The sequence below is a fragment of the Salvelinus alpinus genome, chromosome 22 (assembly GCF_045679555.1).
Source record: "Salvelinus alpinus chromosome 22, SLU_Salpinus.1, whole genome shotgun sequence".
Classification (NCBI taxonomy): domain Eukaryota; kingdom Metazoa; phylum Chordata; class Actinopteri; order Salmoniformes; family Salmonidae; genus Salvelinus; species Salvelinus alpinus.
This window is the reverse complement of record NC_092107.1, coordinates 29,818,040-29,890,128: the sequence shown is the minus strand read 5'-3', so window position 1 is coordinate 29,890,128 and position 72,089 is coordinate 29,818,040. Positions and strand designations below refer to the sequence as shown.

Sequence of the window (72,089 nt, the reverse complement as noted above, 5' to 3'; positions counted from 1 at the left end):
TGTTATTTCATAGTTTTGATGTCTTCACTATTATTCTACAATGTAGAAAATAGTGTAAAAATAAATAAAAACCCTTGAATGAGTAGGTGTGTCCAAACTTTTGACTGGTACTGTATATTCACTAGCAAAAAGTTGTATTCATTCACATTAAATCTCCCAGCTTGCAACACTGCCCTCTGTTGTTGCTTACATGCACACACACGCACACGCGCACACACACACAAGCACGCACACACACACACACGTACGCATGCGCGTGCACACACACACACACGACAGCTTAACAAAATATATTTCTTGTCTCATCTCTATTTCCGGCAGATCATTCAATCAGCAACTAACGTCTTTATTGTTGAGCTCACTCATTATCCTACAAGCAGCACACACACAATCCAAAATCAAATCAAGAATCGGCTTTCTATTCCGCAACAAAGCCTCCTTCACTCACGCCGCCAAACTTACCCTAGTAAAACTGACTATCCTACCGATCCTCGACTTCGGCGATGTCATCTACAAAATAGCTTCCAATACTCTACTCAGCAAACTGGATGCAGTTTATCACAGTGCCATTCGTTTTGTTACTAAAGCACCTTATACTACCCACCACTGCGACCTGTATGCCCTAGTCGGCTGGCCCTCGCTACATGTTCGTCGTCAGACCCACTGGCTCCAGGTCATCTACAAGGCTATGCCAGGTAAAGTGCCGCCTTATCTCAGTTCACTGGTCACGATGGCTACACCCACCCGCAGCACGCGCTCCAGCAGGTGTATCTCACTGATCATCCCTAAAGCCAAAACCTCATTTGGACGCCTTTCCTTCCAGTTCTCTGCTGCCTGCGACTGGAACGAATTGCAAAAATCTCTGAAGTTGGAGACTTTTATCTCCCTCAACAACTTTAAAAATCTGCTATCCGAGCAGCTAACCGATCGCTGCAGCTGTACATAGTCCATCTGTAAACTACCCACCCAATTTACCTACCTCACCCCCCATACTGCCTTTATTTATTTACTTTTCTGCTCTTTTGCACACCAGTATCTCTTCTTGCACATGATCATCTGATGATTTATCACTCCAGTGTTAATCTGCTAAATTGTAATTATTCGATTTATTGCCTACCTCATGCCTTTTGCACACATTGTATATAGATTCTCTTTTTTTTTTCTTTTCTACCATGTTATTGACTTGTTTATTGTTTACTCCATGTGTAACTCTGTGTTGTCTGTTCACACTGCTATGCTTTATCTTGGCCAGGTCGCAGTTGCAAATGAGAACTTGTTCTCAACTAGCCTACCTGGTTAAATAAAGGTGAAATAAAAAAAATAATAAAAAATAAATAAAAAAAACACCCTCTCTCTGTCTCTTTCTTTCTCCCCTCTCTCTTTCACACACACTCTCTCTCTCTTTCACCCCTCTCTCTTTCACACACCCTCTCTCTGTCTCTTTCTTTCTCCCCTCTCTCTTTCACACACCCTCTCTCTGTCTCTTTCTTTCTCCCCTCTCTCTTTCACACACACTCTCTCTGTCTCTTTCTTTCTCCCCTCTCTCTTTCACACACACTCTCTCTCTCTTTCACCCCTCTCTCTTTCACACACACCCTCTCTCTCTCTCTCTCCCCTCTCTTTCACACACACCCTCTCTCTCTCCCCCCCTCTCTTTCACACACACCCTCTCTCTCTCTCTCCCCCCTCTCTTTCACACACACTAACTCTCTCTCTCGTTCTCTCCCACATACACCCATACATACACATCACAGGTGGTCGTCCACCTGCCGTTCCCTCCTGTTTTCAGGTGTTGTTGCCATGGTTTCTCTCTCTCACACACACACATACACACACACACACACACACACACAGTAACAATTTGAGATTGTTATTTCGCTGTTGTTTTTGTTTTTTCCTTATGTGAGCAAGGTCAGATATCTTTAGGTCTCAAGCTGCAACAATAAAATATGCACCATTTTACCTCCAACCAGTCCTTTTGGAGGCTCCAGGATAGCCCAGACACAGCATGGTCTTAACCCACACCTCTGAAGCATCCACCAGTCTAGTGATAAGAAACATACAAGGATTTTACTCCATGCATTTCAATGTTATTCACTTTGATCCTGCTGGAGAGCCACATGTTTGCAGGTGTTTGTTCCAGCCCAGCTCAAATACAACAAATTAGTTGAATTCCTGATTGAATAGCTGATTCAACGGTTAGTGTTAGGCTGGAACAACTGTCTGCACAACCTGCAGCTCGGTGTGTGTGTGTGCACGTGCATAGTGTATACCCAGCATGTGTCCAGTGTGTGTGTGTTGGAGTGACCTTGGCTAGGGGTACATGCTGCCTGCTCTCTCTGTTAGGAGTAAAAACCTGCATTGATGAGCACGCTTCTCTGATATATAAGAGAGGGGGAGAGAAAGAGAGAGAGAGAGAGAGAGAGAGAGAGAGAGAAAGAGAGAGAGAGAGAGAGAGAGAGAGAGAGAGAGAGAGAGAGAGAGAGAGAGAGAGAGAGAGAGAGAGAGAGAAAGAAAGAAAGAAAGAAAGAAAGAAAGAAAGAAAGAAAGAAAGAAAGAAAGAAAGAAAGAAAGAAAGAAAGAAAGAAAGAGGGAGAGTTTTGGTGTTCAAACTTGTAAACTCCAGTATTATTTCCAACAAACTCCTGCATGAAGTTTATTCACATTCCTGGAGGAAGGTAGGCATCCTTTTTACTCCTAAATCCTTCTGAGTAATGACTGTGGTTACTGATGGTCTCCAATATACCACTGCAGAAACAAACCAACATGATGGAGCATATTAGAAACCAAACCAAACAAAACATTTTAGGCCATAAACAAACTGATCTATAGTGACATTCGCTTCCCAAACATACTTATCCCTCATACTACTAACATATTTTACATACATGGATTACCAACTGGGGTCATTTTAACCCCAAGAAGAAACTAGAAACTTCATTCTTATCAGAACATCATTAGACGTGTAAATAATGTTATCTGAAATAAATAATAACCAAAACAGACAGACTGTTATTTTAGCACAATTACTGTTATTTTGCTTATTCTGTAAAAAAAAAAAATATATTTTTTCCCTTCAATAATGTGCAGCTTCTTTCCAAAGTACAATCCACATTAGTACTAAAAAGCAAATTTACCATTATTTGATTTTAGTATAATTTCGTTTTTATACATTTGAAGTGAATATCAATTTTGACATATGTATGTGGTAAAAACGACTGCCATTAAAGGGGCGGTACACCAAAGTGTGAAATATTTGTAATTTTATTGACAAAAAGTGATTCATCCATTGATCCTAAGAGACAATGACCAAAAATAGGGCTACGTTTTCTTTATTTACCCCATAGCAAGCATTAGCATCACTAGGATGCTTCAAAAAGCATGCCCAAATCCTAAAAGTCACTTCAAACCAAATGGTAGGATATAGCAAACCAAATACCATAACATGTTGCAGATATAAAATATTGGAGGATATTATAGTAATTCTGGTATTTATATAACATTTCTGTCAAATAAATCCAACATTTGGAGAATACAGAGAATGTATATTCAGAGTGTACCTTGTTTCTGTATTACAGTTCTACCAGTATTCATACCACTGACAGACTTTTATGAGCTGTTTTTACTGCAACAAAGCATCATTTATATGTAAGTTAATATCGATTTTGTACACGGGCAAACCTAGTTATAAGCAGTTATAACCATAGGTGAGTACATAAGGTATGCCATCTCTGCAGGTGATCTGTCTATCTGGTCAAAATCATTGATAAAGGTCCCTCTTCCCCCTCTGGTGGTATGGATAACTTAATGTAATGTCTCCAGAGAAACTTAATTGATATAAAGTATATTTTTTAGATTTGCCTTAGATTTATTACCTTTTACAGAACACACACCAATTATACAGCTCTGGATGTAGATGCATAGTGTATCCGAGTTCTGTATTGCAGTTCTATAAAGTAGTTATACCATTGGCAGACTTTATACACCATTGGCAGATTTTTATATGCACAAAAATAAGGTTATTTTGGTTTTGCACACAGCCATATAATACGTGTTAGGAGAGTACATGGGGAGCCATATATCTGCAGATGAACTGTATATCTGGTCAAAATCACTGATACAGGTCCCCCTCCAGACTCTGGGGGTATGGATAAATTATTATGTCTCCAGAGAAACCGGGATTTAAATAAACGTCCTATCTATCAACTTACTATAAGCAGAATTAGGTGTTTTTGGCTGGGGTAAAAATGACCCCAAAGGACTATAAAAAAATGATAACGTCCATGTTGATACAGAAACACTAAACAATTATTTAGATTTATTAAGAACAAGTTGATTGACAAAGGCATGACAATTGGAAGAATTATATAAATCACCTTTGGACTATGATAAAACATATGCCTCTGGGGTCAAAATGATCCCAGTCGGTAGTGTGAGGGCTAAAAAGCCCAGAGCCATAAAAGTGAAGAGGTCTCGGAGAGAGAAGTCAGCAGTTATTTTTTTAAATAAGCCTCGTAAATGTAGCAGCCGCCAGTGTCATTTCTTATCTAGTCTTTCAGTGCTCTTTCTCTCTTTTTCTCGCTCTTTTTCAAATCCCTCCACTTCTGTGAAGCGCAGTGCAGAATCAGAAGAGACATTTCTGTTCTTGTCATCTTTATGGAGAGAGAAAAGCGAGTGATTACTGTGGACACTTTATCCCTCAGATGGTCATCTCTAAGCCTGAGTTGGATCAGGAGCAGACAGACATACACCTCTAAAGAGTTCCTCTGAGGCTATTGGATAGTGAATCCTACATGTAATGCAGCTATTTCTCTAGTGATTCCTGCAGCTAATGCAGCTATTTCTCTAGTGATTCCTGCAGCTAATGCAGCTATTTCTCTAGTGATTCCTACATGTAATGTAGCTAACGCAGCTATTTCTGTCCTTCACATTTTCTCTTTCTCTCTCAGGGATGGACATGTTGTCACGTTCTGACCATAGTTCTTTTGTATTTTCTTTGTTTTAGTGTGGTCAGGGCGTGAGTTGGGTGGGTTATCTATGTTTTGTGTTTCTATGTTGGGTTTGTCATTTGGCCTGATATGGTTCTCAATCAGAGGGAGGTGTTTGTCATTGTCTCTGATTGGGAACCATATTTAGGTAGCCTGTTTTGTCTTTTGGTTTGTGGGTGTTTGTCTTCCGTGTCAGTGTTTGTTCGCCACACGGTACTGTTTCGTTTGTTCACTTCGTTTATTGTTTTGCTCCAGTGTTCAGTTTTGTTTCTTAAAAAGACATGAACACTTACCACGCTGCGCTTTGGTCCGATCCTTCTATCACCACAGACGATCGTTACACATGTGCCCTCATATCTCTCTCTCTCTCTCAGGAACGGCTGGAAGCTCTCATCTCTAGGATGAGAGAGAGAGTGAATGTCAAAATGAGTTCAAATGCACTTGCTTCTCACAATCTCTTTATGTCTCTTTCAAGGATGGAGGAGTACTCATCTCTGGAAGGAAGTTCCATGATGGAGTCTAGACTTTGAAAATAACATTTCTAAGAGGCCTCCAAGACCCTATTAGAGGAGATCTTAGCAGACCTTGTTGTTACTCCCTCCCTGTTGCTACAGTATATTATGAGCAGGTACAGACTTTCATGGTTTCTTTTGTATATTTGAGATGAATAGGGATTCTATTTAAAAGCAACTGTGTCTCACAGGTGCTGTCTGAACCTTTCCAGAACATCATTTTAATTGAACATCTATACAACATCAACGGATAACAGATCATTGGTAACTCTAAAATGCAGGGAATTTATGTAATTAAGCCTTGAAATCAGTACAAGTACAAATAGCTTTTATCCATCTTCCTGGTGCTGCTGATGTGTGTAGAACAATGAGGTATTAGAAATCACTAATCGAGCAAGGTAATTCACTCACACATGCACACATATGTGTGCGGCGCGCGCACACACACACACACACACACACCGGATGGATTAGTGGACTTGAACAGGGAATTCGGCTGACAGGACTATTCAGAAAACAGCATAGTCAAGGAATAATCTATGAAGTTTAAGACACCCTCCACATTCCTTTTCCATTCCTTTCACTCTTTTTATTTTTTAATTAAAATTTTATTTTACATGTATGAGCAAACATCGTTTTCACCAGACATCTATTTGCTGCACTGTGTGTGTGTGTGTGTGTGTGTGTGTGTGTGTGTGTGTGTGTGTGTGTGTGTGTGTGTGTGTGTGTGTGTGTGTGTGTGTGTGTGTGTGTGTGTGTGTGTGTGCGTGTGTGCGTGCGTGCGTGCGTGCGTGCGTGCGTGCGTGCGTGCGTGTGTGTGTGTGTGTGTGTGTGTGTGCGCCCCAGTACCCCATCATCTTGTGATTTGAGCGCCTCCGAATGTGCGCAGCATGTCATGCGATGATGACGCTCAAAGGTGACCACGTCGACACCGCTGGCCTTCCGTCTTAACTGAACCGGGGGTCTGAGAGACCGGGTGAGGCGAGGCGAGGGAATGGGGGCAATAGCTGGTGAATGGGAGATGAGAGCAGGTTGAACATTTCCTCATACTCACCATCCTTTCCTTAATGCGATATCTCCAGTTCACAATCCTAAAGTGTCCTTGTTGGGCTCCAGTCACCTGCGATACTCCATATCTCCCCTAAGCATTGGGGTGGGGGGGTGGAAGGGTGGAAGGGTGGGGAAAGAGTGGGCGAAAGACGGCGAAATTGGACCACAAGAGAAGGTGGTGTTGTTCTTAAGGAAAGTTAAGGTGATTTTTTTCATCACTATCTGGCACTAGAGATGGTCGGTTTGCTCCTATGGTGGGACCGCTGTCAACCGCATTCAAATAATCTGAATTCTAATCGGTATTCCTGTTGCTTCACAGCCTCCTCTGAAACTGCCTCGCCTGCTGCCAGGTTTATCGCGCCACTGATGAGAAATCGTGCTGTTCAGTCCAACTTCCAACCTGAATTTCTCCCATCCGATCAAGTTGCGAGGGCATACACATGCAGATTGGATGTGACGTCCACTGAATCTGTCTAGTTATTTTGGAGGGGGGATAGAAACGAACCATAAGCATTCAACCACAAGTCTTGCCAGGCTGGTACAACGGAACATCGACTATGTGTTGCAATGCGGGTGCTGCCGCAGGAACTGTTTCTGCCCTGCAATTTCTGGTCCACTCGCGCCTCCACATGTGATGTTGATCAGAGTAGGATAGGGATGGATAGGCTTCGCGTATCATTGTCGTAAGGAGTAGTCTATACTAAGTTGATCATGCCAGCAGTCCCATTCAAAATGTCACCACAGGGTTGAATTAAAATATGAGTAAAATAGTGAATACCCCACTTCCCCTTTGCTTTCGAGTTCGTTGACAAAACAGGACCATGGGCAAGAGGTGTATTTGTCAAAGGTCCGTGGTGGGTCTGTGTAAACGATTAGATTATATTGGAGACAGCTTTATAGCAGTGAATTAATGTACTGTTATAGTATTTCTAAGTAGCAGCCATATCAGCCAGGGAAAGTAATTGTTCTCACTTTATGATAGAACATTCAGATTTGTATGCCTGTCTGTGGCGCTCTTTACTGCATTGTTAGGATTTTCTTGTAATCACAAAAAAAACGACTTATTTTGCTCAAATAGAGAGAATTAAATTGTTTTATTTTTAAAAAATGGGACTGGCTCAGAATAGAACATAACGTTTTCTGCCTGACTGTGACGCTGTTTATCGCAATTTTCTGGATTATTTTGTGACCTGAACAAAACCATTTATTTTACTCAACTAGAGATTGAAATAAATGGTGTTTCTTTAAAAAGATGGGCCTGGCTGACATGGACTGTTTTTCTGTTTGTGGTTATCCATGGTTGTTGGTTATTTACCAAGTAACAAAACTGAAGTAATAGACTCGTTATTTTACTCAACTACAGATTGAAATAAATGGTATTTCTTTGAAAATAGGAGCCTGGCTGACATAAAGTGAAAGGATCCAGAGACACAGAGGATGATTGTTTTTCTGCTGGCTGCCATGGTTAACACAAACGCAGGACATTGAATTCCACCTGAATTGACTCAGGAAAGTAACATAAGTAGTTCTAAAGTATCACAGCGAGGTTAAACAGGTGTGTGTGTGTGTTAGTCAGATTATCCAGCGTCCACAGCAACACTATTGATTATTCGCTACCCACAGTGCGTGCTCGCAACCCTCATCTTGTCTCTGTATTTCAAGTTACTAGAGTGTAATTTAGACGAAACCGTAGTTAGCCTCTGTCCAGAATGACTGGGTTTATCACCACTTTAGGGCACCACTATGGCGCCACCGTGGGTAGAGAGTGGCTTGAGAGCATTCAAAACAATGGCAAGATGTGACAGAGGTGAAATATTTGAATAATTTAGGTAGCAAATGATGACCCCCTCTGGTAAATTCTATTGCGAACTGACTGGGACTCGTTGTTGTTTACCTGTTTACTACTCTAATATATTTGACTTATTAAGTCAAATACAAAATTAATGACAATACACTGGTCTCAAATAAATCATCATAATTTGACTACACAGAACCACGGCGGACTCATTGTAAAATTAGAAGATTTCCTTTGTATTAAAACGTGTCCCAGTCCAACATGCCGAGCACTGAGCACTGGGGCATGGCTTACGGAGCGCTATTTGAAATAAGCGCTCATATCGTCATATTCCACGGGATCGAGTTATCTCACCACACTTGAAATTAAAGGACAAATGCTTTGAGAGTGAACCATATTGCGTGAATCATGTTTATTCATGCCGCGTCTATGCTGGGTTGACGGGGCTAGTCTGTTTCTCGAGCCTTGGGGAGCTGTCAGGTATTGTGCGCGCCCATGGCGTCTGACAGGTAAGCGGTAGGTTCGGTTAATCGTTCATGTTGTCAGCTTTATGTCTAAGACAGTGGCGACCCGTCATTCATTCATTTTGAGTCCCACCTGTTTTTTGCCTCACCGGTTTGTTTTTTGCCTGTTTTGCCTGTTATTTTGGCATTAATACTTGTCACATATCAGTTTGCAAACAATGTAAAAATCTATAATAATTGAGTTAATAAAGCCGCATACAAACATGGTCTCTTTTTTGCTTTCTTGAGTAAGGCAGCTTCAAAATGCAGGTATTTAAGCCTAACTTAGTGCTTTCTGTGGTGGTGGGGCAGCCAGTGGAAAATACAGAGTGTAGGGCTTGGAAATGTTCTCTAGTTGCGCCGTGATTGGCTCAGTGTTCTGTCACTCATGGGGACACTACATCACAGCAAAATCTATGGGGAGAGCTCGAAAATTCAAGCCCCTTGGGTGCTCCCATAGAGTTCAATTAGAAGTGCCCATCCAAGAAGGCTCAAGGTCATTGGCCACAGATAAAATTACGTCAAATCACGTTATATCTGCCGTAGCTTTGATTGGACTGATCATGTCAACATCATACTTATCTTAGCTAGCAAGCTAGACAAGCAGTCATCATCATGAATCTTGTCAACAAAGTCCTGATAAATCAATACTTGTCATATTATAGATTAAACATATCGGTGCTCATCAGCCATTGGACATAAACATTACACAACAAGTTGGAAATCGCAAATTCAACAATGAGTGGTTCGGAAGGAATCAGTGGCTGCAAAGCAATCACTAGCCTGCTATTCAATGGAGTCGGTGTGTGGTCCAAGTCTGGGTTTAACGGTCTCTTTTACAAGCTTAAAAGGATAAACATTCAACACCATAGGCCAGAAAAGTTTGAATACATCGGCCATGCTGTCAATCCAGCATGACTTCTGCCACGTTCAAAACAACTGGAAACTGGAAACCGGGAAATCTCAGACTTCAGTGAGTTCAAGACAATTGGGAACTCTGAAAAAAACAAGCTCCGACTGGGAAAGTAAGTTTTGAATGGTCATCCAACTCAGAATTCCAAGTCGGGAACTCGGGCCTATTTGTAGAGCTCCGACCTGAAGATCACTGACGTCATAATTGAACCTGGTTCTTTTCAGAGTTCCCAATTGTCTTGAAAGCACCATAAATCCAGAGAATGCCAGACTTTGATGACAAAATTTGCCCACAAGGACCGCCACGCCACCTTCCTGTTCAAGTGAGCACAGCACAAGGTGAGTCCAAGTATTTCGTGTATGCTGCTGCATAAATGATGGAATATGCCAGGGAGATATGTATACTGTAGCTAAGAAAGTAATACTAAGTGTACGTTGTGTAGTAAGCTGTTAGTAGCCCATGTGCCTCACCCTAATAATGTGGTCCCTTTCCCCCTCATAATTTAGCTTACTGTTCTGACTTGGTGGTGTACATGAAGCCTATAGCCTGTTTTAGAGAATTGTAATCATTAAATATTGTAAGAGCTTTCATTGTCTGCGTATATGCCCCCTTTATTTATCCTACGATTCTGACTTGGTGTACAGGGAGCGGCCCATGTTCTGAATTCTGTCGCTGTACATTTCAAAGTGCTGAACAAATAGTTATACTGACTACATCCGTCCTAGCCCGCTCATTAATGTCTTACTAAAAATTATCGATTGCCTCTTATCCGCTGGTCGTCCCCTTATGTCATAGTTTATACATCTCAATTGTCAGTAGAAACCACATTTGTTTAAGCAAGTCAGCCATATCAGCTATGTTTTTTTAAGGCAGTAAATTAGGCTGAATGAACTGTTTCGCTGCCAGACAAGGCTCCACTGATAGCCAGGTGTAGCAGTGGTAAGGATTCACTCCATTGTGTTGGTAGAGTTAGAAAGTAATAAAGGAAAATATATTTTAAAAAATAGAAATGTGTATTTATACAGTACCAGTCTAAAGTTAGGACACACCTACTCATTCAAGGGTTTGTCTTTATTTGTACTATTTTCTACATTGTAGAGTAATAGTGAAGACATCACAACTATGAAATAACACATATTGAATAATGTAGTAACCAAAAAAGTGTTAAACAAATCAAAATGTATTTTATATTTGAGATTCTTCAAAGTAGCCACCCTTTGACTTGATGACAGCTTTGTACAGTCTTGGCATTCTCTCAACCAGCTTCATGAGGTAGTCACCTGTAATGCATTTCAATTAACAGGTGTGCCTTGTTAAAAGTTCATTTGTGAAATTTCTTCCCTTCCTTCAATCAGATGTGTTGTGACAAGGTAGGGGTGGTACATAGAAGATAGCCCTATTTGGTAAAATACCAAGTCCATATTATGGCAAGAACATCGCAAATAAGAAAAGAGAAACGACATTCCATCATTACTTTAAGACATGAAGGTCAGTCAATGAGGAAAAACAATCAAGCGCTAAGATGAAACTGGCTCTCATGAGGATAGCCACAGGGATGGACGACCCAGAGGTACCTCTGCTGCAGAGGATAAGTTCATTAGAGTTACCAGCCTCAGAAATGGCAACCCAAATAGATGCTTCACGGAGTTCAAGTAACAGACATCTCATCATCAACTGTTAGAGGAGACTGTGCGAATCAGGCTTTCATGGTCAAATTGCTGCTAAGAAACCACTACTACAGGACACCAATAAGAAGAACAGACTTTCTTGGGCCAAGAAACATGAGAAATGGACATTAGACCTGTGGAAATCTGTCCTTTGGTCTGATGAGTCCAACTTTGAGATTTTTGGTTCCAACCGCTGTGTCTTTGTGAGACTCAGAGTAGGTGAGCGGATGATCTTTGCATGTGTGGTCCCACGTGAAACATGGAGGAGGAGGTGGGATGGTGTGGGGTGCTTTGCTGGTGACCCTGTCTGTGATTTATTTAGAATTCAAGGCACAGTTAACCAACATGGCTCCCACAGCATTCTGCAGCGATACACCATCTCATCTGGTTTGGGCTTATTGGGACTATCATTTGTTTTTCATCAGGACAATGACCCAGCACACCTCCAGGCTGTGTAAGGGCTATTTTACCAAGAAGGAGAGTGATGGAGTGCTGTATCAGATGATTGTGGCCTCCACAATCACCCAACCTCAACCCAACCTCAATTCAATTGAGATGGTTTGGGATGAGTTGGACTGCAGAGTGAAGGAAAAGTAGCCAACAAGTGCTCAGCACTCTAGGGGCCAGTTTAGGGGGGGGGGGGGGGGGGGGTGCGAGTTGCTCCCAACACACTCATCCAACATATTACTATTTTGCAAAAAAATGTATTACATTTTAGTCTCTAAACAAGTGGACTATCTATCTTAAGGCTTTCCTATTAGTATATTTAAAAAAAAACTTCATTTAAATATATCTTCAACTTGGGGGGGATTAAAAACCTCTCTAGGATAGGGGGCAGCATTTTCACATTTGGATATAAAGCATACCCAAATTCAACTGCCAGCTACTCATCCCCAGAAGATAAGATATGCATATTATTATCAGATTTTGATAGAAAACACTCTGAAGTTTCTAAAACTGTTTGAATCATGTCTCTGTGAGTATAACAGAACTTATTTAGCAGGCGAAACCCTGAGGGCAAACCATTCAGATTCTTTTTGTTTTTGATGGATTTTCAATGGATTTCATTGGGAATACAGATTTCTAATTGACCTTCTTGCAGTTCCTACCGCTTCCAATGGATGTCAACAGTCTTTAGAAATTGGTTGAGGGTTTTTCCTTTGTGTAATGAAGAAGTACGGCCATCTTGAACGAGGGTCACTCGAAGTGTCCTGTTTGTTAGAGGTGCATGACCAGAAAGCTAGCTACAGTTTGTTTTAATCCTGTATTGAACACAGATCATCCCGTCTTCAATTTTATCGATTATTTACGAGAAAAAAAACTAAAGTTGTATTACAAAAGTAGTTTGAAATGTTTTGGCAAAGTTTACAGGTAACTTTTGAGATATTTTGTAGTCACGTTTCACAAGTTGGAACCGGTGTTTTTCTGGATCAAATGCGCCAAATAAATTGACATTTTGGATATACAGTGGGGAGAACAAGTATTTGATACACTGACGATTTTGCAGGTTTTCCTACTTACAAAGCATGTAGAGGTCTGTAATTTTTATCATAGGTACACTTCAACTGTGAGAGAAGGAATCTAAAACAAAAATCCAGAAAATCACATTGTATGATTTTTAAGTAATTAATTTGCATTTTATTGCATGACATAAGTATTTGATACATCAGAAAAGCAGAACTTAATATTTGGTACAGAAACCTTAGTTTGCAATTACAGAGATCATACGTTTCCTGTAGTTCTTGACCAGGTTTGCACACACTGCAGCAGGGATTTTGGCCCACTCCTCCATACAGACCTTCTCCAGATCCTTCAGGTTTCGGGGCTGTCGCTGGGCAATACGGACTTTCGGCTCCCTCCAAAGATTTTCTATTGGGTTCAGGTCTGGAGACTGGCTAGGCCACTCCAGGACCTTGAGATGCTTCTTACGGAGCCACTCCTTAGTTGCCCTGGCTGTGTGTTTCGGGTCGTTGTCATGCTGGAAGACCCAGCCACGACCCATCTTCAATGCTCTTACTGAGGGAAGGAGGTTGTTGGTCAAGATCTCGCGATACATGGCCCCATCCATCCTCTCCTCAATACGGTGCAGTTGTCCTGTCCCCTTTGCAGAAAAGCATCCCCAAAGAATGATGTTTCCACCTCCATGCTTCACGGTTGGGATGGTGTTCTTGGGGTTGTACTCATCCTTCTTCTTCCTCCAAACACGGCGAGTGGAGTTTAGACCAAAAAGCTCTATTTTTGTCTCATCAGACCACATGACCTTCTCCCATTCCTCCTCTGGATCATCCAGATGGTCATTGGCAAACTTCAGACGGGCCTGGACATGCGCTGGCTTGAGCAGGGGGACCTTGCGTGCGCTGCAGGATTTTAATCCATGACGGCGTAGTGTGTTACTAATGGTTTTCTTTGAGACTGTGGTCCCAGCTCTCTTCAGGTCATTGACCAGGTCCTGCCGTGTAGTTCTGGGCTGATCCCTCACATTCCTCATGATCATTGATGCCCCACGAGGTGAGATCTTGCATGGAGCCCCAGACCGAGGGTGATTGACCGTCATCTTGAACTTCTTCCATTTTCTAATAATTGTGCCAACAGTTGTTGCCTTCTCACCAAGCTGCTTGCCTATTGTCCTGTAGCCCATCCCAGCCTTGTACAGGTCTACAATTTATCCCTGATGTCCTTACACAGCTCTCTGGTCTTGGCCATTGTGGAGAGGTTGGAGTCTGTTTGATTGAGTGTGTGGACAGGTGTCTTTTATACAGGTAACGAGTTCAAACAGGTGCAGTTAATACAGGTAATGAGTGGAGAACAGGAGGGCTTCTTAAAGAAAAACGAACAGGTCTGTGAGAGCCGGAATTCTTACTGGTTGGTAGGTGATCAAATACTTATGTCATGCAATAAAATGCAAATTAATTACTTAAAAATCATACAATGTGATTTTCTGAATTTCTGTTTTAGATTCCGTCTCTCACAGTTGAAGTGTACCTATGATAAAAATTACAGACCTCTACATGCTTTATAAGTAGGAAAACCTGCAAAATCGGCAGTGTATCAAATACTTGTTCTCCCCACTGTATATCGACGGAATTAATCGAACAAAAGGACCATTTGTGATGTTTATGGGACATATTGGAGTGCCAACAACAGAAGCTCGTCAAAGGTAAGGCATGAATTATATTTTTATTTCTGCGTTTTGTGTCGCGCCTGTAGGGTTGAAATATGCTTCTCTCTCTGTTTACTATGGTGCTAACTCAGATAATAGCATCGTTTGCTTTCGCCGAAAAGCCTATTTGAATTCTGACATGTTGGCTGGATTCACAACCAGTGTAGCTTTAATTTGGTATCTTTCATGTGTGATTTAATGAAAGTTAGATTTTTATAGTAATTTATTTGAATTTGGCGCTCTGCATCTTCTCTGGCTTTTGGCCAAGTGAGACAGTAGCGTCCCGCCTAAACTCAGATTTTGGATATAAATATGAACTTTACCGAACAAAACATACATGTATTGTGTAACATGAAGTCCTATGAGTGTCATCTGATGAAGATCATCAAAGGTTAGTGATTAATTTTATCTCTATTTCTGCTTTTTGTTACTCCTCTCTTTGGCTGGAAAAATGGCTGTGTTTTTCTGTGGCTATGTACTAACCTAACATAATCGCAAGGTGTGCTTTCGCCGTAAACCCTTTTTGAAATCAGACATATTGGCTGGATTCACAACAAGTGTAGCTTTAATTTGGTGTCTTTCATGTGTGATTTCATGAAAGTTGATTTTTATAGTAATTTATTTGAATTTGGCGCTCTGCATTTTTACTGGCTTTTGGCCAAGTGGGACGTTAGCATCCCACATATCCCAGAGAAGTTTTAACTTACAACAATATCGTTTTGTTGAAATATCTCCAAATGTTGTGATGACACAGAGGACATTTTTTGTTGAGCAAGAGGGAAAGTGTTGGGGAAATAATTAGGTGATATCTTGTGGTCTTAATGTGAATTACGGGGGGGCAGTTACCCCCTAGTGCCCTACTCATTTCAGGGAGGGAAGGAATCCTCCAGGTTTTCTCCTAATAGGAGATAGTTGATTCATGAATGAAACAAACTTTAGGCCTATTAATTATTGCCATAAATCACCTGACAGGGAATTATAATTTCACTTCCCAATTCATACAGAACCTCCTAGGCGACAATAAAGCCATGAGAAAAATTATTTGCGTATAAAACTGAGAAAATACTGAAATTAGACTCAAATGTGCTGTACCTGGTGCATTAATCTCAACATTAATTGTTCTGTGACCTTGTTTTGCCCCACTGCATTGTTAAATTACACTCTGGGGCCCTCTATATCGTTAGCCAATGCAGTGTGGAGATGGGAGCGCGTGGGGACCCCACATTCAATAATGTCATTTGAATGTCCAAACCTATTATTGCCCTCTCACACTCTCTTTCAGTTAGCGCATGGCCAAAGCCCGTATACCACCTGAGATTCATCAAACAATGGAACAAATTTGGGACTGGAGAATTTATCACATAATGGACTTGAAGTGCTCTTGGGATTTCTATTGGTTGGTTACTCTGGTATAAATATTTCCTTAGCTTAGAGTCATTAGGCTACTTGTAAAGAGCATTGGATACTCAAACGTCCACTTAAAGTCTCCCCATCCTCTCCTCTCTCTATACAGCCCTCAAACACCACTCCTTGCCCCAGCCCTGGATGAGGTGTCATGTCAAAGTCAAGTGAATGACTATGTGAGCCCCAGCATACAGAGGACCTATTCAACAATGAGAGATCAGACATTTTACGCAACTCATACCAGGTCATGTTTAATCAAATGTCAGCCAGTTTGCGCTCTTGTTTTCTATCCAGTCTCCTGTAATACTCACTCAGTCCAGCAGATGGCATTAAAATAATATTAAAACAATAATAAATATATAATCTGAGAGACTGCTCGGAAGTGGTCCCTATTTCCTCGTTACTCAGCGGGAATGGCCCTTGGCTCTCTCATGTCCCTGGAACTGTGGCACTCACAGACAAACTAATGTCTGAATGTCTAGTTTCCACAGTCCTTAATCTAACCCCAACCCTAAACCACAACAGTTATTGTATCGAGTGGTAAAGTTCATATAATATAACGTGCCAATCAAGAATTCACTCTATCTAGTGAAATCACTCAAACAAATCAAAGGGGTGTCCTGTGGCTTGATATAGCCTAGTAGTGAATGAACAACAACTTGATTGCAGTTTTCGTCAGCGACCATTAGAGGGCACAGTAGACTGCTGTAGGGGAACTCAACAGAAAGGACTGAGTGGATGAATGTAGTGTGTGTGTGCGTGTGTGTGTGTGTGTGTGTGTGCGTGCGTGCATGTGTGTGCGTGCGTGTGTGTGAACAGTGAGTGTTAGTAGCATGTGTGTTGCCGAGTTGCTAACTCCTGGTGATTTTAACAGCTGTTATCCTGCTGTTGTCGTTATAAGAGAGGGGTACAGTGTTAGTAATTAACGCAGTGGAAAACCCTCTCTGTCTTACTGTGTCTCTCTACCCTCTTCCTCTTTGGTTCTTTAACTCTCTCTCTCTTTCTCTCTGGGTTTGATGATGCAGGAGCCTTGTTTACTGGCCTCTCCCTTCGTATAACTTCTCCTCGAGAAAGTTAAACAACCCTGGGTCACACTAGGACAACAACATCTCTCTCCTCCTCCTCCTCCTGTTCTTTCCTCTAAATCTCGCTCCCCATTCTCTCTCTCTATCTGCTCCCACACTATCTCTCTGCTCCTGTAACTTTCTCCTAGCCCAGTCTGGGTGGGGCTGTGCCCCTGGGTGTGCTGTAGCTATAGGGGGTTAGTGTGGAGCTGAGCCCTGTGCTGCCTGCCCGTGGCTCAGCTCAGGCCCAGAGATTTAAGAGGCTTTTCAAAGGCCCTGTGGCCCACAAAGCCACGTAGAGAGAGAGACAGGAGATGGAGAGAGAAAAATGAGAAAGGGGGGTAAGAGAGAAGGAGTGAAAACAGGAATGTGCAATGAAAATGCACCAACACCATGGCATGCAGATGCAGACCCACATCCCTCCCTCCCCAGTCAATCAGTAGACATGCCTCTGATCCAGGCTGTGGGAACAGAGCCATAGCTCCTCATTGTTGACCTTTGACCCTAGCCTCCAGCTGTATGGCTGCTGGCCGGTCAGCCGGCTGGCTGATGGCTTTACAACATGGCCTCTCTCTCTACTCTGCTCTCTGCTCTGTTCTCTGCTCTCTGCTATGGGAAGGTCAACAAATGCTACTGGGCACGCTCACAACCAGCTGGCTCTACAGTAGGAAGTGATTTATGTCAGTACTATTTACCTTGCCCATAGGGGGAGAGGTAGATGTTCAGTCTGTGTCGTTTGGCTGAATCAGTGTGCATGTGGCAGGTTGACGTTTGTTGTTATGAGTCTTGTCCTGGAGGCAGAACTGAACAATTTCCCTTTAGATAGGCCAGCTGCAAAGTCAAAATTGGCTATATTGTATAAATTAAGGAAAACAAACATGAGCTTTTTGGTCTTAATTTAAGGTTAGGGTTAGGCAGTAGGATTTGCAGTGTGGTTAAGGTTAGGTTTAAAAACACATTTTATGACTTTGTGTCCGTGCCAGCTAGGGACCACTCTGCAGAGCTGCTTCCAGAACAAGATTCGTGACGGAAAAATGCTAACCTGTGTGCACGTGTGTGTGTGTGTTTCTTCTTCAGGGGCAGAGTGTGTGTTTATGTTCCAGTCTGTCTGTCCTTTGGCTGAGTCATTATGAGTGTGTGTGTGTGTGTGTGTCCATCAGGGGCAGAGTGCATTGAGGGTGCTGTAGAACACATGTGGTGTATGTCTATGGAACGGAGGAGAGGAAAATAAAGAGTGCCATCTGATGAAGGGTGGAGAGGGAGAGAGAGAGGGGAGTCTGTTTGTCACATTTCACCATTACTCAAATCCAGCTGGACAGAATGAGGGAGGAGGAGAAGGAAAGACAACAGACAGATCAGAGGGAGAGAAAACAGACAGAACAGAGGGAGAGAAAACAGACAGAACAGACGGAGAGAAAACAGACAGAACAGAGGGAGAGAAAACAGACAGATCAGAGGGAGAGAAAACAGACAGATCAGAGGGAGAGAAAACAGACAGAACAGAGGGGGAGAAAACAGACAGAACACTGGGGGAAAACAGACAGATCAGAGGGAGAGAAAACAGACAGATCAGAGGGAGAGAAAACAGACAGATCAGAGGGAGAGAAAACAGACAGATCAGAGGGAGAGAAAACAGACAGATCAGAGGGGGAGAAAACAGACAGAACAGAGGGAGAGAAAACAGACAGATCAGAGGGAGAGAAAACAGACAGATCAGAGGGAGAGAAAACAGACAGAACAGAGGGGGAGAAAACAGACAGAACAGAGGGGGAAAACAGACAGATCAGAGGGAGAGAAAACAGACAGATCAGAGGGAGAGAAAACAGACAGATCAGAGGGAGAGAAAACAGACAGATCAGAGGGAGAGAAAACAGACAGATCAGAGGGAGAGAAAACAGACAGATCAGAGGGAGAGAAAACAGACAGATCAGAGGGAGAGAAAACAGACAGAACAGAGGGAGAGAAAACAGACAGATCAGAGGGAGAGAAAACAGACAGAACAGAGGGGGAGAAAACAGACAGAACAGAGGGGGAAAACAGACAGATCAGAGGGGGAGAAAACAGACAGATCAGAGGGAGAGAAAACAGACAGATCAGAGGGAGAGAAAACAGACAGATCAGAGGGAGAGGAAACAGACAGATCAGAGGGAGAGAAAACAGACAGATCAGAGGGAGAGAAAACAGACAGATCAGAGGGAGAGAAAACAGACAGATCAGAGGGAGAGAAAACAGACAGATCAGAGGGAGAGAAAACAGACAGATCAGAGGGAGAGAAAACAGACAGATCAGAGGGAGAGAAAACAGACAGATCAGAGGGAGAGAAAACAGACAGATCAGAGGGAGAGAAAACAGACAGATCAGAGGGAGAGAAAACAGACAGATCAGAGGGAGAGAAAACAGACAGATCAGAGGGAGAGAAAACAGACAGATCAGAGGGAGAGAAAACAGACAGAACAGAGGGAGAGAAAACAGACAGATCAGAGGGAGAGAAAACAGACAGATCAGAGGGAGAGAAAACAGACAGATCAGAGGGAGAGAAAACAGACAGATCAGAGGGAGAGAAAACAGACAGAACAGAGGGGGAGAAAACAGACAGATCAGAGGGAGAGCAAACAGACAGAACAGAGGGAGAGAAAACAGACAGATCAGAGGGAGAGAAAACAGACAGATCAGAGGGAGAGAAAACAGACAGATCAGAGGGAGAGAAAACAGACAGATCAGAGGGAGAGAAAACAGACAGATCAGAGGGAGAGAAAACAGACAGATCAGAGGGAGAGAAAACAGACAGATCAGAGGGAGAGAAAACAGACAGATCAGAGGGAGAGAAAACAGACAGATCAGAGGGAGAGAAAACAGACAGATCAGAGGGAGAGAAAACAGACAGAACAGAGGGAGAGAAAACAGACAGATCAGAGGGAGAGAAAACAGACAGATCAGAGGGAGAGAAAACAGACAGAACAGAGGGGGAGAAAACAGACAGAACAGAGGGGGAAAACAGACAGATCAGAGGGAGAGAAAACAGACAGATCCGAGGGAGAGAAAACAGACAGATCAGAGGGAGAGAAAACAGACAGATCAGAGGGAGAGAAAACAGACAGATCAGAGGGAGAGAAAACAGACAGATCAGAGGGAGAGAAAACAGACAGATCAGAGGGAGAGAAAACAGACAGAACAGAGGGAGAGAAAACAGACAGATCAGAGGGAGAGAAAACAGACAGAACAGAGGGGGAGAAAACAGACAGAACAGAGGGGGAAAACAGACAGATCAGAGGGAGAGAAAACAGACAGATCAGAGGGAGAGAAAACAGACAGATCAGAGGGAGAGAAAACAGACAGATCAGAGGGAGAGGAAACAGACAGATCAGAGGGAGAGAAAACAGACAGATCAGAGGGAGAGAAAACAGACAGATCAGAGGGAGAGAAAACAGACAGATCAGAGGGAGAGAAAACAGACAGATCAGAGGGAGAGAAAACAGACAGATCAGAGGGAGAGAAAACAGACAGATCAGAGGGAGAGAAAACAGACAGATCAGAGGGAGAGAAAACAGACAGATCAGAGGGAGAGAAAACAGACAGATCAGAGGGAGAGAAAACAGACAGATCAGAGGGAGAGAAAACAGACAGATCAGAGGGAGAGAAAACAGACAGATCAGAGGGAGAGAAAACAGACAGATCAGAGGGAGAGAAAACAGACAGATCAGAGGGAGAGAAAACAGACAGATCAGAGGGAGAGAAAACAGACAGATCAGAGGGAGAGAAAACAGACAGAACAGAGGGAGAGAAAACAGACAGATCAGAGGGAGAGAAAACAGACAGATCAGAGGGAGAGAAAACAGACAGATCAGAGGGAGAGAAAACAGACAGATCAGAGGGAGAGAAAACAGACAGAACAGAGGGGGAGAAAACAGACAGATCAGAGGGAGAGAAAACAGACAGAACAGAGGGAGAGAAAACAGACAGATCAGAGGGAGAGAAAACAGACAGATCAGAGGGAGAGAAAACAGACAGATCAGAGGGAGAGAAAACAGACAGATCAGAGGGAGAGAAAACAGACAGATCAGAGGGAGAGAAAACAGACAGATCAGAGGGAGAGAAAACAGACAGATCAGAGGGAGAGAAAACAGACAGATCAGAGGGAGAGAAAACAGACAGAACAGAGGGGGAGAAAACAGACAGATCAGAGGGAGAGAAAACAGACAGATCAGAGGGAGAGAAAACAGACAGATCAGAGAGAGAAAACAGACAGATCAGAGGGAGAGAAAACAGACAGATCAGAGGGAGAGAAAACAGACAGATCAGAGGGAGAGAAAACAGACAGATCAGAGAGAGAAAACAGACAGATCAGAGGGAGAGAAAACAGACAGATCAGAGGGAGAGAAAACAGACAGATCAGAGGGAGAGAAAACAGACAGATCAGAGGGAGAGAAAACAGACAGATCAGAGGGAGAGAAAACAGACAGATCAGAGGGAGAGAAAACAGACAGATCAGAGGGAGAGAAAACAGACAGATCAGAGGGAGAGAAAACAGACAGATCAGAGGGAGAGAAAACAGACAGACCAGAGGGAGAGAAAACAGACAGATCAGAGGGAGAGAAAACAGACAGATCAGAGGGAGAGAAAACAGACAGATCACAGGGAGAGAAAACAGACAGATCAGAGGGAGAGAAAACAGACAGATCAGAGGGAGAGAAAACAGACAGATCAGAGGGAGAGAAAACAGACAGATCAGAGGGAGAGAAAACAGACAGAACAGAGGGAGAGAAAACAGACAGATCAGAGGGAGAGAAAACAGACAGAACAGAGGGAGAGAAAACAGACAGATCAGAGGGGGAGAAAACAGACAGAACAGAGGGAGAGAAAACAGACAGATCAGAGGGAGAGAAAACAGACAGATCAGAGGGAGAGAAAACAGACAGAACAGAGGGGGAGAAAACAGACAGAACAGAGGGGGAAAACAGACAGATCAGAGGGAGAGAAAACAGACAGATCAGAGGGAGAGAAAACAGACAGATCAGAGGGAGAGAAAACAGACAGATCAGAGGGAGAGAAAACAGACAGATCAGAGGGAGAGAAAACAGACAGATCAGAGGGAGAGAAAACAGACAGATCAGAGGGAGAGAAAACAGACAGAACAGAGGGAGAGAAAACAGACAGATCAGAGGGAGAGAAAACAGACAGAACAGAGGGGGAGAAAACAGACAGAACAGAGGGGGAAAACAGACAGATCAGAGGGGGAGAAAACAGACAGATCAGAGGGAGAGAAAACAGACAGATCAGAGGGAGAGAAAACAGACAGATCAGAGGGAGAGGAAACAGACAGATCAGAGGGAGAGAAAACAGACAGATCAGAGGGAGAGAAAACAGACAGATCAGAGGGAGAGAAAACAGACAGATCAGAGGGAGAGAAAACAGACAGATCAGAGGGAGAGAAAACAGACAGATCAGAGGGAGAGAAAACAGACAGATCAGAGGGAGAGAAAACAGACAGATCAGAGGGAGAGAAAACAGACAGATCAGAGGGAGAGAAAACAGACAGATCAGAGGGAGAGAAAACAGACAGATCAGAGGGAGAGAAAACAGACAGATCAGAGGGAGAGAAAACAGACAGATCAGAGGGAGAGAAAACAGACAGATCAGAGGGAGAGAAAACAGACAGATCAGAGGGAGAGAAAACAGACAGATCAGAGGGAGAGAAAACAGACAGATCAGAGGGAGAGAAAACAGACAGATCAGAGGGAGAGAAAACAGACAGATCAGAGGGAGAGAAAACAGACAGAACAGAGGGAGAGAAAACAGACAGATCAGAGGGAGAGAAAACAGACAGATCAGAGGGAGAGAAAACAGACAGATCAGAGGGAGAGAAAACAGACAGATCAGAGGGAGAGAAAACAGACAGAACAGAGGGGGAGAAAACAGACAGATCAGAGGGAGAGCAAACAGACAGAACAGAGGGAGAGAAAACAGACAGATCAGAGGGAGAGAAAACAGACAGATCAGAGGGAGAGAAAACAGACAGATCAGAGGGAGAGAAAACAGACAGATCAGAGGGAGAGAAAACAGACAGATCAGAGGGAGAGAAAACAGACAGATCAGAGGGAGAGAAAACAGACAGATCAGAGGGAGAGAAAACAGACAGATCAGAGGGAGAGAAAACAGACAGATCAGAGGGAGAGAAAACAGACAGATCAGAGGGAGAGAAAACAGACAGAACAGAGGGAGAGAAAACAGACAGATCAGAGGGAGAGAAAACAGACAGATCAGAGGGAGAGAAAACAGACAGAACAGAGGGGGAGAAAACAGACAGAACAGAGGGAGAGAAAACAGACAGATCAGAGGGAGAGAAAACAGACAGATCAGAGGGAGAGAAAACAGACAGATCAGAGGGAGAGAAAACAGACAGATCAGAGGGAGAGAAAACAGACAGATCAGAGGGAGAGAAAACAGACAGAACAGAGGGAGAGAAAACAGACAGATCAGAGGGAGAGAAAACAGACAGATCAGAGGGAGAAAAAACAGACAGATCAGAGGGAGAGAAAACAGACAGATCAGAGGGAGAGAAAACAGACAGAACAGAGGGGGAGAAAACAGACAGATCAGAGGGAGAGAAAACAGACAGATCAGAGGGAGAGAAAACAGACAGATCAGAGGGAGAGAAAACAGACAGATCAGAGGGAGAGAAAACAGACAGATCAGAGGGAGAGAAAACAGACAGATCAGAGGGAGAGAAAACAGACAGATCAGAGGGAGAGAAAACAGACAGATCAGAGGGAGAGAAAACAGACAGATCAGAGGGAGAGAAAACAGACAGAACAGAGGGGGAGAAAACAGACAGATCAGAGGGAGAGAAAACAGACAGATCAGAGGGAGAGAAAACAGACAGATCAGAGAGAGAAAACAGACAGATCAGAGGGAGAGAAAACAGACAGATCAGAGGGAGAGAAAACAGACAGATCAGAGGGAGAGAAAACAGACAGATCAGAGGGAGAGAAAACAGACAGATCAGAGGGAGAGAAAACAGACAGATCAGAGGGAGAGAAAACAGACAGATCAGAGGGAGAGAAAACAGACAGATCAGAGGGAGAGAAAACAGACAGATCAGAGGGAGAGAAAACAGACAGACCAGAGGGAGAGAAAACAGACAGATCAGAGGGAGAGAAAACAGACAGATCAGAGGGAGAGAAAACAGACAGATCACAGGGAGAGAAAACAGACAGATCAGAGGGAGAGAAAACAGACAGATCAGAGGGAGAGAAAACAGACAGATCAGAGGGAGAGAAAACAGACAGATCAGAGGGAGAGAAAACAGACAGAACAGAGGGAGAGAAAACAGACAGATCAGAGGGAGAGAAAACAGACAGAACAGAGGGAGAGAAAACAGACAGATCAGAGGGAGAGAAAACAGACAGAACAGAGGGAGAGAAAACAGACAGATCAGAGGGAGAGAAAACAGACAGATCAGAGGGAGAGAAAACAGACAGATCAGAGGGAGAGAAAACAGACAGATCAGAGGGAGAGAAAACAGACAGAACAGAGGGAGAGAAAACAGACAGATCAGAGGGAGAGAAAACAGACAGATCAGAGGGAGAGAAAACAGACAGATCAGAGGGAGAGAAAACAGACAGATCAGAGGGAGAGAAAACAGACAGATCAGAGGGAGAGAAAACAGACAGATCAGAGGGAGAGAAAACAGACAGATCAGAGGGAGAGAAAACAGACAGATCAGAGGGAGAGAAAACAGACAGATCAGAGGGAGAGAAGTGTTCATAAGTGTTCATACATATACTGTACGTAGAGAGAGCAAGAGAGAGCGAGAGAGAGAATGCCAAATAAAGTTAGGAGAAGAAAAGTGGAACCAGTTGAAACGGGAAATGGAAGAGTGGAGAGAAGAAATCAAAGAGAGATAGAGATTAAGATAAAGGGAGAAGAGAGAAGGAGAGTGGAAAAGGTCATGGATTTCAACTAAATTGTCAAAAGTCGATTTCTTACAAACAACTTTTATTTTTTCCTTCAAACGTTCAATAAATACAAGCAAAATTCATAAAAATAACAACACTAATACAAAGTATTATAAAATAATTATACATATTACTTAAATGAGAAACAGACAACCACATGAAGAGGTGCAATACAGGTCAATGGTACCAGACTCAGAGCTGCAAATAAATCTAAATCATGTGTTTATGTAAAGTTACTGTATATTCTAATCTCTTCAGTGAGCAATTAGAATAGATACTTGGGTGTGTTATGCTTTTCCAAGGGAAGAGTTCTAGTGGTGCTGATTGGATGGGATGACAGGACGTATGTGTGGTGCTGATTGGATGGGATGACAGGACATATGTGTGGTGCTGACTGGATGGGATGACAGGGGGTATGTGTGGTGCTGACTGGATGGGATGACAGGGGGGATGTGTGGTGCTGACTGGATGGGATGACAGGACATATGTGTGGTGCTGACTGGATGGGATGACAGGGGGTATGTGTGGTGCTGACTGGATGGGATGACAGGGGGTATGTGTGGTGCTGACTGGATGGGATGACAGGGGGTATGTGTGGTGCTGACTGGATGGGATGACAGGGGGTATGTGTGGTGCTGACTGGATGGGATGACAGGGGGTATGTGTGGTGCTGATTGGATGGGATGACAGGGGGTATGTGTGGTGCTGACTGGATTGGATGACAGGGGGTATGTGTGGTGCTGACTGGATGGGATGACAGGACGTATGTGTGGTGCTGACTGGATGGGATGACAGGACATATGTGTGGTGCTGACTGGATGGGATGACAGGGGGTATGTGTGGTGCTGACTGGATGGGATGACAGGGGGTATGTGTGGTGCTGACTGGATGGGATGACAGGGGGTATGTGTGGTGCTGACTGGATGGGATGACAGGGGGTATGTGTGGTGCTGACTGGATGGGATGACAGGCGGTATGTGTGGTGCTGATTGGATGGGATGACAGGGGGTATGTGTGGTGCTGACTGGATGGGATGACAGGGGGTATGTGTGGTGCTGACTGGATGGGATGACAGGGGGTATGTGTGGTGCTGACTGGATGGGATGACAGGGGGTATGTGTGGTGCTGACTGGATGGGATGACAGGACATATGTGTGGTGCTGACTGGATGGGATGACAGGGGGTATGTGTGGTGCTGACTGGATGGGATGACAGGACATATGTGTGGTGCTGACTGGATGGGATGACAGGACATATGTGTGGTGCTGACTGGATGGGATGACAGGACATATGTGTGGTGCTGACTGGATGGGATGACAGGGGGTATGTGTGGTGCTGACTGGATGGGATGACAGGACATATGTGTGGTGCTGACTGGATGGGATGACAGGGGGTATGTGTGGTGCTGACTGGATGGGATGACAGGGGGTATGTGTGGTGCTGACTGGATGGGATGACAGGACATATGTGTGGTGCTGACTGGATGGGATGACAGGGGGTATGTGTGGTGCTGACTGGATGGGATGACAGGACATATGTGTGGTGCTGACTGGATGGGATGACAGGACATATGTGTGGTGCTGACTGGATGGGATGACAGGACATATGTGTGGTGCTGACTGGATGGGATGACAGGACATATGTGTGGTGCTGACTGGATGGGATGACAGGGGGTATGTGTGGTGCTGACTGGATGGGATGACAGGACATATGTGTGGTGCTGACTGGATGGGATGACAGGACATATGTGTGGTGCTGACTGGATGGGATGACAGGACATATGTGTGGTGCTGACTGGATGGGATGACAGGGGGTATGTGTGGTGCTGACTGGATGGGATGACAGGACATATGTGTGGTGCTGACTGGATGGGATGACAGGACATATGTGTGGTGCTGACTGGATGGGATGACAGGACATATGTGTGGTGCTGACTGGATGGGATGACAGGGGGTATGTGTGGTGCTGACTGGATGGGATGACAGGACATATGTGTGGTGCTGACTGGATGGGATGACAGGACATATGTGTGGTGCTGACTGGATGGGATGACAGGGGGTATGTGTGGTGCTGGTTTATCAGATAGACTGAGCATCGCTGACAATGTTTTGTGTGTGTTTCCATCGAGCCACCAAGTAAGTTTACTGTCTTGTATGTTTGGCCACTGTTTAGCAAGCATTTTTACCACACACACACACGCGCACACGCACAGAAATCAATCAGTACAAACCATTTACAATTAACATCAATCTAACAATGCAAAGACCACCAACACATCCATTTTAACAACTAAGCAAAAAACCTTGTGTACCGGCATTCGAATATGAAGCGTAACTGTATGTGATTTTTGAAAGGGTGGGCAAAATTCATCACGAGGAAACAAAAGAACTAAAAACAAAACAAAAATTTCAAATTTCAAAGGAGAAACCAGTCAAAAGACACTGCTGCAGCAGCTGTGGTTGGTCCACTTCTGATCTCTTTTAGTTCCCTTCTTTCCATTCTCTTCCATGACACCTCAATACTACTCTTTCTTTTCCTCTGTCTTTCCTTCCTTCGTTACAATCCAGAGGCTGACTAAGGGGTGGGAGTGGACAGGGGGTTTGTGGGTTGGGGCTGGAGGGTTATAGGGGTCTTGATTTTAGGGGGTGTTAGCTGACCCAGTGTGCAGGTCTAGGTCTGCCCATGAGGGGGTAGGTAGAGAGAGGAGGGGAGGGGGGCGTGGTGGGGGGAAGGTAGAAGTGGGGGATGCGGGTGGAGAGGGGATTTCAGCTCAGTGGCTCCAGCTGTTCTTCTTTTCCGGAACTTTTATCAGCTCCTCCTCTTCCTCTTTGGAATCTAAACAAAAGAGACAATCCAATATGAACTAATCAATGATTACTACATGAATCATCACTGTTTGAAAACATGTCATCAGGATTGAGAGCATGTCTCACTATTTCAAGCATGTGTCCTTGGATGCTCTGGCTAGGGAGCATGAGGGAGGATGGTGTATGTTTGTGTGTGCTTGTCACCTTGGCACTCAGAACAGCACATGCCCTCCCGGCGGGTGATGTTACTACAGGTCAGGACTGGACACTGTTTCCTCTGACACTTAGTCACACCATGCTGGAGAGAGGGAGAAAGAAAGAGAGAGAAATGAGGGAGGGAGAGACCGAGGGAGGTACATTAGGAATGCTCCTCACAATGCTGTGGAACCAGAAAATGCTCCACGCTTCTCAACTCCAAATCCCAGAGTTCCCCACACTGACACTGGAATTTTCCCCCAAGGGGTAAGGACCACACAAGTCCCCCCATCCCTACAGCTATGAAGCTCAACCAAGTCTGAAACATCCCTACTCTCTGTACAAATATGTATTGAGCACAGTGGCATGGAAAAACTCCTTCAGTCAGAAGAAACGTTGAGTCTGGGTTTTTCTAAAGGTTCACTGAAACACACAGTTCTACAGTGTTTTTTTCCTTTTTGGTCCGTGGGGTTTAGGTCCAACAGTCTGAAGCTTTTTTGTCTTGAGTTTTGTTGCTTGGCAACAGGTCCAAACCCAGTCTTAAGTGTCTGTATTTTGTAAAAGACTTGTTCCTGACTGGTCCCTGACTCCCTGTAATACTCACGTCACACCAGCAGGTGATGCACTTCATCTCTCCCATCAGGGGCACACGGGGGTGCCAGTTGTCACTGTTCTGGTAGAAGTTCTTCCCAAACTTGCAGTGACGTGTCCCATCTGCCTGCATCATGTCAGCATGCTCCAAGGGGGGTTTGTCTTCCTCCGGACATTCCTTACAGCAGTCTGAGGGGCTACGGCGTGCCGGACGACTGCAGGTCAGGGCTGGACACATCACCTTCTCACAGTGCACCTCGCCTGTCGCCCCCTACAGGAGTAGAGGAGGAAGGACACAATGGGAAATTAGCGTAATTTACTTTCAATTATAGGAAGCTGCAGAAAGATTATGTTTCTAATTATGTTTTGTTAGCATCACTTATCGACTTACATCATCCTAGCTGTGAAGAAATAACCTAGAGGCCTACCTTGCAGGTGCAGAGGGCACACTTGATGTAGCCAAATGGAGGGACGAATGGATGCCATGTAGACCCAGGAGCATGCATCTTCTGGTCCCCCTCAAAGTAACAACCTGAGTGAGTGAGTGAGTGAGTGAGTGAGTGAGTGAGTGAGTGAGTGAGTGAGTGAGTGAGTGAGTGAGTGAGTGAGTGAGTGAGTACGGGGGGGGTTCAGAGGGATGAGAGAAATAGAGGACACTCTTAGCATTGGAAATGCATATCAATTTCAGAGGTAAAACATATATGTTGGCACAAAGAGACAGAGGGAACAGACAGAAGGAGAGGAGGGAGGGTGATGTAGAGAGACAGAACGAGTACCTCCTGGCAGGGAGAGACAGAGGAACAGAGAAGGAGAGGAGGGAGAGTGATGTAGAGAGACAGAACGAGTACCTCCTGGCAGGGAGAGACAGAGGAACAGACAGAAGGAGAGGAGGGAGAGTGATGTAGAGAGACAGAACGAGTACCTCCTGGCAGGGAGAGACAGAGGAACAGACAGAAGGAGAGGAGGGAGAGTGATGTAGAGAGACAGAACGAGTACCTCCTGGCAGGGAGAGATAGAGGAACAGAGAAGGAGAGGAGGGAGAGTGATGTAGAGAGACAGAACGAGTACCTCCTGGCAGGGAGAGATAGAGGAACAGAGAAGGAGAGGAGGGAGAGTGATGTAGAGAGACAGAACGAGTACCTCCTGGCAGGGAGAGATAGAGGAACAGAGAAGGAGAGGAGGGAGAGTGATGTAGAGAGACAGAATGAGTACTTCCTGGCAGGGAGAGATAGAGGAACAGAGAAGGAGAGGAGGGAGAGTGATGTAGAGAGACAGAACGAGTACCTCCTGGCAGGGAGAGACAGAGGAACAGACAGAAGGAGAGGAGGGAGAGTGATGTAGAGAAACAGAATGAGTACTTCCTGGCAGGGAGAGATAGAGGAACAGAGAAGGAGAGGAGGGAGAGTGATGTAGAGAGACAGAACGAGTACCTCCTGGCAGGGAGAGATAGAGGAACAGAGAAGGAGAGGAGGGAGAGTGATGTAGAGAGACAGAACGAGTACCTCCTGGCAGGGAGAGATAGAGGAACAGAGAAGGAGAGGAGGGAGAGTGATGTAGAGAGACAGAACGAGTACCTCCTGGCAGGGAGAGATAGAGGAACAGAGAAGGAGAGGAGGGAGAGTGATGTAGAGAGACAGAACGAGTACCTCCTGGCAGGGAGAGACAGAGGAACAGACAGAAGGAGAGGAGGGAGAGTGATGTAGAGAGACAGAACGAGTACCTCCTGGCAGGGAGAGATAGAGGAACAGAGAAGGAGAGGAGGGAGAGTGATGTAGAGAGACAGAACGAGTACCTCCTGGCAGGGAGAGATAGAGGAACAGAGAAGGAGAGGAGGGAGAGTGATGTAGAGAGACAGAACGAGTACCTCCTGGCAGGGAGAGACAGAGGAACAGACAGAAGGAGAGGAGGGAGAGTGATGTAGAGAGACAGAATGAGTACTTCCTGGCAGGGAGAGATAGAGGAACAGAGAAGGAGAGGAGGGAGAGTGATGTAGAGAGACAGAACGAGTACCTCCTGGCAGGGAGAGACAGAGGAACAGACAGAAGGAGAGGAGGGAGAGTGATGTAGAGAGACAGAACGAGTACCTCCTGGCAGGGAGAGACAGAGGAACAGACAGAAGGAGAGGAGGGAGAGTGATGTAGAGAGACAGAACGAGTACCTCCTGGCAGGGAGAGACAGAGGAACAGAGAAGGAGAGGAGGGAGAGTGATGTAGAGAGACAGAACGAGTACCTCCTGGCAGGGAGAGACAGAGGAACAGACAGAAGGAGAGGAGGGAGAGTGATGTAGAGAGACAGAACGAGTACCTCCTGGCAGGGAGAGATAGAGGAACAGAGAAGGAGAGGAGGGAGAGTGATGTAGAGAGACAGAACGAGTACCTCCTGGCAGGGAGAGACAGAGGAACAGACAGAAGGAGAGGAGGGAGAGTGATGTGGAGAGACAGAACGAGTAACTCCTGGCAGGGAGAGATAGAGGAACAGAGAAGAAGGAAAGGAGGGAGAGTGATGTGGAGAGACAGAACGAGTAACTCCTGGCAGGGAGAGACAGAGGAACAGACAGAAGGAGAGGAGGGAGAGTGATGTAGAGAGACAGAACGAGTAACTCCTGGCAGGGAGAGACAGAGGAACAGACAGATGGAGAAAGCGAGAAAGAAAGAAGAGTGACAGTCAGACAGAGAGATGGTTCAGAACCTTCTGGATGCTCGTCTAGCCTCTCTGGAGTCTTCATGTTCTTGGGCTCTTTCCTCTCTAAAGGACAGACAGGGGAAACGGACACAGGAAAGTATTATTCCACAACTTTACGTCCGTAATGTGGTGAACTGTCAATAGTAAGTCCTCTCAAGAATAAGGAAAACACACTCAAGCACACAATCCTATTCAAACATAGTAACACACGCTCGTCCACACTCATACACACACACTCACCGAGACACACGGGGCAGCACTTGTCCTCAGGCTGGATGGTGCGAGAACAGGTGAGGACTGGACAGATGACCGGGTCACAGATCACTGTGCGCTTCTACAGGGAGGACAGAGAGATGGAGAGATGAGGGAAGAGAAAATGGACAGAAGAAGAGAGAGAGTGGTTAGACACAAAGTCACTCAATATAGAAGTAGAAACTATACTTCTAGATTCTCCATGGAAAGGGCTTCTTAGTTCAGGACTAGACTTAATCAGTGTCTGGGAAACCAGCAGTTAATGTAATGCATAGCTATAGCGCCGCCCTAGTGCTTGTAGTTTGAACAGTCCTACCTGACAGCTGCAGGTGAAACAGTTGTTGTAGTTGGGGGTCCAGAATGAGCCGTGGGCGTGGTGTTGACTCTCAAAGAAACAGGTGTGGGGGTCTTTCTTTAGTTCCTCAGGATCACGCACAAACAGGTCATCAAACTCCGCCACCTCCACCTCACCCCTTGTCCCAAACTCACAGTTGTTAGGCACATGGACCTGTAGGGAGAGAAAGACAGAAGGAGGGAGGGAGAGAGAGAAGAATGGAGAGGGGGGTGACAGAGAGAGAAAGAGGGGACGAGCATGAGAAAGGGACATAGATAGAGAGGGGCAGAAAAGGGGACGAGCATGAGAAAGGGACATAGATAGAGAGGGGCAGAAAAGGGGACGAGCATGAGAAAGGGACATAGATAGAGAGGGGCAGAAAAGGGGTGAGCATGAGAATAGGAGAATAAGAGGAGGGACCAAGAGAAAGAGAACAAGGAGGAGGAAGTAGGGAGAGCGGGGGGAAGACAGAGGGTAGGATTTCAGTGATTTGTTGGACAAACCTCCCTTGTGCCTTTTTATAAAGTGTACTTGTAAATTAGTCCTAAATGGAGCCTTCAGCCTGCTTTCCGCCCATGTCTCTACGGCTCCACGGCAGATGGCTGTTTATGTGTCAGACCTGTTTGCTATTAAAACTACCGGACCTTACTGTGTGTACGTGTGTGTGTTCACACGTTTCTTTCTTCCATTCTAATCCCTGGCAGCTAAGACAAAATCATAAACCAGGCCACCTGCAGATATGTTAGCGTGTAACGATGTGTTTGTGTGTGTGTGTGTGTGTGTGTGTGTGTGTGTGTGTGTGTGTGTGTGTGTGTGTGTGTGTGTGTGTGTGTGTGTGTGCCCTCACAAACTTTTACTTTTCAACAAAATGTCTCTAAAAACACAAGACCACCTGTCAGTGAGAGTGTGTGGCCTCACACTGACTAAGTGAGCAATCACACACACACACACATAAACACTCAGCTGACTAGGGCCCTAAGGAGCCTCAGCTCCCTCCCTCCCTCCCTCCTCTCCTCCACCTGTCATCGCTCCATCTCTATAATCCTCAATATATTCCAGTAATGCATAATCAAACTGAAGAGTGTGGATTGAGATTGAGCTACGGTTGAGGTTGAGATGTGCACTGTGTTAGGATTTTAGAGTGGTTGAATAACGTTTGTTAAGTGGTTGAGTTCTGGTTGTTAAGTGGTTGAGTTATGGTTGTGGTCCTACTCACCTGTCCACGTATCTCTCCTCTGGTGTTGACCTTGGTGCTGACCTGGATGAAGGCTGTCCCTCTGTCCAGGTGACGCAACAACTCTACACTGATGTCCTTCAACACACCCTGGGCCTGAGAGAGAGAGAGAGAGAGAGAGAGAGAGAGAGAGAGAGAGAGCGAGAAAGAGAGAGAGAGAGAGAGAGAAAGAGAGAGAGAGAGAGAATGGAATAAGATTCTGCTGTATGTATACATTATCTATATCATACTGTCATGACAAAGTTGTGTGTCTGTGATTATTCATGTGTCTCCCTCTGCCTACCTGAGAACCGTAGAACCCTGTCAGCAGTCTCTTGTGATTGGTGCTGCTCTCGCCAAGCTCGCCGATTTCGGCAAATCCATGAAGGTGGGCGCTGACTGTGAGGTCATCAGCTTTGCTGAGGCCTGCCACCACGATCTCATAATGGAGGTGACAGCGCTCGTCCACAGACACCCAAGCATGGCCCCCAGCACTGGTCAGGACTGGAGGGGCCACAAACTGGCCTGCCAGAGGGACAGGGATCTCTAGGGAAGGAGAGGGTTGAGAGAGTTAAATATGAATGAAAAGCAAAAGACTAGAGTTAAAGAGAATAATCTCAAATTGGGATCAATGTTTTTCTTTCAGATACTTTATAAAGGTGCCTCTGTGGACAGTGTCTCTAGTCTAGAGGACTGGAGTTTTCTATCCCTGACCATTTACTCAACCTAAGTGTACTTGAGTTACTCTATGGTGAATCCCAAACCAGTCCATCGCCACTACCAACTCGCTCGGAGGGCCTTCCATTTTCACGTGTTACTAACAAAACTCAAAGGGTGATTTCAAGAGTGGTGAGGGGATCAATCAACTTCGGGACATACTAACACAACCCCACCACGCCGCACTGCTTCTTGACACAATGCCCACTTAACCCAGAAGCCAGCCGCACCAATGTGTTGGAGGAAACACGGTACACCTGGCGACCATGTCAACGTGCATGCGCCTGGCCCGCCAAAGGAGTCGCTAGAGCGCGATGGGACAAGGACATCTCTGCCGGCCAAACTAATCTAGACAACGCTGGGCCAATTGTCTCATGGGTCTACCGGTCGTGGCCGGCTGTGACACAGGTTCGGGATATACCCTTGACTTGAATGATGCAATTCATGTTCCACATTTAAATAATAAAATGGACATGAAATTCAAATTAGAAAAATTACCCTGTCATTTTACACGATAACAGTCACAGTTAAACATGTCATCTGGGAGGTATTTCATCTGTTACTTGTGTCAAACACAAACAAACACAGGTGGCTCATAATTTGTGCGACTCCATTCTAGTGTGAAATTGCACAAACTCAAAAATAATTCATGAATGGAGGAGCGAATGCACAAATGAAGGAGCGAGACAAAGGGGGTTGATTTAGGATTCAGCCCTAGTGCTCTGGTCTGAGGTCAGTGTCTCACCATGTCTGGGTGCCTCCAGGCCGCTGTAGAGCAGGCCTCTGATCTGTCCGCGTAGCTCCCCCTCCTGGCTGTGTGCGGTAGCCACGTTGATGAACAGTTCGTTCTGCAGCAGCATGTGGATGTGACGCGCCTCCAGACGACTCCAGCTTCCCGTCGCCCGCCCGCTGGGCCTGTCGAACTCTGGAGCTAGGTCATACAGCACGGACCGCTTACTGCGCCGCCGAGGCTTTAGCTCGATGGTCAGACCCACCACTTCACTGGATAACCCCGCTATCTGGACCTGTGTACGGAGCAGGATATGGGTTGGTTTGGTGGTTCAGTTCAGTTCAGATATGTAAATAGTGACAGTACAATTCCATTTGATTCAGTTATTTAAAGTTAAAATCAATTAAATTCAGTTCAGATCCATACCTGGTAGTCCAGGGTGCCGTTATCATGGAGATGAAAGAATGCTGATCCCACACCGCCTGTCTTCCCTGCTGTCAATGCATCACCACTGGACATGACACTCTGGATGGCTGGAGAGAGAAAGAGAGGGAGTGGAGGACAGAAAGAGAGAAAAGTGAGAGAGGAAATAGTAAATGATTTCTTCATAACAGATGAACACGCAGTGCCACATTTGGATCGTTTCATGTTTCCATAAAGCAAATTGAAGGTGGAACGAGAGAGGATGAGAGAGAGTGAGTATGAGTAGGGTCTCCCTGACTCTGATCTCAAAACATTGTCCCCTTTCCATTTCAGCCCCAGACCCAGACTACTACAGACTAATCTGTGTGTGATGAGGCAGCTCTTGCATGCGAGATGAGGCAATGCTCTCTGTCGTGTTATAATTCACCATGTTAGTTTGGAGAGCCAGACAGGGGGGAGCTGAGAGAGGGCCAGAACACATTCTCTCACGTCTCCGCTGTAGAACGATACACACACATGCACACACCCCCCATGTCATCACTCCACCAGAGGGGACAATCACAGGGAACGGAATAGAGCACAACCCGTCCACACAGAACTTTGGGGTGAGGGTAAGTGTGTGTCATCTCAAAAGAGAGAATTCTATCTTAAGTGGTGTACCCCCCAACACATGCACACCCTAACCCAAGGTTAAACCGTGGGATGAGGTAACCCTTGTTGAACACGAAGGGGCTTAGAAGACAGACAGGGAAAGACAGATAGAGAAGGAGAGGCTCTCCAAAGAAGGGAGAAAACTACTCAAAGAAAGGCCGAATGGGAGTGATAGAGGGGAAGGAGTTCAAGACAGAAAAAGAACAGAACAAGAGAGACAGGCAGAGAGAGAGAGAGATGTAAGGAGAGAGTGAAACGAGTGTGTTGGGTTGAATTCTTCACACATAACGTCAACCTGTTAATCATGGAGCTGGAACACCAGTATGGAGAGTGAGGTCCAGCAGACTGTGACCTTGGCAGCGCCCTGTGTGTGTGTGTGTGTGTGTGTGTGTGTGTGTGTGTGTGTGTGTGTGTGTGTGTGTGTGTGTGTGTGTGTGTGTGTGTGTGTGTGTGTGTGTGTGTGTGTGTGTGTGTGTGTGTGTGTGTGTGTACACACAAGTGTGTGTGTGCGTATGAAAAAGACAATGTGTGTGTGAGTGTGTGTGGGGGGTCTAAGTATATAAGTATGTTTGCATTAGAGTCACTTGAATTGAACATGTGTGCCCTGAATTGTCTCAGACTTTGTCTACGACACACACCTCCTCTCCCGGTCTTGGTGGACCACCAAGTCAAACAGCGGGGATATAAACATGGTTTTACTTCAGTGATAAGACTTGAAAGAAAGGAGTATTTATAGAAGAGAGAGAATCGCTAAAACAGCCATGGAGGAACAGAAGGGGAACAAGTGAACTGAAAGACAAAACACATTCCTCCTAGGTCTCTGACGTTGGCCTCATTTCAGGTGTGATGGGGTGACAGAAGAGGAATAAAGGTTGATTGTTTGATGTTGAGCGATTCGAGTAACTTCATCGATTCAACATGTCACTTCTCTGAGTGACTGACTGTGGGCTGATTGATTGATTGGTTGTTCTACATAAAGGGGCGTGGCACTTACTGTCACATGACTTCCTGCCGGTGATGAAGCCGGAGATGTGTCTGGGATCCGGGCCCTCAGTTTCCACGGCGATCACCAGCTGGCCCCTTGATAACCAGAAGAGCTCCCGACTGTTCAGGTCTGTCAGTACCTCAGCAAAGTCTGGGTCCTAAAGGGAGAACGTTGGGGAAATGGTGATACATCGTCAGACTTATCAGAAACAAACACACAAGGGGTTGTAATAGATAAACTCACAAAGTCATTCTACTCAAACACACATACAGACCCTGAAACACACTCATTATGTCACAACAACACACTCTCTCTGTCTCTCTCAACAACCCCCCTACCACCACACACACACACATAGGCCTTAGACACACCGGAAATATGGCTTGCTTTGGGGCTAATATCTCACACAATGCACCCACTTTCATATCCTTCCAACCGCCAGAACTTTAGATAAACAGAGATTGTAAAGTTATTTGAAAAATGTTGTATTAATGTGACAGATGTATGACTGTGGTGAACACATTACTTTTATGACCTCGGAGGCCATTTAAATAGAAATATCCATGTACAATGAATCCAGGGACAGGATTGAGCCAAGAGAGAGAGAGAGAGAGAGAGAGAGAGAGAGAGAGAGAGAGAGAGAGAGAGAGAGAGAGAGAGAGAGAGAGAGAGAGAGAGAGAGAGAGAGAGAGAGAGAGAGAGAGAGAGAGAGAGAGAGAGAGAGAGAGAGAGAGAGAGAGAGAGAGAGAGAGAGAGAGAGAGAGAGAGAGAGAGAGAGAGAGAGAGAGAGAGAGAGAGAGAGAGAGAGAGAGAGAGAGAGAGAGAGAGAGAGAGAGAGAGAGAGAGAGAGAGAGAGAGAGAGAGAGAGAGAGAGAGAGAGACATCGTTGCTGAAAGGTGTATAAAATCAAGCACACAGCCATGCAATATCCATAGACAAACATTGGCAGTAGAATGGCCTTACTGAAGAGCTCAGTAACTTTAAATGTGGTACCGTCATAGGATGCCACCTTTCCAACAGTCAGTTCATCAAATGTCTGCCCTGCTAGAGCTGCCCCGGTCAACTGTAAGTGCTGTTATTGTGAAGTGGAAACGTTGAGGAGCAACAACGGCTCAGCCGCAAAGTGGTAGGCCACACAAGCTCACAGAACGGGACCACTGAGTGCTGAAGCGCATAAAAATCCTGGAAGCAGCGTCAGCAAAATAACTGTTAGTCTGGAGCTTCATGAAATGAGTTTCCATGGCCGAGCAGCCGCACATAAGCCTAAGATCACCATGCGCAACGCCAGGCGTTGGCTGGAGTGGTGTGAAGCTAGCAGCCATTGGACTCTGGAGCAGTAGAAACACATTCTCTGTAGTGATGAATCACACTTCACCATCTGGCAGTCTGATGGACGCATCTGGGTTTGACGGAAGCCAGGAGAACGATACCTGCTCCAATGCATAGTGCCAACTGTAAAGTTTGGTGGAGGAATAATGGTCTAGGGATGTTTTTCATGGTTCGGGCTAGGCCCCTTAGTTCAAGTGAAAGGAAATCTTAACGCTACAGCGTACAATGATATTCTAGACAATTCTGTGCTTCCAACTTTGTGGCAATAGTTTGGGAAAGACCATTTCCTGTTTCAGCATGACAATGCCCCAGTGCACAAAGCGAGGTCAATACAGAAATGGTTTGTCGAGATCAGTGTGGAAGAACTTGACTGGCCTGCACAAAGCCCTGACCTCAATCCCATCGAATACCTTTAGGATAAATTGGAACGCCGACTGCGAGCCAGGCCTAATCGCCCAACATCAGTGCCCGACCTCACTAATGCTCTTGTGAATGGAAGCAAGTCCCAGCAGCGATGTTCTAACCTCTAGTGGAAAGCCTTTCCAGAAGAGTGGAGGCTGTTATAGCAGCAAAGTGGGGACCAACTCCATATTAATGCCCATGATTTTGAAATTATATGTTCGACCAGCAGGTGTCCAAATACTTTTGGTCATGTAACGTAAAGACTATTTGGTGTATGTGTGTGTGGGTGTAAAACAGAAAGAGGGGCACATCAACTCTCAGATTCACATAATTCCCACCAGATCAAAAACAGACTCCTCCTTTCATCACTCCTCCTCCCTCTATCCCTCCCCCTCTTCCTCCCTCTTTCTGGTCCCACAGACAACTAACCACTGACATGTGTGAGGAGTGTGCATGCCGTCCCACACTCTCTCCCTCACTCTCTCCTTTCTGTCTCTCATCCCTCCATCTCTTCCTCACTACATCTGTCTCTTACAACACCCATCCACTCTCTCTCTTTCTTTTTCTTTGTCCATCACATCTCTATGGAGGTTTAACAGTACTGGCAACAGCAGTAGGATGTGGGGAAGGAACCACATCCGTCTCAGCGGGAGAGTGTGTCACGATGTCATCTGTTTCCCCCTTTCCTCCCGACTCTTGGTTTGTCCCTGATGTCACGATGTCATCTGTTTCCCCCCTTTCCTCCTGCCTCTTGGTTTGTCCTGATGTGTGTTTTCCTCCTAACGGTTAAGGTTAGGATCTGGTTTAGTGAGGACAAGCAGATCCTAGATCTGTGTCCAAGAGAGAAACAGAAAAAGAGAGAGAGAGAAAGAGAAAGAGAGAGAGTGTGTGTGTAGTTTCTAAAACGTACATAGGCGGTGACGTTGGCATGGATCTCTCTCAGGACATGTTGGCTGTACTGCAGTCGTACCCGGATGGGCACCAGGGGGGAGTCTACAGGGCCGAGAGAGAGCACACAGAACAAACTTAGAACCATGTCACACTGCCTCACAGCACTCCCTAGTCCCAAAACAAATTCTAGTCTCTTGTCTTTTCCCCTAATTTACTCCCTAGTCCCTAGTCCCAAAACAACCTCTAGTCTCTTGTCTTAGCCCCTAACTTACTCCCTAGTCCCTAGTCCCCAGTCCCAAAACAACCTCTAGTCTCTTGTCTTAGCTCCTACTCTCTAGTCCCAAAACAACCTCTAGTCGCTTGTCTTATTCCTTAAGGTACTCCCTAGTCCCCCAGCCCCAAAACAACCTCTAGTCACTTGTCTTAGCCCCTACTCTCTAGTCCCAAAACAATCCCTAGTTTCTTGTCTTAGTTCCTACTCCCTACTCCCAAAACAACCTCTAGTCCCTTGTCTTATGGCTGAAGGTATCAGTCCTCCCTCCCCCATCCCTCTCTCTCTCCCCCTCCCACCTCTCTGTCTGTGTTGTATCAGTCCCTGCAGTATGAGGATGAAGTGAAGGTTGTTCTCTGTGTCACTCAGAGTCAGCATGGCAATGCCTCCCATCCCAGAATGCTCTTTTTCTGAGGTCAGAGTGGAGCTGAACGTCTCTGTGGGGTCACACAGATATTACACTCACATTATAAACACACATGCTATACACACATACCTTTTTTACTGTATTTGGTTATGGAGGCCATCCACTATGTTCTCATGCAGATACTGTTTACAATATGAGCTGTATACATTACTGAACGGTTGTTCTCATTGAAATGTACACAAATGTATTGTATCCCTCATTTACTCAAGTGGTTCCTTTATTTTGGCAGTTACCTGTACACACACAGCTACAGTTGAAGTCGGAAGTTTACATACACTTAGGTTGGAGTCATTAAAACGTGTTTTTCAACCACTCCACAAATGTCTTGTTAACAAACTATAGTTTTGGCAAGTCAGTTAGGACATCTACTTTGTGCACGACACAAGTAATTTTTCCAACAATTGTTTACAGACAGATTATTTCACTTATAATTCACTGTATCACAATTCCAGTGGGTCAGAAGTTTGCATACACTAAGTTGACTGTGCCTTTCAACAGCTTGGAAAATTCCAGAAAATGATGTCATGGCTTTAGAAGCTTCTGGTAGGCTAATTGACATCATTTGAGTCAATTGGAGGCGTACCTGTGGATGTATTTGAGGCCTACCTTCAAACTCAGTGACTCTTCGCTTGACATCATGGGGAATTCAAAAGAAATCAGCCAAGACCTCAGAAAAATAAATTGTAGACCTTCACAAGTCTGGTTCATCCTTGGGAGCAATTTCCAAACGCCTGAAGGTACCACGTTCATCTATACAAACAATAGTACGCAAGTATAAACACCATGGGACCACGCAGCTGTCAAACCGCTCAGGAAGGAGACGCATTCTGTCTCCTAGAGATGAACGTACTTTGGTGCGAAAAGTGCAAATCATCCCAGAACAACAGCAAAGGACCTTGTGAAGATGCTGGAGGAAACAGGTACAAAGTATCTATATCCACAGTAAAACAAGTCCTATATCGACATAACCTGAAAGGCCGCTCAGCATGGAAGAAGCCACTGCTCCAAAACCGCCATTAAAAAGCCAGACTACGGTTTGCAACTGCACATGGGGACAAAGATGGTACTTTTTGGAAAAATATCCTCTGGTCTGATGAAACAAAAAGAGAACTGTTTGGCCATAATGACCATCATTAAGTTTGGAGGAAAAAGGGGGGTGCTTGCAAGCCGAAGAACACCATCCCAACCGTGAAGCACAGGGGTGGCAGCGTAATGTTGTGGGGGTGCTTTGCTGCAGGAGGGGCTGGTGCACTTCACAAAATAGATGGCATCATGAGGAAGGGCATTTATGTGGATATATTGAAGCAACATCTCAAAACATCAGTCAGGAAGTTAAAGCTTGGTCGCAAATGGGTCTTCCAAATGGACAATGACCCCAAGCATACTTCCAAAGTTGGGGCAAAATGGCTTAAGGACAACAAAGTCAAGGTGTTGGAGTGGCCATCACAACGCCCTGACCTCAATCCTATAGAAAATTTGTGGGCAGAACTGAAAAAGCGTGTGCAAGCAAGGAGGCCTACAAACCTGACTCAGTTACACCAGCTCTGTCAGGAGGAATGGACCAAAATTCACCCAATTTATTGTGGGAAGCTTGTGGAAGGCTACCTGAAACGTTTGACCCAAGTTAAACAATTTAAAGGCAATGCTACCAAATACTAATTGAGTGTATGTAAACTTCTGACCCACTGGGAATGTGATGAAAGAAATAAAAGCTGAAATAAATCATTCTCTCTAATATTATTCTGACATTTCACATTCTTAAAATAAAGTGGTGATCCTAACTGACCTAAGACAGGGAATTTTTACTAGGATTAAATGTCAGGAATTGTGAAAAACGGAGTTTTAATGTACTTGGCTAAGGTGTATGTACACTTCCGACTTCAACTGTATGTACATAAATCTGAATTCATTGAAATATATTCTTCTATCCACATTTAAACAGATACACAAACACACTTTCATGCACCCACAAATACACGCATGCACGTGCACGCACACACACACACCTGCGAACAGTGCTCTGTGTTTGATGATCTTTCCTTCGATCTGCTCCCGTCTACCGGTGGCTGTTGTCATAGTAACCCGAAGTTGTTCTGCCTGTAGCTGTCGCACGTGGGATTGGGGAAGATTCTTCCACACCCCGCAGATCTGAAACACACACACAGGTGAGCCACAGTTGCAGCTGCATGTTCTTAGCCAAGGCTGGGGTTTGAGTGTGTTAGTGTGTGTGTGTGTGTGTGTGTGTGTGTGTGTGTGTGTGTGTGTGTGTGTGTGTGTGTGTGTGTGTGTGTGTGTGTGTGTGTGTGTGTGTGTGTGTGTGTGTGTGTGTGTGTGTGTGTGTGTGTGTGTGTGTGTGTGTGTGTGTGGTGTTCTTAGCCAAGGCTGGGGTTTGAGTGTGTGTGTGGTGTTCTTAGCCACAGCTGGGGTTTGAGTGTGTGTGTGTGGTGTGGTGTTTCTATAGCCAAGGCTGGGGTTTGAGTGTGTGTGTGTGTGTTGTGTTCTGCCATAGTTACAGCTTACAAACTGACTCAAAACAGTCTGCATATGCTGTTTAATTTCTCTGCAACACACACAGTTCCATCTGTGGAAAAGATCAGCCCGTCGAGACTCTGGACTCAAACATCGAAACCTCCGTAAAAAATATTTGCCTTAGAGGGGTAAGAAATGTGATGACGGACACACACCTCATAGCTCAGACTCCAGGATAATCTCCTCTTTCAATTATAATTGTGCTCCGTCTCCTTCGCACGGGTGATGTCACGCACTAAATACCACCCCCCGAGATAATCTGTGCCAACAACCCCTCCCCCTGGCCGTCCCAGGGCGGTTTCACTAAGGTCCTCTAGCACTCGACACTTGATAGGGGCATTTGTCAAACAAATTATAGGTAAAAAAAATTCTAGGCCTATATTCAGGGGTCCTGACTTAAGTTGTTACAGAATGTGATGATGTTACATGTGTAATTTGGCTTTAGACGGGAAATGGTGCACTGGTGATGTAGGCCTCTGTCACACACACCCACACACACACAGCTCCCCTCTTAAATAAACTATACCTTCCTTTCTCGTTGTCTTTCTCTGTGTTTACTCTGTGTAAAGTTAGGTGACTGTGGCAGTTCCTTGTGCCTCTCAGTCCAACAGTTGCACCATTCCATTTGACCCAATAAAATCAACTGTTTGTGAGAATGGCTCCATTCGGACAATGATAAGGCAATGCTGTGACAACGCTGTGAGTGTGTGTGTGTCTATGTGTGTCTGTATGTGCGTGTGTATGTTTGTGTATTTGTGGCAGCGTCTGTGTTTATTATTGCAGGGTGAATTATGTCGGGGCCAGTGAGAGTTTGACAGGAGAGTCACAGAGAGAGAGCGTTTATCATGGAGGTGCCTCATCTTTCTCTCCCTGTCTTCTCACATTCACACACACATAGACACACAACAAAAACATAAATAGTGGAAATGTCTACCTAGGAACAGAGAGTGTTCCAGTCTCTTACCATGTCTGAGTCTCCCTTAGGGGTCTTGTACTCAAACGCAGTGTTTCCATCTGAATCAAGGAAGACAACCCTGCTTGGTCGCCCGATCCTAGGAGAGGAGAGAAGGAGGGAGAACAGGAGAGAGGAAGAGGGAGGGAGAACAGGAGAGAGGAAGAGGGAGGGAGAACAGGAGAGAGGAAGAGAGAACAGGAGAGAGGAAGAGGGAGGGAGAACAGGAGAGAGGAAGAGGGAAAGATACAATTTCATTTTATCAAGTTAGAGACTAGTCATTACTAATGATTATCACATGATTATTGTTAGTTTTTCTGTCAGTGTGTGTGTTACCTCTGGTAGGTGATGGAGAAGGTCAGGCTGGTTCTAGTGAGAGAGAAGCGTGCCCGGGCCACACCACTGGAGCTGGGTAACCAGGAGCCTGTCACTCCCGTCAACACTGCTACAAAGTCTGGACACACACACACACACACACACACACACACACAGTAAAGATGTAAGAATGACTGAATGGAGGAATGATTTCCTTGTTACGGGGGCTGTGAGAGAATGTGTCCTTATATGAAAACTGTATATCCTTGTACTGTATATCCATGTACTGCATGTATAATATGTGTGTGTGTTTCCATGTCAGGTAGCCAAGCGGTTAAGAGCATTGGGCCAGTAATCGAAATGTCGCTGGTTCGACTCCCCGAGCCGACTAGGTGACCAAATCTGTTGATGTGCCCTTGATCAAGGCACTTAACCCTAAAAACTCCCGTTAGTGATTAAATGTTAATGACTAAATGTATATGATGTATGTCCATGCATGAGTGTACAGTATGTGTGTTTGCATGCGTGGGTTGGTGCGTCCAAGTGTGCATGCTCACCAGTGCGGCTCTCCCCAGAGGAAATGTCCTCAGAGCTGAGGTATGAGCGGTCATTGTAGGACTTGTGCAGGTCATCCTCTTTCTCCTTCTCCTGGAAGTACTCGAAGCCATCAAACACCGCCTCCGCCTGCTTCCTGTCCACCTCGCCTGGACAAGCGCAACACAACACCCAGGGGCACAGCGTGTGAGGCGGTGGGCTATTTACACAACACCTACAGGTTGGCATTACTTTAACATGAAGGCATAAAGTAAGGAGAATCACAGCAAATGTTGAATGAGTGAAACAGCTAGAAAGAATGACAGAGTGAAAGAGAGGAGAGGAATAATTCTAAAATGCCAGGAGTTCTTTCTGTCCTCCCTAATTCTCTCTGTCTCTCTCCCTCTCTTATTTCTCTCTATCCACCCTCTCTGTCTGTCTCTCCCTCCCTTTTTCTCTCTCCAGGTGTCTCTTCCAATCACTTGTTGGAGCACTCCTGGCTCGTCTGGGTGCCACGGCAACAAGGGTTGTTTCTTAGTCCGAAGAGCAGAGGGGGAGTGACACTCACGTGCCATCTCAACAATGACCTGCTGTTCTAAACCACTGTGTGTCCTGATGTCATGAGCACATTTCAGCGCCTCACACACACTGAAATACAGACACACTGAAAAGCATACTGAGAGAAAAACACACACACTACGAGACAGACAGGCTCTTACTCACACACACATCATCAAAGAGTCCAGACTTATTTCTTCAAGGTCATCCACTTTACTCCTAGACTATCTGCTTGACTTCACTGTGTCCCTCTCATATCCTCTCTCTCTGGCTCTCTCATCTCACTCGTTTATTATCCTCTCTATCTCTCTGGCTCTCTCCTCTCAATCGTATATTATCCCCTCTCTCTCTCTCTGGCTCTCTCCTCTCACTCGTTTATTATCCTCTCTCTCTCTCCTCTCACTTTTTTATTATCTTCTCTCTCTCTGGCTCTCTCCTCTCACTCGTTTATTATCCTCTCTCTCTGGCTCTCTCCTCTCACTTGTTATTTATCCTCTCTCTCTCTGGCTCTCTCCTCTTACTTGTTTATTATCCTCTCTCTCTGGCTCTCTCCTCTTACTTATTTATTATCCTCTCTCTCTGGCTCTCTCCTCTCACTTGTTATTTATCCTCTCTCTCTCTGGCTCTCTCCTCTTACTTGTTTATTATCCTCTCTCTCTCTCTCTGGCTCTCTCCTCTCACTCGTTTATTATCCTCTCTCTCTCTCTCTGGCTCTCTCCTCTCACTCGTTTATTATCCTCTCTCTCTCTCTCTCTCTCCCTGGCTCTCTTCTCTCATTCGTTTATTATCCTCTCTCTCTCTGGCTCTCTCCTCTCACTCGTTTATTATCCTCTCTCTCTCTCTCTCTCTCCCTGGCTCTCTTCTCTCACTCGTTTATTATCCTCTCTCTCTCTGGCTCTCTTCTCTCACTCGTTTATTATCCTCTCTCTCTCTGGCTCTCTCCTCTCACTCGTTTATTATCCTCTCTCTCTCTGGCTCTGTTCTCTCACTCGTTTATTATCCTCTCTCTCTCTGGCTCTGTTCTCTCACTCGTTTATTATCCTCTCTCTCTCTCTGGCTCTCTCCTCTCACTCGTTTATTATCCTCTCTCTCTCATTATCCTCCTTCCTCTCTCTTTCATGGCCTTATTCCCCCGGTCCTCTCTCTCTCCCTCCACAGGGCACGCTCTAGGGCTTCTGTGTAGTGTCAGTCTCACCTCCTTCCATTCTATACTGTATCCTCAGGTGCACCAGTGAATACACACACACACACACACACACACACACACACACACACACACACACACACACACACACACACACACACACACACACACACACACACACACACACACACACACACAAACCCCAGCCTTGGCTAAGAACACCACACACACACACTCAAACCCCAGCCTTGGCTAAGAACACCACACACACACTCAAACCCCAGCCTTGGCTAAGAACACCACACACACACACACACACACACAAACATGCACATAAACACGCAAACACACACAAGCATGCACACACCGTTTCCATCACTTAGACAAACATACTCAAAGCTTTTTAACATTTAGACAAACACACTCATACTTTTCCTAAATACACAACCACAACACACTCCCAAGCTTTTCAAAAAATCACCACCACGACACACACACTCTCAACATTTTCCCACATGAACACAAACACACTCAATGTTGTCTCAGTGCTGGGGGCCCACACCTCAGAGAAACTCAGGGCTTTACCTTAACTTTCCATTACCAAAACACACTGCTGAATAACTATGGAGAAAATAAGAGCCAACATGTGTGAGGGAACGTTTGCGCAGGTGTGTGTGTGTGGTGTGTGTGTGTGTGTGTGTGTGGGGGGGGGGGGGGGGGGGGTATGCGTGTGCATGATTGTGACCCTGAGTGAATGGGGGAGTGAGAAAGAGGGAATAAGAGAAATAAATAAAAAGAGAGCGAGAATGAGCGTATTTGACACAGTCGAGTAGGAGAGACAACCGAGCCCAGACCTGCTACTGATTACCAATCAGCCTCTCTAGAGAACAACATAATGAAACTATCTGACCTAGAGAGAGCGAAAGAGGGGTAACAGGAGACATGATGGGGCAGGATAGATCATTAGTAGGCTTGTAGGGGTTACCTTTGGGCAAGTCTATATAGTGATAGGGACAGTTAGTAGGCTAGTAGGGGTTACCTTTGGGCAAGTCTATATAGTGATAGGGACAGTTAGTAGGCTAGTAGGGGTTACCTTTGGGCAAGTCTATATAGTGATAGGGACAGTTAGTAGGCTAGTAGGGGTTACCTTTGGGCAAGTCTATATAGTGATAGGGACAGTTAGTAGGCTTGTAGGGGTTACCTTTGGGGCAGGTCTTGCAGCATTGTCCAGGTAGCAGCACTGGGTCATCACAGCTAGGCTCAGGACAGTCCTGCTTGACGTTCTTACAGCTTACCTTCCCCAACACCTTACTCTTACGACCCCTTTGCTGAAAATAATAGATAAGAAACATCAACTCCTCATCCACACTGACCTCAACACTGTATCACACAGACCTGATGATATTTGTTAAATGGGGTCATTTTGGGGGCACTAAGATCTGGAGATGATTTTGGTAATTGATTAATTCATAATTAATTTGTTTGTTATTTTAGGCCCAATTTCTGTCCACATAATGGCTCCACTATCCAAGATTGACATGTACTCTATTAGGCTTATTGTGAAGGGTGTTACTTACTGTCTCGCAGTAACATTGGACACAGTGCATGACTCCAAACGGCTCACCGAGGTCAGGGTGCCAAGTGTCCTCCAGAGAATAGAATCTTCCTCCGAATGAACATCCTGCAATCAGTCCAGAAGAACCCATTAAGACAACAATACACTAGCAGTTGGTACAGTCCACATCTAAATGTAAAACTGGTGAGTAGCCTGTAACATCCCTCTGTTTAGATTGCTTATGTTTATAAGAACTGAGGTTGAGGCGTTCGTATACTTTAGTTGAACTTCAAATCAGAAGTATGCTGGCATTACATAGTTCACATGACATATCACTCCATTACATAGTTCACATGACATATCACTCCATTACATAGTTCACATGACATATCACTCCATTACATAGTTCACATGACATATCACTCCATTACATAGTTCACATGACATATCACTCCATTACATAGTTCACATGACATATCACTCCATTACATAGTTGACATGACATATCACTCCATTACATAGTTCACATGACATATCACTCCATTACATAGTTCACATGACATATCACTCCATTACATAGTTCACATGACATATCACTCCATTACATAGTTCACGTGACATATCACTCCATTACATAGTTCACATGACATATCACTCCATTACATAGTTCACATGACAATATCACTCCATTACATAGTTCACATGACATATCACTCCATTACATAGTTCACATGACAATATCACTCCATTACATAGTTCACATGACATATCACTCCATTACATAGTTCACATGACATATCACTCCATTACATAGTTCACATGACATATCACTCCATTACATAGTTCACATGACATATCACTCCATTACATAGTTCACCTGACATATCACTCCATTACATAGTTCACCTGACATATCACTCCATTGCATAGTTCACATGACATATCACTCCATTACATAGCCTAGTCTGAGATCCACATGTTATGATGCTGGATTTTTTCTTCTTCGAATGGCTACAATTAATTCACAATTTATGCCCGAGACAATCAACCAAACATTCAGTAGAACAGAAACGATTGCATGGCATTGCCAGACACTTTAATAGGATAGCCAGGCCTATGCTCTTGCCAATGAGATATGTACTGGACAGTTCACTGCGAAGTGAAAGACTGCATATTCCCACATTGGCGTCAGACAGAACGACAAAAATAGGATTCTTCCCAGCCAGTGGATGTTTGACAGATAATCGATTCCGCGGCTGGGACATGTTGCGTGGATTGACTGGATGTCTCATGCTCCAGAGCTCACCGACGCCTCCTGTTCCATTTAAATGGTGCAGGGGACCCTCAATGAATATAAAAAAGGCCATTCACACAACAAACACCAAGCCATTTGGAAAGAGAGAAAAAAGGAATGCGCTTTTGGTAGCCTAGCAGGGGCTATGTAATGGAAACCAATTGATATATTAGGTTTTGAGTATTTCAAAATAATTGTTAAAGTAGTATTAATAAAAGTATTGCATTATAAAAAGCCTGCATAAAAATTGCCCCAGCAACAAGTGTTTGCGCCACAACCCTCCCCTGCCTAGCACCATATGGGTGTGCGCCTTGTGCATTCCTCTTCCCGTTTCAGAGTCGCTGTACACCGCAGCCTGGAGGTGAGCCTCCCCGGTGCCAAGTTCACTACTGTTGATTTGATATTGCGCGGTTGCCGTAGCTGCTAACAACCTGGTTCGCATTATTCTTTCATTAAGTGACTACACTTTAAACAGTCCAGTCGCGTTAGAGTTAGACGTAGCACCATGCTTTCCCGCACAACTCACTGCGATATAAATCACTGCTTGGCACAGCCAGAGAAGGCCACTAAAGAACTGCAGCAATGGACAGCCGATTGATTACAGTTTCCAGGATTGGAAAACGTTATTAGTGGCAGTTGTTAATACACTGCTCTAACCCCTTGACTTCTTACTCCCATGGGCTCAGTAGGCCTACCCTTTTAAATACAAGCAGTTTAAAGCCCTGCACATGAACCAGATGGCATTCTCAGTGGTTATGATTAAGATGTTTTCTGAAAGTTTGTTCATGAAGTAACCATAACAGTGGGACATTTGAGGAAGACAAATACAAAAGATTGGGTTGATAATAAGGGTGATGCTGTGCAGTGAGACACTTTGATAGACAAAATGATAGGCTACTACAGCCTATTCTTAGCCTAAGTAATCATCTACTGACGGTCTTAAAAGGCTATAGTCATATTAGGCTATACATTCAAATTTATATTTGGCAGATTAGCAAACGAGCACTAGGCTAGCCTATAGTGCTGAAATGCCCGTGCCAGGATTCAAAACGCAGCAGGGGTCATTCATTGAATTCAGATATTTAGGTTGAAAAGAAGTAGAAGAAGCATCTTGGCTCACCTGACATGCCCTTGGATGGTAAAGGTTCCCTCTCCGAATGGATGGGCAGAACGGGAGACTTCAGCCGTGAGGCCAGTCCAGAGTGCAGCCACGCGCAGCTCATCACGCACAATAAGGAACTCAGCGCGCGGCGAGTCTGCATCCCGGCGAGGGGTAGCATCCAAAACTGGCTCCGGTTTCTCTTTCCCTTTTCGTTCTTGAAAAACTTCTTCCCTTCGTTTTTAGAAGCTTTCACGTGAAGGTAAGTTGTCACTCCAGTAATAAACCTTCTCTAAATAAACAGGAATAGGTCAGCATTCAAGTCACAAGACAGCCTATTCGTTGATGGTCTTGAAGTTATTCCTATTCGGAAATAAAGACTCCCAAGTTATGCAACAGAGAGAAGCAGAGAAAGTGACCAAAGAGGTTGGAGGTTCTCCGAGGCAATGACTGTACCAGCCCAGAAGCTTCTGTCCCGTCCGTGCGGGTCCCTTCCCACTTTATACTTTCCCTGGACACTTGGAGCAGGCACGGGCAGGGAGGGGTGAGAAGGAAAGGAGTGGGTGGAGTTAGGAGGGGGGGGGTCAACGGGGGTCTTAGAGCCTATACCACTAACCTAATTCCATGTCAAATGTGAACACCTAGTGAAGGAAAGTGGAATCTTCAGGACTGCAGCCTACAGTAGGATAGGGAGGAATGTTGGTGTCTGTGTGTGCAGCCTGTTCTGTATTTATACAACTGCTTCTAGAGTTCAGACCTAAGTGACTTAACAGAAACAAATGAACATAGTTTGAATAGCTCAGGCGACGTATTTCAATCTGTGTTGATCCTCTATCACAGAATGCCCTTTTTTATTTAGCACTTGATTTATTTTGGCCATATTAACTTCAGCTTCAAATACCTACCATTCCTACCTGAACATTCATCTGTTTGTGTAGCCTATTCGTAAGCCAACGGTTTGATTGTACTCTTATGTCGTTATAAAGTTACAACTCAATATAATCCTGTTTTTGGATAGTGTAGGACTACTGTTCTAGACGTCTATGTAGGTTTTGTCTGCCCTTCATCCAGTTCTCATTGAATAAGAATGTATGAAGTCATCGACAATATCGACTCACATTCTTTATTGTTTTGTTTAGGGAAACGTTCTCTTAGATGTTATAAAAGTGAAAATTACATACAATAAACACTTGATTTAGATTTGTTTTAAGTTGAGCAATATGCTTCCCACTCCTCCATATTCCATAGGTGCGAGAAGGCGTGCAAGAGGCTTCAGGCATGGTCCCTACGGAGGCATCACGAGCGCTCGGCGGGTCAAGTTTACAGTGAAGTGTGCACGGAGATTTATTTGAATAAGTTCACAGCAAGAGTCTCGCCAATCAGTCATTCTGTGGAACAGTAATGATCCCTTAGTGAGTGCAAGTACAGGACAACCACCCCCAATTAGACATAATATGATGATAATACAGTAATGATAATATTAATCAAAATAATAATGGCATATAATAACTAATTTCAAACTTTGGACATTAATTTGCTTATTGTAGCCTAAAGGTTCACACTCTTTGTGTGCCCTTCTTTCCCAAAGTCTCAAACTACCCCAACGAATAATAAAACAACCAAAATAAAGTCGGCCTGGGTCAGGCTGTGAATCAGGCTGTTTAGAGAAGAACCATATATCTATTACTGATTGTAGCTTTGTCTGTCGCGCCCCGGAAACGGCGCGAGCCTCTCGCCTCCAAACCCTCCCCAATCCATCCACATGCTAAACATGACGATACAATATGCTCAATGGCGATAACCTAACCCATTCAATAAGAAACCAGCACGTCCCCTATTCTGCCCGAGTGACCCTGGCTCTAACCAGTGCTATAAACAACAACTATGAAATGAAAAGGACAACGATGTCTCGAAGCATAGGCCTATATCCAAATTAAAGTTTTCTAACGTCTTAGGTAGGGCTGTGACGATTATTACATTTTGGGTAACGGTTATTGTCGATTTTTTTTGTTGAGTTTGTAGGCCTAATGCATCATAATTGTGTTTGGGGCTGCAGGTAGCCTAGTGGTTAGAGTGTTAGGCCAGTAACCGAAAGGTTGCTGGATCGGAAACCCGATCCATGGTTATTGTCCATAATTGTCGGTTGCATTATTATATGATAATTGTGCCAGCATTAGTCTTAGGCTATTTGAATAAAATTGCATTCTATTTTCTGCATCCGTTTGTATTTATGGCTAGTTCCCCAGCGCCAGTGTAGGTGGAGATAGAAGTGAATGTGGGAACCCCTAAATATCTGTCAAAGTATTGGAATAAAACTGACTTATTTTGTCCCCTTGTGTTTATGCTATAGACAGACATTGTAGCCGAAATTGAAGAGCAAATAAACATTATTGAAAAAGTACAGATCTGACATGCCAGTTTGGTGGTGAAAGTACATATAAAGTACACAAATACAGTACCAGTCAAAAATATATTTTGATTTGTTTAACACTGTTTTGGTTACTACATGATTCCATGTGTTATTTCATAGTTTTGATGTCGTCACTATTATTCTACAATGTAGAAAATAGTCAAAATAAAGAAAAACCCTGGAGTAGGTGTGTCCACACATTTGACTGGTTCTGTATGTACATTATATTTTATGTTCCTGACATTGTTTGTTCTGTTATTTCTTCATTTCTTTCTTTTAATTTATTTTGGGATTTGTGTGTATTGTTTTGTATTGCTAGGTATTACTGCACTGTTGGAGCTAGCGAAGTTGTATATGTGAGGACAACGTGCAATTTTTATGCATATGTCACATTATGTGGCTGTGAGAGACTTCCATTGAGGTGAGTGAAATCACACGCGGGTTCCCCTCTCCTCCGTCCACTTCGCGCACCCGTGAAATGGAATCGATGATGGTCTATTTGCACTTCATCACGAAGTGATAACCGCCGCTTTTATTTATTGCTGCACCGACCAATTCATTAGACTGGCTAGCGAATTGTCTGTTGGAGATAACACCACACATTCATATTATGCGGGTCACACTTAGAGTAATGAGGGGAGCTTTTGTGTATTTCCCTACACACATGGATTGCTACACAGTAGGTGCACTTTTCTTAATTCCAAAAATGATGTGTGTGTGTGTGTGTGTGTGTGTGTGGACATGCCTGAGATAATACAACATTTGGTTTAAAGATTCTGGGTGTTGTAAGACATTCTTTAATGTTGCCATATTATTGGGTATATTGTACAGCCTCCTATTATTGTATATGTAAAAGTAACGGATTCAGGGTTGAAAAGTGGAGTCAGTCCACCTCGGTAGCTTGTGTAGAGTTTGTCCTTACCTGCCGATTTTTAAAAATTGAGTCTCATTCTCGCACCCACTTCAAGAATGAAAGTAGCTTAGCCAGGAGTTTACAGTCGTTCCCCTAAGCCTTGACTTGTGGGTTCATTTAAAGAAGAGAGGAGCGAGAGAGAGAGAAAATGAGAGGCAAAAGGAAAGAGAGAGCGCACGCGTCTGAAGTCATATGCCAAAAAACATTGATTGCGTTCTATTACAATCGATTAACCGTGACCAGCGTTTCATAAGAGTGAGTAAGGTTACAATTCCAATAAGACAACCTAATACACTGCTCAAAAAAATAAAGGGAACACTTAAACAACACAATGTAACTCCAAGTCAATCACACTTCTGTGAAATCAAACTGTCCACTTAGGAAGCAACACTGATTGACAATAAATTTCACATGCTGTTGTGCAAATGGAATAGACAACAGATGGAAATTATAGGCAATTAGCAAGACACCCCCAATAAAGGAGTGGTTCTGCAGGTGGTGACCACAGACCACTTCTCAGTTCCTATGCTTCCTGGCTGATGTTTTGGTCACTTTTGAATGCTGGCGGTGCTTTCACTCTAGTGGTAGCATGAGACGGAGTCTACAACCCACACACGTGGCTCAGGTAGTGCAGCTCATCCAGGATGGCACATCAATGCGAGCTGTGGCAAGAAGGTTTGCTGTGTCTGTCAGCGTAGTGTCCAGAGAATGGAGGCGCTACCAGGAGACAGGCCAGTACATCAGGAGACGTGGAGGAGGCCGTAGGAGGGCAACAACCCAGCAGCATGACCACTACCTCCGCCTTTGTGCAAGGAGGAGCACTGCCAGAGCCCTGCAAAATGACCTCCAGCAGGCCACAAATGTGCATGTGTCTGCTCAAATGGTCAGAAACAGACTCCATGAGGGTGGTATGAGGGCCCGACGTCCACAGGTGGGGGTTGTGCTTACAGCCCAACACCGTGCAGGACGTTTGGCATTTGCCAGAGAACACCAAGATTGGCAAATTCGCCACTGGCGCCCTGCGCTCTTCACAGATGAAAGCAGGTTCACACTGAGCACATGTGACAGACGTGACAGAGTCTGGAGACGCCATGGAGAATGTTCTGCTGCCTGCAACATCCTCCAGCATGACCGGTTTGGCGGTGGGTCAGTCATGGTGTGGGGTGGCATTTCTTTGGGGGGCCGCACAGCCCTACATGGGCTCGCCTGAGGTAGCCTGACTGCCATTAGGTACCAAGATGAGATCCTCAGACCCCTTGTGAGACTATATGCTGGTGCGGTTGGCCCTGGGTTCCTCCTAATGCAAGACAATGCTAGACCTCATGTGGCTGGAGTGTGTCAGCAGTTCCTGCAAGAGGATGGCATTGATGCTATGGACTGGCCCGCCCGTTCCCCAGACCTGAATCCAATTGAGCACATCTGGGACATCATGTCTCGCTCCATCCACCAACGCTACGTTGCACCACAGACTGTCCAGGAGTTGGCGGATGCTTTAGTCCAGGTCTGGGAGGAGATCCCTCAGGAGACCATCCGCCACCTCATCAGGAGCATGCCCAGGCGTTGTAGGGAGGTCATACAGGCACGTGGAGGCCACACACACTACTGAGCCTCATTTTGACTTGTTTTAAGGACATTACATCAAAGTTGGATCAGCCTGTAGTGTGGTTTTCCACTTTAATTTTGAGTATGACTCCAAATCCAGACCTCCATGGGTTGATAAATTTGATTTCCATTGATAATTTTTGTGTGATTTTGTTGTCAGCACATTCAACTATGTAAAGAAAAAAGTCTTTAATAAGAATATTTCATTCATTCAGACCTAGGATGTGTTATTTTAGTGTTCCCTTTATTTTTTTGAGCAGTGTATAAACCAGACACCATGCCTCTTTTATAGTCAAAGTGTTGTCCAATATGTTCTCCCTGAAGATAGGACACACTCGAGGCCTAAAATAGGACCAGATCAAAGAAACAGAGACGCTATATAGGCCTATGTGAGAACATATTGGTGCTTTTGATGACGCAATCATGCCTCTTCTCTGTGTATTTGCTGATGGTGTCGAATACAGACAGCCGAAAGTGCATAAACGCAACAGCGCATGTTTCATTTGTGTAGGCCTACTTCCCCAGAAACCCCCTCACTCCATCCTCTTTCCGTCTGACTGGCACATTCGGGACCGCATCCTGTTTGCTGGCTGGATTATACTGGAGGTGTGAATATACAGCGAGAAGGGGGAGCAGATAGCCTGGCAGATGTGTACCAACCGGTTACAGGGCGCCCCCAACACCACCTGCTCCCCATCACGGTTTTATGTACACTGATCAAATGGCAGAGGTCGACAACGAGGTCACTACAATTTCTGTCCTTTTACGCACGCACATTTAACCCGCTGTGGCACCTGAGAGATGGATTTGTTTGGTAATATGCGCGATGTCCTTAATTTTAATTTACATTCCAGTCTCAATCATTTCTGACTCAAGTGTAAATGTCGTGAAACAAACCAGAACAAATGCGCTGAATGGAGTATGGACATCCTGTCTCCCGCGCTCTCCTTGGACCACTGCTCGCTTTATCAAGTCCAGACATCGAGACGGAATTTTGTTTCTCAAGAACAAGTCAGAAAAAAGGAAAGTTGCTCACTGATTAGTTCACTTTTATAGAGAGTCGTCAGAAATACGATGACTCATTTTATTTTACCCTTGATAAAATCCTTAATATGACTCTTGGAGGAGGTGGATATTATTTAGCCTAATGATGGAAAAAATAATAACATGCCAGTGATTGAATAGCCATGCCAGTGTTTATAAATTAAACGTTGTATACATGATAAAATATAAATCGGTCATATTCAGCACTAATCATCTAAACTGACACATTATGAGGTCAATTGAAACCAGAGGATGTGTCTCGGGGAAGAGCCTTTTACTGCCTCCAATTTGGTTCTTAATGGCAACTGACAGAACAACAAAACGGCAAGGGATTATGTATTTATAGCTACTGTTATGCTGATAATGATGGTAATAAGGCTAACCAGGCCTACATGAGTTGGTGTTGTTAGGCTAATTATTGTGTTACTCCTAGCAATGGAAAGTAGAGAATAGCCACTCAAAATTTAAATGGCGGTCTGGTTAGAATTCATGTTTATTCATGTATGAACGCTCGGAATCAATACGCAAACACTGCCGAAACGGCTAAATGAAAGTGGACGGGGGTGCGAATTAAATTGGTGCTCCTGGTTGTCTTTTTCTCACAATCCATTTTCGAGGGTTCCCTAGATGGAGAGTGTGAGTCGAATTATTGCCCTCCATGCAATTAGCGACCAGAAGCCATCTCCAAACACAGTTGGCATGGAAACGTGGTGAGGAGGGGGACAACACCACTTGTCTTTGACACCTCGGATCCAACTGTGATATCTCTCACTTTAGGCTTGTACAATTGCGTCACTCCAAGTCGCCACTGTAGCAGCCTACTGTATGTATCTGATATTATATAGTAGTTTAGGCTTAGACTTGATTCTCTAATGTTACCAGACCGTTGGGTCCGTTATACTACTCGGCCTACACTTTGGCACCAAAAGAATAACTCACTGACACCTACAGTACTGTATGTAACGTTCAGGGTCTATGTGGGTCTGTTCTTCTCTACAGCTGTTCCCGAGTTGCTTACAGATCTGCTCCACCCTCGATAAGCAAACACCAGGCTTGAATCACCCCCGACAGACACCTCATTACTGAGCGCCTTTGAATTCTGCATTACCCCCCTTCTAATTTTGTTTATAAGAGTGAAATTACTTCCACACTTTATTTTAAGCTGCTTTGGAAAGTTGATAGTTCTCAAGAGTCGAGAACCCAGTGATAACTGGCCGCAGTACACACATTTTTACTCCTGCGGTAAATACCTCGACCATTACACATCAACACAGTCATCAAGATTAGTGTTTCGGGGGGCGACAGTGTAACAGCGCATTTGACTCACAGACCAACCGTCTCTTCCGAATTATTCCACTGATATTGACGCAGTCTTTTGTGCGTAATTATGTTCCCTAAAGATGCGTGACAAGTAGCACGTCAATGAATTAAATTATTGGCCCAGCCCAACAACTACTCGGTGGACATCTTGTTTTCTCCTCTCCACAGGTACAAACGGCTCTTCCCGTGATGCCTGTGATTGATGGTTGTTTTAATTTGGTGGATTTTTTTTAACGATGTGATTTACAGCTTCGGTGGTCTGACCAAATCCTTTCCAGAACATAAAAAAGCAGAAAAAGAGAAAACAGAGAGATCATGGAGAGGCAAGATGGGGCAGAGGGACACACACACACACACACACACACACACACACACACACACACACACACACACACACACACACACACACACACACACACACACACACACACACACCGGGATAAATGTACTTTACCACCTGTCTTTGTGACCCAGAGTCAACACTGGTAGTGTCACCGCCACTGACTCCTACACCTCACATCCTCACACACACACACACACACACACCGCCACCACCACCACCACCATCTGTATCAACCCTACTGCCCTACCATCATCCCCCACACCAGAGTGTGGGACCCCCAGTGAGAAACCCTCCTCCTCCTACAGACAGCCCTGGCCCAGCCCCAAACCTCTGGGAGTAGTGTAGCTGAGAGGAAGCCCAGCGTCCTGGGGAGAAAGTAAACTACTGGTTCACAATCACACTGATGAGAAAGTCACAGATTAGAAATTAGTCATGGAAATAGTCATCCAAAGATCAAACTCATCCCAAATGGTTTTCTCCTATCATAAAGCAGAAGAATGGCCCTTCCATCTCACAAGTTTATCCCAAATTTGTCACACAGTGTCATCACCAACCTTATAAAAACCTATTTGTAATGTGACGTGGTGGTAGTTTGCTCCTATCACCAGCAGGGTAGAGGCCTATCATTGTACAATAATCTGTCCTTCACATGTTACTCTGCCCCAGCCTCCTTCCCCTCTTGCCCAGGATGGCGAGTTGCTCCTTGGCTGAGGCTGAAGCGTAGACCTGGGCCTGCTTCGGCCAATGAGGCCAGTGTGGAGCAGGACGACCCAAAACTGGACACCAGCCCTGAGTCAGAATCTGACACCGCCAGCTCCTCAAACTTCTGGATGACCGCCCGTACAGACTGGAAGGGCACGTCTCTGCGCCAGCGACCCCCACCAGCTCCAGAAGGCCCTCTATAGGCCGGACGCTCGGCTGAGGAAGATGTGGGGTGGAGGGGGTAGGCCACAGCGGAGCCTCAGCCTGCCCTGGCCCAGCCCCAGAGCGGGACGCACCCCAGCGTTGCTGAAGCGAGTGGGCAGGGTGGCTAGGTGCTCCTGGGTCAGAGGGTTGTGGAAGCTCAGCACCCCTCCACCCATGTTGAGGAACAGCCCTAGGGTCTTGATCTGGGGTGGCACGGCATGTAAGGGCCCCCAACGGCTATCGTACACAGTGGAGAAGGACAAGCCCTGCCTTTCAAGCCACCAACCGCAAGCATCGTCCAATGAGCTCACTCCTGTATGGAAAATAGGAAAGGTGGTTGGTTTCTGTGTCAAAACAGACACCATGGGAACTTATGTCTTTAAATATTGTGCGAATAAACATTGCAATGTCATTATGAAACGGGGTGGACTTTATGCCCAACTTTTTCTGCACTCAACAAAGCTACATAGTTGTTGCCTCGTTTGGCCTGACTAAAACATGTTGATTGGAGCAGGAACAAACTGGCCCCCAGGCACCCACAGTGTTTCCCCTATATGCATTTAGTAGCAGCAGTGCGTGGCAGCCACTGTACTTAAAAACAAAAAGTTGTTATATGTATGCCCCAGGAAGACCCCATGAAGACTGTAGTTGTGACAGTTTACTTATGGTATAAATACTGTAGTAAGAAAAACAATATACTATAGTAATTACTGTAGTATTTTTGCAGACTGTAATATACTTGTGGAACCCTAATGGACAAAACATTTAAAGAACAAATTTTCAATAACCTGTAGGTAGAACTGAGGTCTGAATGGACAGTCAGCTTCTGCTCTTTTCTATGTAGGGAACACAATAATATTGGTGCCACACTTAAGAGAGAAACATTTCTCACTTATGGGTGGAACAAATTGGGATATAGGACGGGAATGGGCAGGGTATATGCAAATGAAATAATGTAGTATATACTATAGTAATTACAGTAGTGTTTTTGCGAACATTACTGTAGTATTTACTGGAGTGTTTGTGGTCTGTAGTATACTGTAGTATTTACAATAGTATTCTACACCATTCTATAGTAAGTACTGTAGCATTCTATAGTAAACCATAGTATTTTTTCATGTGGGATAGGCAGGAGTGAGCAATAATATGTAAAATATCAATGCTGTTCCCATCCCATGTTCAGTCGACAGTGCCAGTCATCCTGGTCAACAACCACTAATACGTATTTGGCCTGACTCTCTACAGTTAATGACGAAGCTGCACATTTCTGTCATATTTGATTCAAATCAACAGATTGTTTATGGCTTGTTGCTGGGCCAAATTATTAGAGTTTCTGTTGTTTACAGAGAGCAGATGTCAATATGCCTTGTAAGCCAAAATGAAATTGTTAAAGAAACAATTGAATTGTTAGTGGTTCGGCCAAGCGCTGGGAAATCCATGCTGACATCCTGTTCACCACCGGGCGGCACCATAGAGCAGAGTTAAAGGACGTGAATGAACTTTATGTAGGACAGAGCCTGTGTCATGTATGCCCTAGGGACAATATTATGTGTGTGTGGGAGTATTTGCACAAGACTGCCTCTATGTATTTGTAGGCTACAACCGCAACATGATTATGTGTAAGAAATGTAGCCCATCTGTCAGTAGAAATATATCAGCATGCCAGAGGCTAAGAGTATTATTATCAAAGCAGTGATTTGTACTTGTTCTGCCACTACCTTTAACTCATGGCCAGGTGGAGTAGAGTGCACATCCTCGCCTATCCTGTACAGAGTGCTGTTGCAGACATCCACCTCCCAGTAGAACTGACCCCTGACGATGACCCCGTCCCCACACACCTGAGGGAGGAGCTGGGGGGCAGACTCCTGGGATACTGAACCTGTGACCCTGTTGCTATGGTGACGAGAGGGTAGTGACGGAGGGCTTGGTCCGTGGAAGGTCACAGTGAGGGAGGAGGTGGAGAGATGGAGGGATAGAGCAGCAGCAGAGGGATCCAGGGTGAACGTCAGACCTGGGAAGGGAGAGATTAGGACAAAAGAGAAGGTGAAACCTGATTTACTCTAATCAGGGGCATTGTAATTAATAAGATGTGTATTTTTACTCTTCTTCTACACCAGTGAAGGCTGCGGAGGGGAGGATGGCTCATAATAATGGATAGAATGGAGTAAATGGAATGGTATCAAACACTTGGTTTTTATGTGTTTGATTTGATACCATTCCATTCTATCCATTATTATGAGCCATCCTTCCATCAGCAGCCTCCACTGTTCAACACAGTATATCAATACATCCTTGGATAAAGAGTCTTGCATTGGACTCACTGACCTGAGACAGACTGATCCATCTCTTCCTCTTGTAGGTCTATAGCACCCTCCAGTGGTGAGCCTGTATCCATGGATACACAGAGAACAGAGAGTTAAAACAGCCTACAAAACAGTTGGCACCATTTAAAGCATGTAGGGATGTAAGCATGCCAGATTATCCTTGACCCATTTATTCTCACTTTCCCATGAGGTTTACCAGTATTTAGAGGAACCAGAAACCAAACACTGAAGAAACAGAGTAACCACAACAACAATAACTATCTGGCATGCCTCCCAGTTTAAACCTGGAGCTTACAGAATGTGTCTGACCTAGACTAACTGCCAAGCACAGGGAGTTGGTGGCACTTTAATTGGGGATGATGGGCTCGTGGTAATGGCTGGAGCGGAATGGTAGCAAATACATCAAACACATGGTTTCTATGTGTTTGATGCCATTCCATTTGCTCTGTTCCACCCATTATTATTAGCCGTCCTCCCCTCAGCAGCCTCCACTGCTGCCAAGGTGCAATTTCACTCACCATATGCAGCAATGCTCTGGTCCTTGACGTCCCCTGTGTCCCTGACGAATGGATTCCCCTGCAGGTGGGATTAGTGGGGTGGGGTGGGAAAGAATGGGAAGGTGTGTCAGGGAGGGTTCAGTCACTGGGTCACTTGGAGGGTGTGACCTGTATCCATCCGAAGATTGAATAGGGCAATGGGAGAAGATTGAGCATCCATAAGACTTGTGTGCCTCTCACTTGTCTAAAACAAAGATGAAAGTCTAACGATCCTACCTGAAAAGAAAATAAGCTTTCTTACCTGAGAGAAGGCCTTCGTCCCTCCTTCCACCTGTTCCCCAGCTCTACTGACTGTCCACCCAGGGGTCAGGGTGGGGTCGGGAGGCAGGCAGCAGAAGCCCACTCCCAGCATGGCAGCTCCACAGGGTGGCAACAGCAAGGGCACAAAACGGCACACACAGGGGGACTGATAGAGCGGTGGTGGGCAGAACGGGTGCCACCTTGGGAAGCACGGCACACCCCTTCCTCACTTAGTACACATCGCCCTGCCCTGCCCCCTCCCCACCCCCTACACAGCGCCCACACAGGGTATGGGAGCATGGTAGGAGAAGGGCAACGTCAAAACTACACCTACAGGATGGGCATAGAGAGGATTTAGCCAAATCATAATGACCCTCTTCTTCTCCCTTCTCTTCCTCCTCTTGTTCCTCCTCCTCACCCTGTCGCTTGTCGTTCTTTTGTAGTGTTCCGTCAAGACAGGGTGGTGTCTTTCGCATTATTGACAGATGTTGAGTTCAATGCATTTATAGCTCAATATCATCCTATCACCCTTGTCATGCAATTCTTTTTTAGTCTTCACCAAAACAAAGGTCAGCATAGTCAACATGTACTGTTGACGATTCAAATAGTGAGGGGGCCATCCCTGAATCAAGTATTTTCTGTGGGTTGATGCAATGTAACATGTGCAGCCACAGTATCCTATTAACCATTATTCCGAGAGCCTTGGCCAACACAAAAGACACAAACGATTCTCCTTAGAAACACACAATGAGGAGAGATCCCTATTGTACAGACATCCTTTTCTAGCACATATCAAAAGAGAATTTTCCTCAACAGATCCCAAAGATATCCAACTCTGGTAAATGAAAGATCCTCTTCTTTGACAGACCAAAGATGTCCCCCACACAGATGGATGATACTGCAGGCTGCATTCACAGAGGGCTCCACTCGATGGCGGGTGAGACGTTAGACATATTCCTGTCCTTTTCTCCCACCTCGCTTTTGCTGTTCCATCTATCTCCATCTGCTGATGTTGAGCATGCTGTGCTACGTAGGTTGGCAAGGCAGACAAAGGAAGATAAAGGAAGTGAGAGAGATTGAGGAAAGCAGCCTTTTATTAGACACTGTTTGGCGTTGCCATGGTTATGGCCTTACGTAAAGACACCAGTAAGGCTGGCCCACTGAGCACACACACACTAGGGATTAATGTAATGGTCACACACAGACACTAATTTGTCATGCAAACCTTTTCCTTAATCTTCCCCTCTCTCCATGTCTCCTGCTGTACTACGTGAATTATCTGAAAGGGTTTTTGCTACATGATGTGAATATAAAGATCTGCCACAGCTCCATCACCGTGGTTACACTTTCTGTCTCCATATGGGCTGGTGGGGCCATTGTTCCCCAGGCCACTCCACAACACCAGGGCAAGGTCGGGGTCAGCTCAAAGTGGGCTTCTGGGGTGAAAGTGTGCAGGACGGAGGAGGGGTAGGAGGAGGATAGAATGGAGACAGGAGGATAAAGAGGGAGCTCAGTTGGTAGAGTATGACACTTGCAATGCCAGGATAGTGGGTTTGATACCTAGGACCACCCGTAGGTAAAAATGTATGCACCCATTTGGATAAAAGTCTCATTCCTATATATACACACACACAGTTGAAGTCAGAAGTTTACATAAAAAAGTTTTAATGACTCCAACCTAAGTGTTTCAACCAGTCCACAAATTTCTTGTTAACAAACTATAGTTTTGGCAAGTCGGTTAGGACATCTACTTTGTGCATGTGTAACAGATATAAATCGTACTCTCCTTGCGTTGTGTTTTCTCCTAATAAATCACATCAGCCAGTGGTCCCAGTTGAGCATCATTTATTTCTGCTGCTGTTGTTAAATGGGAAACAGCACGTTAGTTGTGCAGGGCTTAACGATATTGATGGCTGTCAATTGCAAAATCCCTTGCATCACATTTTCATACTGGGAAGAACTGACGTTCGCGATCTCCACCTATCTGCAAGCGGGGCCAATCACAACACACCTTATTGTCATCAGAGTTGAACCAACCAATAAGAATTCTTGAAAATTAAATACACATTTCTTTAGAGGCAAGTGGAAACATAACCAACCCTGTTACATTCTCCCCTGCTGAATTACACTTGCATACTATAAAGAAACAAAATGAGGTATGCAATACATATGTCACCAAATATTCCAGTGCAAAGACTATTCTCTAAAGAGAATTAGGGGAATTCAAAGACCCCGTAGGAAAACATGCCTGTTACATGTTCAGTACACTCAGTGACAATAAGAACCTCAGACAGAAAAACCTTGGCCTACTTGACCTCTGACCTCCATTGGGTCTATTGAAAGTAAAAAATAAAAATAAAAATGGGCTACAGACTTGAATTATAATCCTACACCCACACAGGTATTCTAATGAATTCTGTATGAAAAACCCTCTGTGTCTGCATAGTCTCTATGAGTCTCACTGGGCGTTTCCTAACACAACCAGCCCCTGACCTGACAGGCCTAACAGAGCTATCATTACGTTTAACCTGTTCACCTACAACCACCATTGGTGGGTCACTGTCCACAGTCGGTGGATAGTCAAGGTCAAGGGTTCTGTGACTGTTGCTGGAGCTTGTGCTACCAGCGGCATCTTCAGAATGCCTTTCTTCTTCAGAGGGTTCGGACATTTCTTCTCCAAAGGTTACCTCTGACATGCTTGTGCCACCAGTGGCACCCTCAGAATGTGGTGAGTTCTGAGGGTCCCTCGCCAGTGGCCCATCTTCCAGCACATCTGGGTTTTCTTTTTCAGAGTGCTCCGGCTGTGCTCCCCGAGGTCTGTTCTGATACCCACACACTAGTCCTCTCACCAATGTCCATTTCTGGTATATCGTTCAAGGATGAGTCCTCCTCACTCGGATCCTCACGGTCTCCCGTATTCGGTGTCTCCAAGGCAGTGTCAGGGAGAGGCAAGAAGTTTATAAGCATTATCAGATTACGGTGGACCGTTTTCTCCTGGCCAGTCGACATGTTCTGTATCTTGAAGATGTGGATGTCACTATTCTTCTCCGTAACAATATAGAGGTTGTTCTCCCAACGATCCGCCAGCTTCCTCTTTCCACGTTCACCCTTATTCGCCAGCAGCACCCGATCACCGACCTCCACTGGAGCTCCTCTGATCTTCCTGTTGTAGAGGCCCGCATGCCTCTTCAGCTGTTTGGTTGCCGACACCTGTACAGTCTCCATGGCCTCCCTCAGGTCTCTCGTCAGGGACTTGATGTACTCGTCATAGTCTACAACCTCTCAATCTTGCAGCACAGTACCAAACATCATGTCGACAGGCAGACGTGGGGTTCTCCCAAACATCAACTGGAAAGGGGCGTAGCCCGTGGTTTCATGGACTGTACAGTTGTAGGCAAAGGTCAACGACATCAGCTTCTGGGGCCACCTGTGCTTCGCTCTCGTAGGTAAAGCTCTGATCATGTTTCCCAGCGTTCTATTGAACCTTTCGACTCCCCCGTTCCCCATCGGATGGTAGGGAGTTGTGTGTAAATTCGGGACTCCTGCAGCACTCAACAACTCAGCAATCAATTTACTTTCAAAGTTGGCCCCTTGGTCAGAGTGGATACGATGAGGAAAACCATACACACAGAAGATGTTGTTCCACAGCTGAAGGCCACTGCTTTAGCTGATTGGTTCGGACACAAGAAGGCATGGGTCATCTTAGTAAAATGATCAGTGACGACCAGAACATCCAAGGACTTGTTGTTGGAGTCTTCAGCAGACCAGAAGTTCACACACACCAACTCGAGAGGCTCAGTCGTGATGATGTTCTCCAGTGGAGCTCTGGCCTCTGGCTCAGGGGCCTTACTGAACACACACCTCTTGCAGGTCTTGACATACTCTCTCACATCGGACTCCAGACCATGCCAGAAGAACCTCTGTCTCGTCAAGTACAACGTCCGCTGTTGCCCCTGATGACCGGCTTCATCGTGGACACCCTTCAAAATTGTCGCCCTCATTGAGGTGGGTACTACATACGGTACGTCTTCTTTGACAGCAAATTTTTGGTAACGCGATATAGTACACCTATTCTCAGAGTGAGCTTCTCCCAGGTCTTCAGAATCCACAGAGGCTCGAGTGGTTCATGGCCACGTCCCCTCCTAGAAGGTCTACGGCCCCTGTCCACGTAGAAGACAACTCTGGCGAGTGCATCATCTTGACGCTGCTTTGATATCAGGTCGTCACGGGACAGCACTCTCACATCTGACATCTCAGATGGCACCAGTGACTGAGTGAGCTGAGGCAGTAGCAGCGCACAGTTCTGTAGACCAGCCTCCCCTTGCGACCTCAGGACTGCTGACACTGCTTCCTTTGACAGAGAACCAGGAGAAGGATAGGAGGTAGTTTGGCAGTCCATGACAATTTCGCAGGCATCTGCCTCAATTGACAGTGAGCAGCTTCCTAGGTCGAATGGGTGGTTCGACCAGCGGAACACATCTTGCACCTTCTCAGTACGTACTCCCGCAGCTTCTTCCAGCAAGGCCTTGTATGGAACCCTTGTGATGCGGTGGAGAGCGCTCGGCTGCACAAATGGCTGTCTACTGAGTGCGTCAGCAATGACATTTTTGGGACCGGGGATGTACTTGATGTCAAACTCGAATGGAGCGAGTTTAGCAACCCATCTCTGTTCACAGGCGTCCAATTTGGACTTGGACAGGATGTACGTTAATGGGTTGTTGTCTGTCCATACAGTAAAAGGCTTGCCCCTTAGCCAATGACTGAACTGATGGTAATAGACTATCATTCCGAGAAAGGACCGAATCTTCCCCTGGGAGGGCACATCCGTGTTATCCTCCATGAGATCCTTCTCTGTCATCCCTGCAATAGCCCTCACTTTTTCTGGGTCTGTGGCCACACCTCCTTCACTGATGACATGCCCCAAGGACCACACTGACCTTTTCATGAAATGGCATTTCTTTGGAGACAATTTCTGATTATGGGCTTTGATACGCTCAAAAACTGACTCCAAGCGTTGCAATCCAAGTTCTTCAGTCGGGGCAAAAACCAGTACATCGTCCAGGTGGCATAGAAGGCTAGAAAAATGTTGATCCCCAAAAATGCTCAACATCATCCTCATGAATGTAGCTGGGCTGTTGCATAGTCCTTGTGGAAGACGGTTATATTCATATAACCCAAAAGGAGAAGTGAAGGCTGTAAACTTCTTGTCGTCTTCATGCACCTCCACATTGTAGTAGCCTGAGGTCAAATCCATTGTAGAGAAGAAGGCCTTGCCACCCAGGGCTGCCAGAGCATCAGCTTGGTGAGGTAGAGGGTGAGCATCCTTTACGGTTCGAGCATTGAGCCATCGGAAGTCTGTACACAGTCTCAGATCACCAGACTTCTTCCAGACCAGCACGAGCGGGGAGGCATACTCACTGCTGGATTTCCTGATTATCTCTCGCTCTTCCATCTCATCCAAGGCCTGCCGGAGCTTGTCATAATGGTTAGGGGAGAGGCTTACGGTAAGGTAGCCTAAAAGGTTTAGTGTCACTGAGTCTGATGCGATGGACATATCCAGTAGCCTTCCCGCAATCTAGTTTGTGCCAGGAGAAGATAGACTCGTAGCGGGCTATAAGCTGAACTAGCCTGGCCTTACACTGTTGCGACAACTGAGTGGACTCAATGTCAATGTCACCTAGCCCTAACTCGTGCAACACCTCACTTGTCACTCTGACGGCACTGTCAACGGTCAAGCTATCTCCACTATCATTGTCAAAGTCTGGATTGTCATCCATTTTGTGTACCTGCTGCACCAGGGGGACCGGTTCGACAGTGGGCCCATCTATATAGTCAGTGTCAAAGTCCTCTAATGCCATGCAAGGAAAAATGTCCGCTATCTTGGCATTGCGTCTCACTGTTACTGGCTTTGGTGAGGGATTAATAACTTTGACAGGGACCCAGCCATCGCTCCACAATGTCGCTACTGTTCTCCCCACTAGAATGTTTTTTGGTCTTGAGCGTGCCCTCGTAGGCTCAATAACGACAGCAATGCCCGCGGATACATTTTGAGGCGTACACAGCCGGCCCCATACTAAATGTTCCTGCATAGGCTCCAATGTGACCGCCCGCTTCAGCCTTACTGTGCACACTCTTTCTGGCACTTCGGTCCCTTTCCATCTCTCTACATTAGCCAGCAGACGGAACAGTTTGTCATCTCCATTGTGTTCAGATAATGACATCTTCTCCCAGAAGTCACCGGTCGTCTTCAGCTCCCTGATGAGGTGTTTTATCACGTTGCTGCCTAGGATGAGCTCATCACGTTGGCCATCCACTACTAGAACAGGGACAAAGACACTGCTGCCATACACAGACAGATTCAATTCACACACACCTACAGGCTTGGTCTTCAACCCCCCGCAGCCAACCAACACCACTTCAGTCGGACTGAGGGAGCCACTCTTGAGCACACCTGCTTTCTCAAGGCGTGGCACCACTGTTGAGCTCAATGTGCATGCCATAGAACCACTGTCAATCATAGCGCACACCTCTATAACATCCCCCAGTAACACACTAGTATAGAAGAGTTCATCGTTGTGGAGCACTCTCTGTGTATTTTGCATAATGACTTTTTCGTTCGACTTGACTTCATCACAAACACTTGAATATATTGACTCTAAATCTACACCACTATCTGATTTGGGCACCTCACAAGGCCCAGCACTTCCCCCCATCCCGTGCGGGCCAGCTAGTTTTCCTGCCGCTGTGTCGTGTTGCTGTTTGATGGAGCGACGGGAGTTACCGATGAAGTGCGAGGACATTCTTGACGCGTGTACCCAGCTGCATAACAGAGGAAGCATAGGTGGTTAGAGTAACAATGATCCATTGTGCTGTGATTCGCATCCCCACACACTTTGCATTGCAAAGGCGGGTTCTCCCTTCTCCTGGGCCTCCTCTGGAAACGGTTATCATAGCCGCCTACAGGTTGCTGTGGCCTCTGCTCCAAGACCCGTTCAAGTATGCCCATCACACGATCCAATGCCTCGGATGAGCCATTTGTGGGCTGCTGCAAGGGGGTCCGGGCAGTTTGCAACAGCCAACACTGGCCTACTTACTTCCTGCGTCAGTTTGGTGACCAGTGTGGCCAGCAGCAAGGGACGTGGAGCCTTGCACTTCCTCTGGTACTCCTCCAGCCTGCCATGGACCTCCGCAGCCGTGCACTCGTGCAATGGTTTGCACATGAATATCAATGACAGCTCTGGGTTCAGACAGTGCTTGATGAACATGACAGTCAGAACACATGATGGATTGTCTAGCTCCTTGTTCTGCCTCTTCAAACAGTCCTCTGCCACCTCTATGGCTCTGTTCAGTCTGATCCAGTAATCAAATGGAGTCTCCCCTTCCATTGGCAACGTAGAATAAACAACAGCTAGGGGCATGTCAGAGTTGATTGTGTCGCTAAAGTGATGCTACAGAATGTCAAAAACCAGTCCAGGGCACTGGCTTAAGTCCACTGGGTTAGTGCGTAGGCTTACCACGTCACGTGCCCGCCCTGACAGCTTACCCAAAACTTAATCTGACCTCTCCTGCCCACCATAGCCCTTCTTCTGCATGTACACTAACATGGTCTCTTCCCACTCATGCACTGTGCATTCCTCTGAACCATGCCCCCTGAAACACACTGGTTCCCTGACATCATTTTTCACCACTACATTTAGACTAGAGCTGGCCCCAGCCTTGGTACTACCAACATAATCAACCTTCTGTCCCACCCCATCTCCCATAGCCTTTGATTCCAAATAAGAGGCAATATTTTCACCTATGGAGTAACCTATTTATATAGCCCTTCTTACATCAGCTGATATCTCAAAGTGCTGTACAGAAACCCAGCCTAAAACCCCAAACAGCAAGCAATGCAGGTGTAGAAGCACGGTGGCTAGGAAAAACTCCCTAGAAAGGCTTAACAATGCCCGCCAGGAAATCCAGAGACACATCCTCCTTCCTAGGACTAGGTGAAACTGGCTCGAATGTGGAAAGCACACACTTGCCGGTGCAGTTGGCCTGGCCAGAGGTGTGGAAGTAACTGGAGAAATAGCTGCCCCCCCTACCCACTGGTGGTGAAGGGTTAAACATGAAAACTCCCCTACCTCTCCCAAAACTTTCCATTTAAAAGAAACATATATATATCAATATCAATATGAACACTTAAAACATAAAACATAAAATCAGCTTGAACATAATGCACTCAAAATAAAAGTTCAGTAGTAGTTGTCTAACAAGACCAAGAAGCAACACAGAAAAGTAACAAGAAACGCTTTAATAAATAGTTGTCGCCACCGTGTGGTAGAAAATGGCGTCGCCCTCACGTTAATTGGCTTCGGAAGGTTACTAGCGTAACAGCACAATTACATCACTAAATAAAAATAGCATCACCACATACAAGTAATAAACAGTACATTATATTTCCCCCACTCACTCATGCTACCAGGAGCTCCCTGAGAATTCCACTTGTGCAGAATGCGAAACCTAGGCCTCTGGCGTGCATCAGCAACCACAGTACTTCTTGAAGCCGGGTCTCGGATCCCTCCACGTGAAGTCCGGCGAAGACAAAAAGACGAGTCACGGCACCAGTGTAACAGATGTATATCGTACTCTCCTTGCGTTGTGTTTTGTCCAAGTAAATCACATCAGCCAGTGGTCCCAGTTGAGCATCATTTATTTCTGCTGCTGTTGTTAAATGGGAAACAGCACGTTAGTTGTGCAGGGCTTAACGATATTGATGGCTGTCAATTGCAAAATCCCTTGCATCACATTTTCATACTGGGAAGACCTGACGTTTGCGATCTCCCCCTATCTGCAAGCGGGGCCAATCACAACACACCTTATTGTCATCAGAGTTGAACCAACTAATAAGAATGCTTGAACATTACATACACATTTCTTTAGAGGCAAGTGGAAACATAACCAACCCTGTTACACATGACACAAGTAATTTTTTCAACAATTGTTTACAGACAGATTATTTCACTTATAAAATCACTATATCACAATTCCAGTGGGTCAGAAGTTCACATACACTAAGTTGACTGTGCCTAAAAAAAGCTTGGTAAATTCTAGAAAATTATGTCATCGCTTTAGAAGCTTCTGATAGGCTAATTGACATCATTTGAGTCAATTGGAGGCGTACCTGTGGATGTATTTCAAGGCCTACCTTCAAACTCAGTGCCTCTTTGCTTGACATCATGGGAAAATCAAAATAAATCAGCCAAGACCTCTGAATTGTTTTTGGCAGACCTCCACAAGTCTGGTTCATCATTGGGAGCAATTTCCAAACGCCTGAAGGTACCACGTTCATCTGTACAAACAATAGTACGCAAGTATATACACCATGAAACCACGCAGCCGTCATACCGCTCAGGAAGGAGATGCGTTCTATCTCCTAAAGATTGTGGTGCGAAAAGTGCAAATCATTCCCAGAACAACAGCAAAGGACCTTGTGAAGACGCTGGAGGAAACGGGTACAAAAATATCTATATTCACAGTAAAACGAGTCCTATATCGACATAACCTGAAAGGCCGCTCAGCAAGGAAGAAGTCACGGCTCCAAAACCGCCATTAAAAAGTCAGACTACGGTTTGAAACTGCACATGGGGACAAAGATTGTACTTATTGGAGAAATGTCCTCTGGTCTGATGAAACAAAAATAGAACTGTTTGGCCATAATGACCATCGCTACGTTTGGAGGAAAAAGGGGGAGGCTTGCAAGCCGAAGAACACCAGCATCATGGCAGCATCATGTTGTGGTGGTGCTTTGCTGCAGGAGGGACTGGTGCACTTCACAAAATAGATGGCATGAGGAAGGACAATTATGTGGATATATTGAAGCAACATCTCAAGACATCAGTCAGGAAGTTAAAGCTTGGTTGCGAATGAATGTGTCTTCCAAATGAACAATGACCCCAAGCGTACTTCCAAAGTTGTGGCAAAAATGGCTTAAGGACAACAAAGTCATGGTTTTGGAGTGGCCATCACAAAGCCCTGACCTCAATCCTATAGAAAATGTGTGGGCAGAACTGAAAAAGCATGTGTGGGTGCCACACCAGATACTGACAGTTTCTTTTGATTTTCAACCCCCTTTTGTTCAGGGACACATTGTTCCATTTCTGTTGGTCACATGTCTGTGGAACTGGTACAGTTTGTCTCAGTTGTTGAATCTTATGTTCATACAAATATTTAAGTTTGCTGAAAATAAATGCAGTTGACAGTGAGAGGACGTTTCTTTTTTTTTGCTGAGTTTACACACACACACAGCCCAAATAAATGCTTCAGAGTTCAAGTACCAGACACATCAACTGTTCAGAGGAGACTGCTTGAATCAGGCCTTCATAGTCGAATTGCTGCAAAGAAACCACTACAAACAGATGCCAATAATAAACATTTTGGTTCCAACAGCCGTGTCTTTGTGAGACGCAGAGTAGGTAAACGGAGGTGTGATAGTGCTTTGCTAAAGACACGGTCAGTTATTTATTTTGAATTCAAGGCACACGTAATCAGTATGGC

General features: G+C 45.2%; 1 protein-coding gene across 1 annotated transcript; it reads right to left on the bottom strand.

Moving 5' to 3' along the window:
- Window positions 1–26,937: 26,937 nt before the first annotated feature.
- Window positions 26,938–55,882, bottom strand: LOC139549393 (chordin-like). Its single transcript, XM_071359860.1, has 21 exons — window positions 49,913–55,882; window positions 47,521–47,624; window positions 47,145–47,271; window positions 44,265–44,411; window positions 43,729–43,846; window positions 43,405–43,492; window positions 41,918–42,059; window positions 39,784–39,921; window positions 39,233–39,315; window positions 36,601–36,748; window positions 34,959–35,065; window positions 34,548–34,827; window positions 33,390–33,631; window positions 33,089–33,202; window positions 31,855–32,046; window positions 31,527–31,620; window positions 31,293–31,349; window positions 29,033–29,136; window positions 28,618–28,875; window positions 28,023–28,116; window positions 26,938–27,846 (listed from the first exon to the last, which is right to left on the bottom strand). Exons 1-21 carry the CDS (start codon window positions 50,070–50,072, stop codon window positions 27,782–27,784), a joined length of 2,862 nt encoding a protein of 953 aa, XP_071215961.1. The 5' UTR covers window positions 50,073–55,882; the 3' UTR covers window positions 26,938–27,781.
- Between the last annotated feature and the right edge of the window lie 16,207 nt (window positions 55,883–72,089).

Excerpts from the sequence above, each read along its gene's own strand:
- LOC139549393 (XM_071359860.1), bottom strand. The coding sequence starts at position 50,072 with ATGCTACCCCTCGCCGGGATGCAGACTCGCCGCGCGCTGAGTTCCTTA. Across the intron at positions 47,272-47,520 it reads TCCAATGTTACTGCGAGACA|CAAAGGGGTCGTAAGAGTAA; the intron begins GTAAGTAACACC and ends TATTATTTTCAG. Across the intron at positions 33,632-34,547 it reads CCTGGAGGCACCCAGACATG|AGATCCCTGTCCCTCTGGCA; the intron begins GTGAGACACTGA and ends CTCCTTCCCTAG.